This window comes from Oncorhynchus nerka, linkage group LG10 (assembly GCF_034236695.1).
Source record: "Oncorhynchus nerka isolate Pitt River linkage group LG10, Oner_Uvic_2.0, whole genome shotgun sequence".
NCBI lineage: Eukaryota > Metazoa > Chordata > Actinopteri > Salmoniformes > Salmonidae > Oncorhynchus > Oncorhynchus nerka.
Window position 1 is genome coordinate 73,518,072 of NC_088405.1, and position 71,507 is coordinate 73,589,578.

At 43.0% G+C, this 71,507-nt stretch overlaps 6 protein-coding genes across 7 annotated transcripts in view; 3 read left to right on the forward strand and 3 right to left on the reverse strand.

Moving 5' to 3' along the window:
* Positions 1-3,816: 3,816 nt before the first annotated feature.
* LOC115135984 (protein yippee-like 1) lies at positions 3,817-28,754 on the reverse strand. Its single transcript, XM_029671267.2, has 5 exons — positions 28,586-28,754; positions 11,013-11,292; positions 7,809-7,852; positions 7,562-7,670; positions 3,817-7,058 (listed from the first exon to the last, which is right to left on the reverse strand). The coding sequence occupies exons 2-5, from the start codon at positions 11,118-11,120 to the stop codon at positions 6,969-6,971; spliced, it is 351 nt and encodes a 116-aa protein (XP_029527127.1). The 5' UTR covers positions 11,121-11,292; positions 28,586-28,754; the 3' UTR covers positions 3,817-6,968.
* Positions 28,755-36,377: 7,623 nt separating this feature from the next.
* On the reverse strand, positions 36,378-44,816 carry LOC115135985 (nonsense-mediated mRNA decay factor SMG8-like). The gene is given in 5 exon segments (XM_029671268.2): positions 36,378-36,876; positions 37,162-38,061; positions 42,946-43,091; positions 43,268-43,489; positions 43,492-44,816. Coding segments are annotated over 5 exon segments (2,775 nt in total). The 5' UTR covers positions 44,783-44,816; the 3' UTR covers positions 36,378-36,660.
* A 156-nt stretch (positions 44,817-44,972) lies between these two features.
* Positions 44,973-49,905, reverse strand: LOC115135986 (proline-rich protein 11-like). Of its 2 annotated transcripts, none has more exons than XM_029671270.2 (10): positions 49,758-49,905; positions 48,849-48,967; positions 48,521-48,635; positions 47,332-47,454; positions 47,007-47,243; positions 46,810-46,908; positions 46,513-46,631; positions 46,177-46,236; positions 45,961-46,057; positions 44,973-45,847 (listed from the first exon to the last, which is right to left on the reverse strand). In XM_029671270.2, exons 1-10 carry the CDS (start codon positions 49,770-49,772, stop codon positions 45,779-45,781), a joined length of 1,053 nt encoding a protein of 350 aa, XP_029527130.1. In that variant the 5' UTR covers positions 49,773-49,905; the 3' UTR covers positions 44,973-45,778. The 2 variants fall into 2 exon arrangements, with proteins under 2 accessions (XP_029527130.1, XP_029527129.1); XM_029671269.2 differs by having other exon boundaries at positions 47,007-47,246.
* Positions 49,906-52,380: 2,475 nt separating this feature from the next.
* tmem120aa (transmembrane protein 120Aa) lies at positions 52,381-59,460 on the forward strand. The gene is made up of 12 exons (XM_029671271.1): positions 52,381-52,557; positions 54,540-54,658; positions 54,822-54,938; positions 55,179-55,238; positions 55,388-55,483; positions 55,910-55,999; positions 56,499-56,564; positions 56,864-56,925; positions 57,162-57,254; positions 58,556-58,620; positions 58,747-58,815; positions 58,961-59,460. Exons 1-12 carry the CDS (start codon positions 52,480-52,482, stop codon positions 59,072-59,074), a joined length of 1,029 nt encoding a protein of 342 aa, XP_029527131.1. The 5' UTR covers positions 52,381-52,479; the 3' UTR covers positions 59,075-59,460.
* A 1,942-nt stretch (positions 59,461-61,402) lies between these two features.
* On the forward strand, positions 61,403-70,145 carry LOC115135988 (NADPH--cytochrome P450 reductase-like). Its single transcript, XM_029671272.2, has 6 exons — positions 61,403-62,078; positions 67,154-67,252; positions 67,541-67,657; positions 68,289-68,407; positions 68,684-68,865; positions 69,762-70,145. The coding sequence occupies exons 2-6, from the start codon at positions 67,194-67,196 to the stop codon at positions 69,939-69,941; spliced, it is 657 nt and encodes a 218-aa protein (XP_029527132.2). The 5' UTR covers positions 61,403-62,078; positions 67,154-67,193; the 3' UTR covers positions 69,942-70,145.
* The window catches only part of LOC135559489 (NADPH--cytochrome P450 reductase-like), a 7,228-nt gene continuing 4,608 nt past the window's right edge, over positions 68,888-71,507 (forward strand). Inside the window, exons 1-4 of the mRNA XM_029671273.2 lie at positions 68,888-69,855; positions 70,146-70,416; positions 70,783-70,928; positions 71,148-71,233. Of these exons, the coding sequence (XP_029527133.1) occupies positions 70,158-70,416; positions 70,783-70,928; positions 71,148-71,233 (491 nt within the window). The 5' untranslated portion in view covers positions 68,888-69,855; positions 70,146-70,157. The remainder of the gene's footprint in view (positions 69,856-70,145; positions 70,417-70,782; positions 70,929-71,147; positions 71,234-71,507) is intronic.

Sequence of the window (71,507 nt, forward strand, 5' to 3'; positions counted from 1 at the left end):
AGTCTTTATGTGTCTTTTATCCCGGTCTTTGTGTGTCTTTTAACCCGGTCTTTTTGTGTATCTTTTAACCCGGTCTTTATGTGTCTTTTAACCCGGTCTTTATGTATCTTTTAACCCAGTCTTTATGTATCTTTTAACCCAGTCTTTATGTGTCTTTTAACCCGTTCTTTATGTGTCTTTTAACCCAGTCTTTATGTGTGTATTTTAACCCGGTCTTTATGTGTCTTTTAACCCAGTCTTTATGTGTGTCTTTTAACCCAGTCTTTATGTGTCTTTTAACCCAGTCTTTATGTGTCTTTTAACCCAGTCTTTATGTGTGTCTTTTAACCGGTCTTTGTGTGTGTCTTTTAACCCGGTCTTTATGTGTCTTTTAACCCGGTCTTTGTGTGTCTTTTAACCCGGTCTTTGTGTGTGTCTTTTAACCCGGTCTTTATGTGTGTCTTTTAACCCGGTCTTTATGTGTGTCTTTTAACCCGGTCTTTGTGTGTGTCTTTTAACCCGGTCTTTATGTGTCTTTTAACCCAGTCTTTGTGTGTGTCTTTTAACCCGGTCTTTGTGTGTGTCTTTTAACCAGTCTTTATGTGTGGTCTTTATGTGTGTCTTTTAACCCGGTCTTTGTGTGTGTCTTTTAACCCGGGCTTTATGTGTCTTTTAACCCGGTCTTTATGTGTCTTTTAACCTGGTCTTTATGTGTCTTTTAACCCAGTCTTTATGTGTCTTTTAACCCAGTCTTTATGTGTCTTTTAACCCGGTCTTTATGTGTGTCTTTTAACCCGGTCTTTGTGTGTGTCTTTTAACCCGGTCTTTGTGTGTGTCTTTTAACCCGGTCTTTATGTGTGTCTTTTAACCCGGTCTTTATGTGTGTCTTTTAACCTGGTCTTTATGTGTGTCTTTTAACCCGGTCTTTATGTGTGTCTTTTAACCCGGTCTTTATGTGTCTTTTAACCCGGTCTTTATGTGTGTCTTTTAACCCGGTCTTTATGTGTGTCTTTTAACCCGGTCTTTATGTGTGTCTTTTAACCCGGTCTTTGTGTGTGTCTTTTAACCCGGTCTTTATGTGTCTTTTAACCCGGTCTTTATGTGTGTCTTTTAACCCGGTCTTTATGTGTGTCTTTTAACCCGGTCTTTGTGTGTCTTTTAACCCGGTCTTTATGTGTGTCTTTTAACCCGGTCTTTGTGTGTGTGCCAGTGTATGTCTTGTATGGTGTTTGTGTGTCTTTTAAGTTGCTGTTTAAACACACAAGGAAGTGTGTGTGGCTGGGAGGGAAAGCTGGGTAGGGCTCTGTTATTTTTAGCAACTGCGGGTCAAAGTAATAACTCTGAGTCTTCCAGCACTAACCACTCTTTCTTCGATCCACAACCACTATGGGCGTCCCGCCCTAACCCACCACCCAACCCAGCCTCAACCAGTATCCAGCCTCACACATGTCTAATTACAGCTTTACAAACACACGTACACAATGTCAAAACCACTCACCACTGCTAATTAAAGATGACACACAGACACCTTAAGGCTCTACTGGGCTGTACTGAATTACAAGTGTACCCCCCCTAACCCCAGTCCCCCAAGCAAATCCCTTTCATACATATGTTCACTCTTTCCAAAAACTCCACTCCACACCCATTGGCCCCGCAGACTAAATAGAGCATGTGGTTCCTGAGGCCAGGACCAAAGAAAATGGAGCAGCAGCTGCAGGAGAGGAAACGCTGCTCTCACTGTTCATGAAGGACTCTCATACAGGAGGAGTATGTGACAAGGCCAGCACTGTGCATTCAGAGTCGTGTACAATGGCCCTATCTATAGCAAATAATGTTATGGCTTTGGGACTAAGAGACTGGCTGGGCCTGGCTCCCCAGTTTCAATCAGAATTAGTTTTTCCCCACAAAAGGGCGTATTACAGACAGAAATACTCCTCAGCACCGAAGTTTATGGTAGTTAAATGAACAGTCAATTCTCTGGCAACAGCTCTGGTGGCCATTCCTGCAGGCATCATGCCAATTGCACACTCCCTCAAAACTTAAGACATCTGTGGCATTGTGTTGTGTGACAAAACTGCACATTTTAAAGTGACCTTTTATTGTCGCCAGCACAAGGTGCACCTGTGCAATGATCATGCCGTTTAATCAGCTTCTTGATATGCCACACCTGTCAGGTGGATGGATTATCTTGGCAAAGGAGCCAAGTGCAAAACATTTTTAGAGAAATAAAGCTTTTTGTGCGTATGGAACATTTCTGTGATTTTTCATCTTTTTTTTCAGCTCATGAAACATGGAACCAACACTTTACATGTTGCCTTTATCTTTTTGTTCAGTGTATATACATTTTTTGTTGATGTAGTGGTTAGCAAGTCAGTCAGGGAACACTAATGCCAACCATTCATACTGTTGCCCCTGAAACCCAGTTGCTAGGAGACCCTGTCCCACCATCTGCTGCTATTGAAATAGAGCAGGAGGTCCAGGCACATCCCAGAGCCCGGTGATGATAACCAGCTGAGGCTAATACCCTCTTCAGACATCCAATGTACAAAATGTCTAACTGCATCTATTTTTACACATTATGTACCAGCCTTAGAGAGTCCAGCAGATGTTGGGACAAATTATTTTGTCTCATGGGATAATAAATGCATGCATGAACAGTTGTCAGTTATGCAAGTTTCTCTGAAATCCATCTTAATGGTGCTATCCTAGCAGCTGGAAAGTGAAAGCATACAGTGCCTTCAGAAAGTATTCACACCCCTTTTCCCCCAAAAAATGGTGTTACAATATGAATTTAAAATGGATTCAATTGAGATTTCATGTCACTGGCCTACACACAATACCCCATAATGTCAAAGTCGAATAATGCTTTTATATTTTTATATTATTACATTCAATTCATTATTTCTTTTTTTATCCCTTTTTCTCCCCAATTTCGTGGTATCCAATTGGAAGTTACAGTCTTGTCTCATCGCTGCAACTCCCGTACGGACTCGGGAGAGGCGAAGGTCGAGAGCTGTGAGTCTTCTGAAACACAACCCAACCAGCTTCTTGACACAATGCCCATTTAACCCGGAAGCCAGCCGCACCAATGTGTCGGAGGAAACAGCGTACACTTGGCGACCTTGTCAGCGTGTACTGCGCCTGGCCCGCCACAGGAGCCGCTAGTGTGCGATGGGATAAGGTCATCCCTGCCGGCCAAACCCTCCCCTAACCCGGACGATGCTGGGCCAATTGTGCGCCGCCCCATGGGTCTCCCGGTCACGGCCGGCTGCGACAGAGCCTGGACTCAAACCCAGAATCTCTAGTGGCACAGCTAGCACTGCGATGCAGTGTCTTAGACCACCGTGCCACTCGGGAGGCCCACTGTTTTAAAAAAAAGACGTTTTTTTTAACAAAGTAATAAAAAATGAACAGCTGAAATGTTTTCAGTTAATAGGTATTCAACCCCTTTGTTATTTTAATTTTATGTACTTAACAAGTCACATAAGTTGCATGGACTCACTCTTTGTGAAATAATAGTCTTTACCATGATTTTTGAATGACTACCTCATCTCTGTACCCCACACATACAATTATAGTTGAGCACTGAATTTCAAAGACAGATTCAACCACAAAGACCAGGGAAGTGTTCCAATGCCTCGCAAAGGGCACCTATTGTTAGGTGGGTAAAAGAAAAAAAGCAGACATTGAATATCCCTTTGAGCTTGGTGAAGTTATTAATTACGCTTTGGATGGTGTATCAATAAACCCATTCACTACAGAGATACCGGCATCCTTCCTAACTAAGTTGCCGGAGAGGAAGGAAACAGCTCTGGGATTTCACCATGGGGCAAATGGTGACTTTAAAACAGTTACAGAGTTTAATGGCTGTGAGGATGCATCAACAACATTGTACTTACTCCACAATACTAACCTAAATGGCAGAGTGAAAAGAAGTTTGCGTGTACAGAAATATTCCAAAACATGCATCCTGTTCGCAATAAGGCACTAAAGTAAAACTGCAAAAAATGTGGCAAAGAAAGGAACTTTTATGTTCTGAATACAAAGCCTTATGTTTGTGGCAAATCCAACAAGACATCACTGAATATCACTTCATATTTTCAAGCATGGTGGTGGCTGCATCATGTTATTGGTATGCCTGTCATCAGCAAGGATTAAGATGTTTTTTTTGTTTAAAAATAAACAGAAAAGAGCTGAACACAGGTAAAATCCTAGAGGAAAACCTTCTTCAGTCTGCTTTCCAACAGACACTGGAAGACAGATTCACCTTTCAGCAGGACAGTAACCTAAAACACATGTACTGTATACCAAGACGTTGCTTACCAAGACGACATTGAATGTTCCTGAGTGGCCTAGTTACAGTTTTGACTTAAATCGGCTTGGAAATCTATGGCAAAACTTGAAAATGGCTGTTGAGCAATTATCAACAAACAACTTGACAGACCTTGAAAAATTTTAAAAAGAATAATGTGCAAATATTGTACAATCCAGGTGTCTTAGAGACTGACCCCAAAAAACTCTTGGCTGTAATCGCTGCCAAAGGTGATTCTAACATGTATTGACTCACTTATGTAAATTAGATGTTTCTGTATTTCATTTTCAATAAATGCGCAAACATTTTTAAAAACATGTTTTCAATTTATCATGATGGGGTAGTGTGTATGTGTGTGTGTGTGAATATGGGTAAGAAAGAAATATTGAATCCAGGTTCAACAAAATGTGTAATAAGTCAAGGGGTATGAATAATTTCTGAAGGCACTGTATGTACAATACAATGACCCTGGTTGCCAGATCTGTTTCTGTTTTAGCCAGCTCATTTGTGGTTTTTATTTATTTTATTTAACTAGGCAGGTCAGTTAAGAACTAATTCTTATTTACAATGACGGCCTACCGGCGAACAGTGGGTTAACTGCCTTATTCAGGGGCAGAATGACAGATTTTTACCTTGTCAGCTCGGGGATTTCATCCAGCAACCATTCAGCTACTGGCCCCATGCTCTAACCACTAGGCTACCTGTGGTTGTTGTCATCTCAAAAGCCAAAGGGGTTGGCTAAAGTACAAGACTAGCAACCAGGCGAGTATAAAACATACTCTGGCCTCTGTTTCAGATCAATCAAATGAGAATCTTTATTGAGTCTCCATACTGTATATTTCCATCAATTTTCCTTCCTTTGCAAAATACTTTTTTTCTTATTTTTTCTCTCTCCAAATAGTAAAAAAGTAGGAAATCTAACTGTCCAAGGGGCCCCAAGACAGACAGCAGAGCATAGACTAAAATAATCATCAATTGAATAAATAAAACATTGAATATGGCTATTTACATGGTGTAATACTGTTTATCATTACATAATAATGCACATGTTCATAGTGAATATACAGGTATTAACATTGTAATTGTCGCAACCAAACAATGCATTATCTCACAGAGAAAGGCCAAGGTTCGACAGTGGCTCTCGGCCAATCACAATCTTTCATTCGGCAACTTCCTGATACTAGCAATCAATCGCAAGGTCCATTGTTTGGTCAACTTATTGTTGATGGGAGTCTTTGGTTGTTGTGCTGGGATGTGTGACACCCTCTGATTGGGTATTCTGTGGCTTTTGATTGGTTCTCCTGTTCCAGACTGTAGAAAGTCCATTTTAAATGTTGTAATTCTCAAATCTTATCAAATCAACAACAAAACAAAGCAAGGAGGCAGTGGAGGATGCAGACCCAGGTAAACAGAGAACCACCAGTTCACAACCATCAGTCTGTGTGAGGTGCGTGTTAGAAGTTGCAGCCCTAGGATCAGCTTTCCCTCTCCATATCCTAACCTTAACCTCTGGGGGATGGGGGGTGACACAACACTGACTTCAGATCAGCGTCTAGGAAAGGGGCACTTCACATGCCTAATTTCCTCATCAGTTTGGATCACCTTCATGTCTGCATTGCTTTGAGACTGAAAAGAGCTACGGGTGCTAAACCCCCCCCCCCCGGTCTCTTTACCAAGTTGACATGTAAACCTTGTGCAATCTGGGTTCCTCTCACACACTGCCATTACTAAAACATTCACAGAGGGTGGTAATAGCACACTCAGATTGGCAAAGGGATGACAACTTGAATGACACCTCCTTTTTAAGATTGCTACCATTGGAAGTGAGGGGGGAACCAACAAAGCTACTACCTTTTAACAAAGGGGAAAAAGGGGATTGTCCCCAAACAATACCAAATAAATTAACAAATATATCCATAGCTTAAACACATGCTCAAATAAAAAAACTAAGAACAGCAAAGATTTGTTTTTCAGATGAACAATCAAGCAGTATTAGATTTATGACAATCTGTTTCAAACTCAATCCCGAACGATAAGGTGCTGATTTGGTTGAAAGGAGTTTTGGACGATTTCAGGCTTCAAGAAGTCTGGTGATTCTGGTTGGTTGGTGTCTTCTATGAGTCTGCCCATCATTGAGATCCTATACAATGATTCTAATTCCTAATTCAATGGAGTCCATTGAAACATAGTAACCAAAAAATGCATTAATGTGGAAGGATCCATGTAGGGTAGTGAGGGTGATTGCAGGTAAAAAACGGAATGTTGAACAGAATTTCACCTCATTGTAGGGTTAGTGGGTCTTGGGGGGTTGGAGGGGTCCATTCTTGTCTGTCCATTACCATGGTCATTGTTCATCTCATTCATCCCCCAGAGAGACCATAACCTATGACCTATAACCCTTAACCTGTGGGCTCCTGTCCACCCTGAGGCCTGGAAAAGCTTCAGCATGCAGAGTGAATACAAACACGCGTCTCTGTGCAACTGTGTGTGTGTGTGTTTGTGCATATCTGTATATGCTTTAGACTGGAGATTATCATTCTGGTAAACACACATGCACGCACACTCGCGCACACACACCATTACACCTGTGTATTGTGGGAGTACATGAGCTGTGTCTCAGGTGAATAGGGCCATGTGGATGAGCTAGCAGTAAACCTTAGGGGTTAGGTAAGCCCCCTCAGTCCCAGCCATTGTCCTTGATCATGTGGGCCAGCTCGATAATGAACTTCCCCTCCTTGTACTTCTGACTGCTCTCGAAGGCATGCTCCTGCAGAGAGAAAGAGAGACACACTGGAGCATTGTCGTGAATGTGAACAGTGTGATTTTCTATCTGGGGTAATCTCCCTTTCTTGTTATTTTATACGTAATCCTAATAAAATACGTAGTGTGCGTGTTTGTGCGTGTGACGTAGAGTGCTTGTAGGTGCATATGCATGGGTGAGAGTGTGTGTGTTTGTGTGCTTATCATCCCCCTGTTTATGGGTGTACTAGGTCAACAACAGCACTTTTGGCCCCTTGACAGTGCTGGAGCATTAGGCCTCGTGGAGGATATTAATAACATCACACAGATGGCAACACCATAAAACACTACAAGGCCACGTACCACCGGGTCTCTCTCACTGACCTCCACACACCCACATAGTTACCCCACAAAGCGAAGCCAGGGACACCAGCAATGTGGAGCATTTGTTTATCATGTCTATAGATGTGTTATACACCTGCATGTCTAGAGATCTGTTTGTGGGGGATTACTATGGAATTAGCTACTTACGTATTTCCAGCCCAGCGTGGTTTTACAGTTTTCACAGTAGATATCAGCCACCGCGTGAAGCCCTGTCAACAGAACCCTCTCTTCTGCTGGTCCACACCCCACATTCACCCTGAGACGGAGAGCAACAGGAGTGTGATAAATGGAGAGAAAGGTGAAGAAAATCAAATGTAAAAAATAGAGAGGGGTGGCAAAGTGATAAAATGGGAGTTTGATTTGGAGAATAATAAAAATAGGCTCAGGTACTTACACTGAGTTGAAGAGGTAAGCTCGACCTTGACTTCCTTGGAAGGACTGGATGAGAGACAAAGAGAGAGGGAGAACAGGATGAGAAAAGTCACAATCCTATCACGGGAGTAGACATTAATGGTCTGTTGTTTTTTTCCACCTGTTTTCCACAGCGATGCTAGCATCAAGGCAGACACATGGCATCACTCACGTTCCTAAAACAAAGGTATCCCATTCTCTATTCCATTAAATCTCATTGATATGCTAACATGGTATTGTTTTTCCACTTATATGGTATGTACCGTACATACCTACCTATACCGTACGTACCTACCTAGCCACTTATATGATATGTACCGTACATACCTACCTATACCGTACGTACCTACCTAGCCACTTATATGATATGTACCGTACATACCTACCTATACCGTACGGACCTACCTAGCCACTTATATGATATGTACCGTACATACCTACCTATACCGTACGTACCTACCTAGCCACTTATATGGTATGTACCGTACATACTTACCTATACCGTACGTACCTACCTAGCCACTTATATGATATGTACCGTACATACTTACCTATACCGTACGTACCTACCTAGCCACTTATATGATATGTACCGTACATACCTACCTAGCCACTTATATGATATGTACCGTACATACCTACCTATACCGTACGTACCTACCTAGCCACTTATATGATATGTACCGTACATACCTACCTATACCGTATGTACCTACCTAGCCACTTATATGGTATGTACCGTACATACTTACCTATACCGTACGTACCTACCTAGCCACTTATATGATATGTACCGTACATACCTACCTATACCGTACGTACCTACCTAGCCACTTATATGATATGTACCGTACATACTTACCTATACCGTACGTACCTACCTAGCCACTTATATGATATGTACCGTACATACCTACCTATACCGTACGTACCTACCTAGCCACTTATATGATATGTACCGTACATACCTACCTATACCGTACGTACCTACCTAGCCACTTATATGATATGTACCGTACATACCTACCTATACCGTATGTACCTACCTAGCCACTTATATGGTATGTACCGTACATACTTACCTATACCGTACGTACCTACCTAGCCACTTATATGATATGTACCGTACATACCTACCTATACCGTACGTACCTACCTAGCCACTTATATGATATGTACCGTACATACTTACCTATACCGTACGTACCTACCTAGCCACTTATATGATATGTACCGTACATACCTACCTATACCGTACGTACCTACCTAGCCACTTATATGATATGTACCGTACATACCTACCTATACCGTACGTACCTACCTAGCCACTTATATGGTATGTACCGTACATACTTACCTATACCGTACGTACCTACCTAGCCACTTATATGATATGTAACACACATACCTTTAACCTATATCAATTCAAGCTTTTAACGACAACGTATTTTCAACAACGACAAAGGAGTTCATAGGAGACACATAATACAAGCCTTTTGATAGGCCGAGTCAGAGTTCTGCCCTACCATATGGCCATAGAAAAAACAGCCCTGAGGGAGAAGGCTTTACGATTGGCTGCTTTTGCCAAGCTGGTAGTGTGTGTCGCAATGTGACATGTGTGTAGCTCCGTAGCCACCAGGAGCCTGGGTGGATCTGTGTGGTGTGTATGGTGGGGGGATGGATCTCTGGTGTGTAGTGTGGGGGATGGATCTCTGGTGTGTAGTGTGGGGATGGATCTCTGTGGTGTAGTGTGGGGGATGGATCTCTGGTGTGTAGTGTGGGGGGTGGATCTCTGGTGTGTAGTGTGGGGGATGGATCTCTGGTGTGTAGTGTGGGGATGGATCTCTGTGGTGTAGTGTGGGGGATGGATCTCTGGTGTGTATTGTGGGGGATGGATCTCTGTGGTGTAGTGTGGGGGATGGATCTCTGGTGTGTAGTGTGGGGGATGGATCTCTGTGGTGTAGTGTGGGGTATGGATCTCTGTGGTGTGTATGGTGGAGGGATGGATCTCTGTGGTGTAGTGTGGGGGATGGAGCTATATGGTATGGGGTGGTCCTATGTAGCTCAGTTGTTAGAGCATGGAGCTTTACAACGGCAGGATAGTGGGTTTGATTCCCAGACCAGGACCACCCATAAAATGTACGTACGCATGACTAAGTCGCTTTGGATTTGACAGCGCTGATGTGGTAGTGTGGTACTGTGGCGTGTGGTGTAGTGTCATGTATGGGGTGGTGTGGAGCTGTGCTGTATGTGTGGTGTTTGGTGTGGAGCTGTGTTGTGGCTATGTTCCATGCTATCTAATATATTGTAGATAAACATGAAGCCTCTATGGTTTAACACACACACATGCACACATTTTCTCCTACAAACTCTCCTTTCTTTTTCTCACTCTCTCTCTGGCTTTCTCACACAGACACACATTACACACAAAATCATCCACCCACACACACATGCAATCATTGCCCTCTTTATTTTAGTCTGACATAAAAACATGCTGCTTCCATGGAAACTGTGTGTTTGCAGAGTGAACACAGTCAATCTGCTTTGATGTGCTGCTGGCTTACACTAAAAGCCCACTAGTGTCTATGAAAAGCTGTGTGTGTCTGTGTATTAGGGAGCTTTGTGGCCTGGCCTCTCCATCCACCCGGGGATATTACCCATGATGCTCTAGTCTAGAGAGTTCCAGGAGGTGACAGTAATATGATGACCTCTCTCGCCCCTCTCTTTTATGGTTTGATCTCGCTCTCATTTCCTTCGTTATTTCTCTCTTGCAGTTGCACACAAAGCTAAATGGATTAAGGGCTTTTCCTTGATCCTGACATGTGTTAAGTAATTCAGGGCCGTTACTGTGTTAATGACCACAACAACTGGTGGAATAAAGTGAACCCGGGTCAACCTGGTGGAACACGATGAATGTCCAATGTTATCGTAAGCAAATGAGCAAATGGAAGCAATCGCGTTGAGACAGAATCTAGTCTCGGTCAAATGCAACCACACACACACACACACACACTAAGGCCCTGCAGTAGATGCTAGGAAGTGTGCCAGCATAAGGATTTACAGCTGTTAAAATATGGGGTTTAACTACAACTGCAGAGCTCCTCTGCTATGCAGCTTCATACACATGACATAGCTGCCCTGTTCACAAATGTACTTCAACTTTTTTGTCCTTGTCGAAAAAGCCTACCTTGGAGATGAGCTCGTCATGGTTGGCCAGGTGAGCTCGACAGTGGATGCAGCTGTAGGTACGGTGGCAGTTGGGCAGGTAGGCCTGGAAGGTCTTGGAGCGCGTCATGATGACAGTTGCCTGGGAGACAGCGGCGGTTTCAGGGGCGACGGCGTTGCTGTTGCTGGGCGAAGTATGGGGGCGGTGCAGGAAGGGGCTGCCGGCCCAGGACGGCTCGCAGGGGAAGCACCGCAACACACAGGTGAGGGCCGTGGTGGGGCGCGGGGTGGGAGGCACACACCTGGGGGGGGGCACTTTAATATGGATCCACGATAACAGATCATGTTTATCGTCAAGGCACAGAAATATTTTGCGTTGAGAATGCCAAATATGAATATTACACACATGCATAAACGCACACAGACACAATGATCCAGACCTACACTCCACGGAGTGGGAAAATCATTTTGAAAAAAGCCAGTTCATTGACCCAATCTTTCCATCGAGTCTTACTTGAGGCTCTCTCTTATTAAAGAATGGTGGAAAGTGTTTGTGAATTATTACCCAATTCAATACAATGCCCTCCACCAGGAGTGTGTAGCTAAATGTATGGAAGTGTCCAGGAGTGTGTAGCTAAATGTATGGAAAGAGGAGCTGAGGGAAGAAAAGGTGTGTAGGACAGGATGTGTATGCAGTAGTGGCAGAGCTACGGGCCTCAGTGGCCTGCTACTGTTCCAGCACCAAAATGGTCAACATTGATGTACATTATCGTGTTTTTTATGTACTCATATCTCACAACATAGTTTTTCTTAGAATACTTTTCCATTTTCGCTGGTGTTGCACTTTTGAATAGCTCTGGAATGATATCCACCTGTACAATGTTAGCAGTGGCTTTGAATGCTAAAACAGGCCTAATTAAAACATAACCTGCTGTACACACGTCATATGTGAACCTTTCTGCATTTTGAATGTTCTATATCTTGAAAACATCATTTCTGACATTAAAAACATTTTGGGACTGTATCATCAGTGGACTAATGAAACAAATACCAAAATATAGTTTTTGAGTGGTCAACGTCAATATACCAAGCACATTGAGAAAAGGAACTGTCAGGGAAGCAAAAAGAACATGATAAGAAGAGATCTTAACCTTGCTAATTGAATGAGAGGAAAGATTTGTTGAGCTAATCAAACATATGGCAGAGTGGTTAGCCTCGCTCGCTCGCGTACACACACACACACACACACACACACACACACACACACACACAGGCGATTGATTAGATGCTGTGATCAGAGGGTTGTGACATCAGCACCACAAAGGCTAAAGTGGCAGAGCCAGTGCTGAAGAGATAACAGACAAGCAGAAATGGAGGAAGGGTACACTACTGCTGTACTGTACCCACTTATCACACCATTTGTCACAACCACTGATCGCGTGCTTTGACATGCAACGTGATTAAAAAGGTAGTCTGCTTCATAGCAAAATAGCATTCCAACTACCCTCGACAAATAAAAACATGCCAAGCTTTTTCATAGGTCTACATTTCACCTGGTCTGACTACAAGACAACAGCAAGAAGGAAGCAGACAGACTCGTAATTCAGACTCATGTAAGGTTTCCAATTTGTAACATTTTTGGGATGACTCTTTGGATGATTCCATCCTGTGAAGAAGGGCTACCACATTTCCCCCTCTGGCCACATAAACAATGGCCGTGCCCGTATTTTGTCCATTACAGGGGCCCTATACTGTTAGTGCACACTAGCCATACAGAGGGAGTCCAGAATGCTCACTCCTGTATCTCTACTCAGCAGTTCGCGCTAGGTAAGCGGCTCATGCCATGTAAGCCTGCTGTAAAGCCTGCTGACTAAGGACCTAGGGCCTGGCACAATATGTAGGGGGCACCCACCACCCTCTGAGAGAAGAATGGAAGTGCTGAGCTATCTCTCTCTCTCTCTGGGCAAGGGTCACCGCCATGGTGGCCAGTCAAAGTGACAACAGCCATGACACTAAGGTCCACTGTTACCTCTGAGCTGACACGGTGTGTGTGTCTTTGTGTGTGTGTGTGTGTACCATTCCAAATGGCCACTCAATCAGTCAAGCGCAATCTCAAATGATTAAAGGCGCTAGCTGTATCAGTCGAGCCTGTTCAAATAAACACACATCGCCTTTTGACGGAATCAAGCTTGGGATTACAAACGTTCATTTACTGTGACCACCATTGATATGAAAAAGGAACTGTGCCCATAGATACCTAATGTCTAATCATTGCCATCCTGCCCATTCAGAAACCCCAATCAATAACTTATAGCTTAGTCTAACCATGTCAGCCCGAGAAGAGAAAAATGACACCCATCTCCAAACAAAAAGAGGTTGGCTGGGCTGTAGAAGCCATACATTGCCAGCTTTGTCTGTGGGCAACAACTGCAGCACCTCACACAGACTGCACGTGTGTGTGTGTGTGTGTGCGTGCATGTGTGTGTGTGTGTATGCGGTGTGGGCAGGCATCACTAGCTATTCTCTACCCTAACAAGCACAAATGACAGACTCCATCCTTAATGTCTTCCCTCTGGGCAAAACCAATGAAAACAAAAACAAGCCTCTACACGGTTCATTAACGGAGCCTTGATAACAGGTCTACCTTCACCCCAGCAAAGCGGTTAAAAATAAACGCACATATCAAAAGATGAAAGACTGAAACAACAGCCAGACAGCAAAGATAAGAGATGACAAGCTATCATGGTGAGGTCGTTTCAAATAGGCCTAAAAACTAACCCAGCAACCATTTAAATAGTCTGGAAATGACTGCCTGGCTACCAATGAGCCCCAGTCATCCAACCATCCCATGTAGGATCTGGATTCATCTACTATAGGCCCTATGTAGCGACACCTCACCCTCCACTGCCCTCACCCACACCGTCTGGCCAGGTAGGACACCCCCTTCTCCCAATCCACATCTAAAACCTACATTCAACACAGGACGGCGACTCCGACCAATATTCACAAGTCACTGAAGGAGACACCTCTCCATGGGGAAGGATATTCTCCATTGTCCTTCATGATTTCAGATCACCCAGGAACACCCCCAGTGGAGAAGGGCCCTCTCCCTCTTCATCCCCCCTTTTCAAATTGAGATTACAGACTGCAACCAAATCGCCGCCATTGAATAACAAAGGAACTAGCCTTGGTGGAGGTTGCATCAAATGGTCCTCTGTCAATGGCAGGGCCCTTCATGTTTGCACAACAAAAGAGATGTTGCAGACTGTAGGATCTGGAGGACACCAAGGAACCAGAATGCTATAGTGAGAAGAGAATGAACCTTACCAAAAACATGCTTATTATTTTGAAGGAGTGAGACTGTTGAAACAGCATCATTCATCTGAGATATAATGATCTGACACATGTTGTCATTAGCTAATACAACAAAGGCACGTGCCCTGGGAACGGAGATGAGGCTGACATGGCATGAGTGACGGTCATTAGAAAACACAGGGGTCGGAAAAGAGAATGAAAGGGTGTGAGAGAGATCATCTAAAAAAGGGCAGGCAAAACGAGGACAGAGATGGAGAGAGAAACGAGGACAGAGATGGAGAGAGAAACGAGGACAGAGATGGAGAGAGACACGAGGACAGAGATGGAGAGAGAAACGAGGACAGAGATGGAGAGAGAAACGAGGACAGAGATGGAGAGAGAAACGAGGACAGAGATGGAGTGAGACACGAGGACAGAGATGGAGAGAGAAACGAGGACAGAGATGGAGTGAGAAACGAGGACAGAGATGGAGAGAGAAACGAGGACAGAGATGGAGAGAGAAACGAGGACAGAGATGGAGAGAGAAACGAGGACAGAGATGGAGAGAGAAACGAGGACAGAGATGGAGAGAGAAACGAGGACAGAGATGGAGTGAGACACGAGGACAGAGATGGAGAGAGAAACGAGGACAGAGATGGAGAGAGAAACGAGGACAGAGATGGAGAGAGACACGAGGACAGAGATGGAGAGAGAAACGAGGACAGAGATGGAGAGAGAAACGAGGACAGAGATGGAGAGAGAAACGAGGACAGAGATGGAGAGAGAAACGAGGACAGAGGTGGAGAGAGAAACGAGGACAGAGATGGAGAGAGAAACGAGGACAGAGATGGAGAGAGAAACGAGGACAGAGATGGGAGAGAAACGAGGACACAGATGGAGAGAGAAACGAGGACAGAGATGGAGAGAGAAACGAGGACAGAGATGGAGAGAGAAACGAGGACAGAGATGGGAGAGAAACGAGGACAGAGATGGAGAGAGAAACGAGGACAGAGATGGAGAGAGAAACGAGGACAGAGATGGAGAGAGACACGAGGACAGAGATGGAGAGAGAAACGAGGACAGAGATGGAGTGAGACACGAGGACAGAGATGGAGAGAGAAACGAGGACAGAGATGGAGAGAGACACGAGGACAGAGATGGAGAGAGAAACGAGGACACAGATGGAGAGAGAAACGAGGACACAGATGGAAAGAGAAACGAGGACACAGATGGAGAGAGAAACGAGGACAGAGATGGAGAGAGAAACGAGGACACAGATGGAGAGAGAAAAGAGGACACAGATGGATAGAGAAACGAGGACAGAGATGGAGAGAGAAACGAGGACACAGATGGAGAGAGAAACGAGGACACAGATGGAGGGAGAAACAAGGACAGAGATGGAGAGAGACACGAGGACAGAGATGGAGAGAGAAACGAGGACACAGATGGAGAGAGAAACGAGGACACAGATGGAAAGAGAAACGAGGACACAGATGGAGAGAGAAACGAGGACAGAGATGGAGAGAAACGAGGACACAGATGGAGAGAGAAAAGAGGACACAGATGGATAGAGAAACGAGGACAGAGATGGAGAGAGAAACGAGGACACAGATGGAGAGAGAAACGAGGACACAGATGGAGGGAGAAACAAGGACAGAGATGGAGAGAGAAACGAGGACAGAGATGGAGAGAGAAACGAGGACAGAGATGGAGAGAGAAACGAGGACATAGATGGATAGAGAAACAAGGACAGAGATGGAGAGAGAAACGAGGACAGAGATGGAGAGAGAAACGAGGACAGAGATGGAGAGAGAAACGAGGACACAGATGGATAGAGAAACGAGGACAGAGATGGAGAGAGAAACGAGGACAGAGATGGAGAGAGAAACGAGGACAGAGATGGAGAGAGAAACGAGGACAGAGATGGAGAGAGAAACGAGGACACAGATGGATAGAGAAACGAGGACAGAGATGGAGAGAGAAACGAGGACACAGATGGAGAGAGAAACAAGGACAGAGATGGAGAGAGAAACGAGGACAGAGATGGAGAGAGAAACGAGGACAGAGATGGAGAGAAACGAGGACACAGATGGAGAGAGAAACGAGGACACAGATGGAGCGAGAAACGAGGACAGAGATGGAGAGAGAAACGAGGACACAGATGGAGAGAGAAACAAGGACAGAGATGGAGAGAGAAACGAGGACAGAGATGGAGGAGAAACGAGGACAGAGACGGAGAGAGAAACGAGGACAGAGATGGAGAGAGAAACGAGGACACATATGGAGAGAGAAACGAGGACACATATGGATAGAGAAACGAGGACAGAGATGGAGAGAGAAACGAGGACACAGATGGGAGAGAAACGAGGACAGAGATGGAGAAACGAGGACAGAGACGGAGAGAGAAACGAGGACAGAGATGGAGAGAGAAACGAGGACACAGATGGATAGAGAAACGAGGACACATATGGAGAGAGAAACGGGGACACAGATGGAGAGAGAAACGAGGACAGAGATGGAGAGAGAAACGAGGACAGAGATGGAGAGAGAAACGAGGACAGAGATGGAGAGAGAAACAAGGACACAGATGGAGAGAGAAAAGAGGACACAGATGGAGAGAGAAAAGAGGACACAGATGGATAGAGAAACGAGGACAGAGATGGAGAGAGAAACGAGGACACAGATGGAGGGAGAAACGAGGACACAGATGGAGGGAGAAACAAGGACAGAGATGGAGAGAGAAACGAGGACAGAGATGGAGAGAGAAACGAGGACAGAGATGGAGAGAGAAACGAGGACATAGATGGATAGAGAAACAAGGACAGAGATGGAGAGAGAAACGAGGACAGAGATGGAGAGAGAAACGAGGACAGAGATGGAGAAACGAGGACACAGATGGATAGAGAAACGAGGACAGAGATGGAGAGAGAAACGAGGACAGAGATGGAGAGAGAAACGAGGACACAGATGGATAGAGAAACGAGGACAGAGATGGAGAGAGAAACGAGGACACGGAGAGAGAAACAAGGACAGAGATGGAGAGAGAAACGAGGACAGAGATGGAGAGAGAAACGAGGACAGAGATGGAGAGAGAAACGAGGACACAGATGGAGAGAGAAACGAGGACACAGATGGAGCGAGAAACGAGGACAGAGATGGAGAGAGAAACGAGGACACAGATGGAGAGAGAAACAAGGACAGAGATGGAGAGAGAAACGAGGACAGAGATGGAGGAGAAACGAGGACAGAGACGGAGAGAGAAACGAGGACAGAGATGGGAGAGAAACGAGGACACATATGGATAGAGAAACGAGGACAGAGATGGAGAGAGAAACAAGGACACAGATGGGAGAGAAACAAGGACAGAGATGGAGAGAGAAACGAGGACAGAGATGGAGAGAGAAACGAGGACAGAGACGGAGAGAGAAACGAGGACAGAGATGGAGAGAGAAACGAGGACACAGATGGATAGAGAAACGAGGACACATATGGAGAGAGAAACGGGGACACAGATGGAGAGAGGAACGAGGACAGAGATGGAGAGAGAAACGAGGACACAGATGGAGAGAGAAAAAGAGGACACAGATGGAGAGAGAAACGAGGGCACAGATGGATAGAGAGAAACGAGGACACAGATGGAGAGAGAAACGAGGACACAGATGGAGAGAGAAACGAGGACAGAGATGGAGAGAGAAACGAGGACAGAGATGGAGAGAAACGAGGACAGAGATGGAGTGAGACACGAGGACAGAGATGGAGAGAGAAACGAGGACAGAGATGGAGTGAGAAACGAGGACAGAGATGGAGAGAGAAACGAGGACAGAGATGGGAGAGAAACGAGGACAGAGATGGAGAGAGAAACGAGGACAGAGATGGAGAGAGAAACGAGGACAGAGATGGAGAGAGAAACGAGGACAGAGATGGAGTGAGACACGAGGACAGAGATGGAGAGAGAAACGAGGACAGAGATGGAGAGAAACGAGGACAGAGATGGAGAGAGACACGAGGACAGAGATGGGAGAGAAACGAGGACAGAGATGGAGAGAGAAACGAGGACAGAGATGGAGAGAGAAACGAGGACAGAGATGGAGAGAGAAACGAGGACAGAGGTGGAGAGAGAAACGAGGACAGAGATGGGAGAGAAACGAGGACAGAGATGGAGAGAGAAACGAGGACAGAGATGGAGGAGAAACGAGGACACAGATGGAGAGAGAAACGAGGACAGAGATGGAGAGAGAAACGAGGACAGAGATGGAGAGAGAAACGAGGACAGAGATGGAGAGAGAAACGAGGACAGAGATGGAGAGAGAAACGAGGACAGAGATGGAGAGAGAAACGAGGACAGAGATGGAGAGAGACACGAGGACAGAGATGGAGAGAGAAACGAGGACAGAGATGGAGTGAGACACGAGGACAGAGATGGAGAGAGAAACGAGGACAGAGATGGAGAGAGACACGAGGACAGAGATGGAGAGAGAAACGAGGACACAGATGGAAACGAGGACACAGATGGAAAGAGAAACGAGGACACAGATGGAGAGAGAAACGAGGACAGAGATGGAGAGAAACGAGGACACAGATGGAGAGAGAAAAGAGGACACAGATGGATAGAGAAACGAGGACAGAGATGGAGAGAGAAACGAGGACACAGATGGAGAGAGAAACGAGGACACAGATGGAGGGAGAAACAAGGACAGAGATGGAGAGAGAAACGAGGACAGAGATGGAGAGAGAAACGAGGACAGAGATGGAGAGAGAAACGAGGACATAGATGGATAGAGAAACAAGGACAGAGATGGGAGAGAAACGAGGACAGAGATGGAGAGAGAAACGAGGACAGAGATGGAGAGAGAAACGAGGACACAGATGGATAGAGAAACGAGGACAGAGATGGAGAGAAACGAGGACAGAGATGGAGAGAGAAACGAGGACAGAGATGGAGAGAGAAACGAGGACAGAGATGGAGAGAGAAACGAGGACACAGATGGATAGAGAAACGAGGACAGAGATGGAGAGAGAAACGAGGACACAGATGGAGAGAGAAACAAGGACAGAGATGGAGAGAGAAACGAGGACAGAGATGGAGAGAGACGAGGACAGAGATGGAGAGAAACGAGGACACAGATGGAGGAGAAACGAGGACACAGATGGAGCGAGAAACGAGGACAGAGATGGAGAGAGAAACGAGGACACAGATGGAGAGAGAAACAAGGACAGAGATGGGAGAGAAACGAGGACAGAGATGGAGAGAGAAACGAGGACAGAGACGGAGAGAAACGAGGACAGAGATGGAGAAACGAGGACACATATGGAGAGAGAAACGAGGACACATATGGATAGAGAAACGAGGACAGAGATGGAGAGAGAAACGAGGACACAGATGGGAGAGAAACGAGGACAGAGATGGAGAGAGAAACGAGGACAGAGACGGAGAGAGAAACGAGGACAGAGATGGAGAGAGAAACGAGGACACAGATGGATAGAGAAACGAGGACACATATGGAGAGAGAAACGGGGACACAGATGGAGAGAGAAACGAGGACAGAGATGGAGAGAGAAACGAGGACAGAGATGGAGAGAGAAACGAGGACAGAGATGGAGAGAGAAACAAGGACACAGATGGAGAGAGAAACGAGGACAGAGACGGAGAGAGAAACGAGGACAGAGATGGAGAGAGAAACGAGGACACATATGGATAGAGAAACGAGGACAGAGATGGAGAGAGAAACGAGGACACAGATGGAGAGAGAAACAAGGACAGAGATGGAGAGAGAAACGAGGACAGAGATGGAGAGAAACGAGGACAGAGACGGAGAGAGAAACGAGGACAGAGATGGAGAGAGAAACGAGGACACAGATGGATAGAGAAACGAGGACACATATGGAGAGAGAAACGGGGACACAGATGGAGAGAGAAACGAGGACAGAGATGGAGAGAAACGAGGACACAGATGGAGAGAAAAGAGGACACAGATGGAGAGAGAAAACGAGGGCACAGATGGATAGAGAAACGAGGACACAGATGGAGGGAGAAACGAGGACACAGATGGAGAGAGAAACGAGGACAGAGATGGAGAGAGAAACGAGGACACAGATGGAGAGAGACACGAGGACACAGATGGAGAGAGAAAAGATGGAGAGAGAAACGAGGACACAGATGGAGCGAGAAACGAGGACAGAGATGGAGAGAGAAACGAGGACACAGATGGAGAGAGAAACAAGGACAGAGATGGAGAGAGAAACGAGGACAGAGATGGAGAGAGAAACGAGGACAGAGACGGAGAGAGAAACGAGGACAGAGATGGAGAGAGAAACGAGGACACATATGGAGAGAGAAACGAGGACACATATGGATAGAGAAACGAGGACAGAGATGGAGAGAGAAACGAGGACACAGATGGAGAGAGAAACGAGGACAGAGATGGAGAGAGAAACGAGGACAGAGACGGAGAGAGAAACGAGGACAGAGATGGAGAGAGAAACGAGGACACAGATGGATAGAGAAACGAGGACACATATGGAGAGAGAAACGGGGACACAGATGGAGAGAGAAACGAGGACAGAGATGGAGAGAGAAACGAGGACAGAGATGGAGAGAGAAACGAGGACAGAGATGGAGAGAGAAACAAGGACACAGATGGAGAGAGAAAAGAGGACACAGATGGAGAGAGAAAAGAGGACACAGATGGATAGAGAAACGAGGACAGAGATGGAGAGAGAAACGAGGACACAGATGGAGGGAGAAACGAGGACACAGATGGAGGGAGAAACAAGGACAGAGATGGAGAGAGAAACGAGGACAGAGATGGAGAGAGAAACGAGGACAGAGATGGAGAGAGAAACGAGGACATAGATGGATAGAGAAACAAGGACAGAGATGGAGAGAGAAACGAGGACAGAGATGGAGAGAGAAACGAGGACAGAGATGGAGAGAGAAACGAGGACACAGATGGATAGAGAAACGAGGACAGAGATGGAGAGAGAAACGAGGACAGAGATGGAGAGAGAAACGAGGACACAGATGGATAGAGAAACGAGGACAGAGATGGAGAGAGAAACGAGGACACGGAGAGAGAAACAAGGACAGAGATGGAGAGAGAAACGAGGACAGAGATGGAGAGAGAAACGAGGACAGAGATGGAGAGAGAAACGAGGACACAGATGGAGAGAGAAACGAGGACACAGATGGAGCGAGAAACGAGGACAGAGATGGAGAGAGAAACGAGGACACAGATGGAGAGAGAAACAAGGACAGAGATGGAGAGAGAAACGAGGACAGAGATGGAGAGAGAAACGAGGACAGAGACGGAGAGAGAAACGAGGACAGAGATGGAGAGAGAAACGAGGACACATATGGATAGAGAAACGAGGACAGAGATGGAGAGAGAAACAAGGACACAGATGGAGAGAGAAACAAGGACAGAGATGGAGAGAGAAACGAGGACAGAGATGGAGAGAGAAACGAGGACAGAGACGGAGAGAGAAACGAGGACAGAGATGGAGAGAGAAACGAGGACACAGATGGATAGAGAAACGAGGACACATATGGAGAGAGAAACGGGGACACAGATGGAGAGAGGAACGAGGACAGAGATGGAGAGAGAAACGAGGACACAGATGGAGAGAGAAAAGAGGACACAGATGGAGAGAGAAACGAGGGCACAGATGGATAGAGAAACGAGGACACAGATGGAGAGAGAAACGAGGACAGAGATGGAGAGAGAAACGAGGACACAGATGGAGAGAGAAAAGAGGACACAGATGGATAGAGAAACGAGGACAGAGATGGAGAGAGAAACGAGGACACAGATGGAGAGAGAAACGAGGACAGAGATGGAGAGAGAAACGAGGACAGAGATGGAGAGAGAAACGAGGACAGAGATGGGAGAGAAACGAGGACAGAGATGGAGAGAGAAACGAGGACAGAGATGGAGAGAGACACGAGGACAGAGATGGAGAGAGAAACGAGGACAGAGATGGAGAGAGAAACGAGGACAGAGATGGAGAGAGAAACGAGGACACAGATGGATAGAGAAACGAGGACAGAGATGGAGAGAGAAACGAGGACACAGATGGAGAGAGAAACAAGGACAGAGATGGAGAGAGAAACGAGGACAGAGATGGAGAGAGAAACGAGGACAGAGATGGAGAGAGAAACGAGGACACAGATGGAGAGAGAAACGAGGACACAGATGGAGCGAGAAACGAGGACAGAGATGGAGAGAGAAACGAGGACACAGATGGAGAGAGAAACAAGGACAGAGATGGAGAGAGAAACGAGGACAGAGATGGAGAGAGAAACGAGGACAGAGACGGAGAGAGAAACGAGGACAGAGATGGAGAGAGAAACGAGGACACATATGGATAGAGAAACGAGGACAGAGATGGAGAGAGAAACGAGGACACAGATGGAGAGAGAAACAAGGACAGAGATGGAGAGAGAAACGAGGACAGAGATGGAGAGAAACGAGGACAGAGACGGAGAGAGAAACGAGGACAGAGATGGAGAGAGAAACGAGGACACAGATGGATAGAGAAACGAGGACACATATGGAGAGAGAAACGGGGACACAGATGGAGAGAGAAACGAGGACAGAGATGGAGAGAGAAACGAGGACACAGATGGAGAGAGAAAAGAGGACACAGATGGAGAGAGAAACGAGGGCACAGATGGATAGAGAAACGAGGACACAGATGGAGGGAGAAACGAGGACACAGATGGAGAGAGAAACGAGGACAGAGATGGAGAGAGAAACGAGGACACAGATGGAGAGAGACACGAGGACACAGATGGAGAGAGAAAAGATGGAGAGAGAAACGAGGACACAGATGGAGAGAGAAACGAGGACAGAGATGGAGAGAGAAACGAGGACAGAGATGGAGAGAGAAACGAGGACACAGATGGAGAGAGAAAAGAGGACACAGATGGAGAGAGAAACGAGGACACAGATGGAGAGAGAAACGAGGACACAGATGGAGAGAGAAACGAGGACAGAGATGGAGAGAGAAAAGAGGACACAAGATGGAGAGAGAAATGAGGACACAGATGGATAGAGAAACGAGGACAGAGATGGAGAGAGAAACGAGGACAGAGATGGATGATGTGTTCCATAGGTAGCTTCATTTGGGTGGTTTTAAAACTACCTATTAAGAGGTTGATTTATTTATTTGCCAGTTAGGTTGCTATTTCATCATAATGACCTTAAGTCAGATGACAATGAAAAGTCCAAAGGAACAGAGATGTTACTGTGGGTAAAGATAGCTACCCATTCACCCCACTGCCAACTTAGTTGAATTGATTTAGAGTAGAGAGAAATAAAGAGAATGGAAGACTGCAGTAGGATGAGGGAAAGATAGAGACATGATAAAATGATAAATAAATAAAGGAGAGAGTTGGAGAAGCAGGTCAGTGGCAGCAGTAGTACTGGTGTCAGGTGCTTGTGAGTGTGACAGTATACAGCTACATGGCCAGACTAGGCTGCTGCTGTATGTAGGCCAGCCACTCCATCACCAGACTGCACATACGGCTCCCAGTAACTCGGCACTGCTAGGCTACCACTGCTAGGCTACCACTACTAGGCTACCACTGCTAGGCTACCACTACTAGGCTACCACTACTAGGCTACCACTGCTAGGCTACCTATCATTCAGTAGCAGAGCAGCAGACCCACAGGGGGCAAAGCAAAGCACAGGGTCTGGCCAGACAGACAGTCAGGGGGCTGGGCCACTGAGGGATGGCTGGCCGATGACGTCGGCGGAGGATGGATACACACACACACATTGACATGCATGTAGGTCTACATTGGCCTGCACACATTTTGACATGCACAATACACACACACACATTGATAGAAATACACATAGAAACACACACCATGCACAAGCACACACACTCATCACATACGCTGCAGCTACTGTTTATAATCTATCCCAGGGGTAGGCAACCCTGATCCTGGAGTGCCACAGGCACTTCCTATTTTTAATTTAACCGACCTGAAAAGACTAGGTGTGTTGAATTTAGGCAATCACTGAACTGATCAATTAGCTCAGTTGGTCAGGTGTGGTGCCTTGTTAGAACAAAATCCTATAGTACCTGGGCCCTTCCAGGAACAGGGTTCCTACTCCTGATCTATTCTGTTACCTATTCACTTTAACCCTACTTACACTACATGGCCAAAGGTATGTGGACACTTGCTCATCAAACTACTCATTCCAAAATCATGGGCATTAATATGGAGTTGGTTGCCCTTTGCTGCTATAACAGCCTCCACTCTTCTGGGAAGGCTTTCCACTAGATGTTGGAACATTACTGCAGGGACTTGCTTCCATTCAGCCACAAGAGCATTAGGGCACTGATGTTAGGCGATTAGGCCTGGCTCGTAGTCGGCGTTCCAATTCATCCCAAAGGTGTTTGGTGAGGTTGAAGTCAGGGCAATGTGCATGACAGTCAAGTTATTCTACGCCGATCTCGACAAACCATTTCTGTACGGACCTCGATTAGTGCACTGGGGATTTATCATGCTGAAACAGGAAAGGGCCTTCACTAAACTGATGCCACAAAGTTGGAAGCACAGAATCCTAGAATGTCATTGTATGCTGTAGCGTTAAGATTTCCCTTCACTGGAACTAAGGGGCCTAGCCCGAACCATGAAAAACAGCCCCAGACCATTATTCCTCCTACAACAAACTTTACAGTTGGCACTATGCATTGGAGCAGGCAGCGTTCTCCTGGCATCTGCCAAAACCAGATTCTTCCGTCGGATGGCCAGATGGTGAAGCCTGATTCATCACTCCAGAGAATATGTTTCCACTGCTCCAGTCCAATGGTGGCGAGCTTTACACCACTCCAGCCAAAGCTTGCCATTGTGCTTGTGTGCGGCTGCTAGGCCATGGAAACCCATTTCACACAGCTCCCGACGAACAGTTCTTGTGCTGACGTTGCTTCCAGAGGCAGTTTGGAACTCAATAGTGAGTATTGCAACCGAGGACAGAGGATTTTTACACTTTACGCGCTTTAGCACTCGGCAGTCCCGTTCTGTGAGCTTATGAGGCTCCCGAGTGGCGCAGCGGTCTAAGGCACTGCATCTCACTGTTAGAGGCGTCACTACAGACCCTGGTTTGATCCTGGGCTGTATCACAACCAGCCATGATCGGGAGTCCCATAGGGCGGCGCACAATTGGCCCAGCGTCGTCCGGGTTAGGGGAGGGTTTGGCCGTCATTGTTAAATAAGAATTTGTTCTTAAATGACTTGCCTAGTTAAATAAAGGTTCAATAAAAATGTATTATAAAACACCACTTCGTGGCTGAGCCATTGTTGCTCCTAGACGTTTCCACTTCACAATAACAGCACTTAGAGTTGACAGGGGCAGCATTAGCATGGCAGAAATGTGACACACTGACTTGTTGTAAAGGTGGCATCCTATGATGGTGCCAATTTGAAAGTCACTGAGCTCTTCAGTACGGGCCCTTCTACTGCTGATGTTTGTCTATGGAGATTGCATGGCTACCTACCTCAATTACCTTGTAGCCCTGCACATTGACTCAGTATTAGTACACTGTGTATATAGCCAAGTTATCATTAACCATTGTGTATTTATGACTTTTTTCTATTATTTTTCTCTCTGCGTTGTTAGGAAGGGCCTGTAAGTAAGCATTTCACTGATAGTCTACACCTGTTGTTTACAGAGCATGTGACAAATAACATTTGATATGATTCCCAGTTGATATGTGGTGGTAGTCTATTATTACCACGGATTTTCAGGTCAATCAGATCCTGTTCAAAACGTAGACATGGAATGTACCACATCCTTCACAACACAGGACAAACTCCTGAATGTGTGGAGGGGGTGTAGAACGTTCTGCTAATGTCCCAGCTGGTGTGAAGGACTGGCAGGAAATAGGTGTGACCAGCTGGATAGAACGTGTCAACATCCCCGCCATGCTCTCTCACTCCATTTATTAGCATTAGGTGAATGAAAGGGCCAATGCAGACAGCTGGTCTCTGAATTGATTCACTGCCATATGAGGACCCAGCAGTGTCTTTTGAATAGCACTCTTTCTACACACACAAGATGCTATGAAGCGGTGAAGAAGATACACACTAATATCATATCCAGTTGGGGTCTATTGACTTGTACGGTGTTCTGTTGCATATGTGATGCGCATTAGGGTATGTATACTATACCGGCGTTACCTCACGCAACCCTACCAAGATGCAAAGTATGGAGTTAAACACTGACTGAATATACAACACTGTAGGCTGTTCAGGGGGAATGGACATTGAATTGTAAGATTCTTGACTATGAGTATCACCAGCTTGACTGTGTTATACCTGTCCTGTATGCTCTGATTGTTTTAGTCTCTGTTGTGGCGATTGAATGGAAAAGTGAGCTACCGTACTAACCTCAGTCTAGCCATACACAGCCATTCGTATGCAGACTGACTGAGAGAAAGCCTCCTACTCAGAAGGCCCTGGGGCTCACAACAACACTCCCACACAGCTATATCTCTGTTGCACTGCTTCATGTCCTGGCACAGACTTCATGACAAACACTAGGATTTTGTGCTTACAATTATTTAAAAGGCTGTTTTTTGTCATAGTACTGAGTGGCTAAGAAAGAGGTGACAAACATTGAGCGCTTGACAATATCAAGTGATTCATCTGCTGTGTTCCATAGGTAGCTTCATTTGGGTGGTTTTAAAACTACCTATTAAGTGGTTGATTTATTAATTTGCCAGTTAAGGTTATGACTAAATAGGAACCTAAGCAGTAGCAGTGGATGGGTAAAAATCAACAGGGAAGCCAAGCACCCTTCTTGTAGAGAAACACCAATGCCATCCTCCTCTCTTTCATGTCTATCACGCTATCACAGTACACACTTTTATTTTTTGTTATCTTAGGCTACGTGGCTAAAATGCTTGCTCGCTAGCCTAACTTCCATTCATGGGCAACATTAGCTAGCTAACATTAGCCTTCTACATCTAGCTACATTTTGAACGTCCATCCTCTCAGGCCAGGGGCACAACAATGTATGAATTAATGGTTGGATCAGAATTGTCGTTATAATCATTGGCCAGTACGGAGAATTAAGGAAAACCACAATTCCAAATCCCTATCTACATCCATAGCTAATTTAGGAAAGGGACCATTTTAGCTAGCTAGACACCGGAGACCAATAACACAATGAGATGCAACAATTCAAGTTGTTTCTGTTAATGACATATGCTCTCAAAGCGATTTGATCGGATAGAGCCAAATCCAAGCCGGCTTCCTTTGACACTTTTCTTTCTGCCAGGACCATTCAGTTGTGCTCGCTCAGTTTAGCTCAATGCTGACTGGAAATACTGTTCTATTTTTGGGGTCAAGGGAGGCCAAATGCTCCCTGGCTTCGCTATGGCAGGCAAAAATGTAATATTCGTTTGGACCAGATATCAGATAGATGGCCTACACGTAAGGGAGACAGAAGGGCGCTGTTTCGCACACTCGGATGATAATGAAATGTCGAACTGAACAGAGATGTTACAGTGGGTAAAAATAGCTACCCATTCCCTCTCTGCCAACTCGGTCAAGCTGATTTAGAGTAAATTAGATCTATGAGACTAATCAAGGGGAACCAGCTGTCATCTGTTTATGTGGCCCACCATAAAACTGGATTCACTATTTTGGTATGGTTTTGTAGGAATGGAGAAAAACGATAGAGCCCTCACTGGGCTATGAGGTCACTGAAAATCAATAGGAAAGATTGACATCAGGTATTGTCGAACCTTTGACAATGACATCGATGTTACAATGTTACAACCATAGAATTAGGAATTATAATACAACCACTAAAAGATGGTAATATTTTGAATAGCTGTTAAAACAACCAATTTAAGCCTGTCAATTATATTAATGTGGCAGAAGTAATGAAAAATGATTTTCAACATTGGACAAAACTGTCAAAAAAAAGGCAGAGCCTATTTAATTTCATAACGCATTCCTTTTTGCAACTTCCACTTCAATCGCGCGTTTTAGGGTAGACGACAGTGAAGCGGTGGTGCAGAATACGCCACTGCCAACTTTGTGTAATCTAAACCAGCGCATCCAGTGCCACTGCGGACATTCGACATCAATTCCACTCGCATCATAAACTACACCCGCAGGTTATACACCAAGCATGGTCGGTCAGAAATGTTATTGTGTAATTGTTGTAAAATAGTTCTAATCATGTCTCAGGCCCCGTTATGAACTTTCGGACAAGATGCAATCCGTTTTAAACCTACCTGTACAGTTGTGCAATAACAATAAGCATTGACTGTACCTTTGAATAGAGAAAATTCAATCGTCGCCTCTTGTCCTTTGCAGATCACAACTTTGTGTTGCAAATCCTGCTCATTCTGTTAAAGGGTTTTCTTCTACGCGTTGACTTCAAGCCTCGATAAACAGAGGATGTTAATCGGATACTGACTGTAGAGCGCACGGTTTAAATTGAGCAAAGACAGTACCCCGTCTAGGGCAGACTGACATTCAAGGGAACCAATCAATGTAACATTACAGCATAGCAACATTGTTCCCATTGGCCACAGATGGTAATGCGGATGACCAATCGTTGCGCGGTGAGCATCAAGTGCCTACTTTCTTTTACACCCGCAACATTGGGTGCCTACTGTACGTTGTGCAGTAGTGAACCACATGCGTGGCGATCATAGACAGAAGTTCTTTGCACACTTTGGGCCTCAGTAAGTAACGTTAGCCTACCAATTTACCAAACAACATGGACAAATTTCAATATTCTCCATAATTACAGTCATGGTAGAAAAGCAAATAGGTCTACATACATTATGCTACTCGCTGTATATTATCTATATCTATATATATATACATATATTTATATATATATATAGTCACGTTACCCCTACCTACGTGTATAAATGACCTCGACTGACCTGTATCCCCGTACATTGCCTTGGTACAGACATCCCCTGTATATAGTCTCGTAATTGTTATTTTATCGTGTTTATTTAGTAAATATTTTCTTAATTCTATTTCATGAACTGCTTGTTGGTTAAGGACTTGTAAGTAAGAATTTCACGGTCAGGTCTACACTTGTTGTATTTGGCGCATTGATTAGAGCAAACCTTGTACCTGCAGAACCATATATTAATGTTAAGCATTATAATAAAAGCTGGAAGTATGCATGACCATGCCATACATACAGCACTGAAGGACACAATTAAGGAAAGACCAAATATACATAAGAAGCATTGGAAATGACAGCGTTATTTAAACTTTTGCAGGGGAAATAATTACTTTCTGTTAGGGGGCCATGTAGAGAATTCTCACACCACACTCGAGAACTTGGTTAACTGCGACATCTAGTGGGTAATGCTGTGCCTTAGTTGATAATTCAGTGGCTAGGGTTCCAGTAGCCCAAAATAAGCCTCATCATGGCTAGAAAGGATCCAGCTTCTGTCAAATGTGCGTGTTTAGCTAACCCTAACCCTTTTCCCAATTATCTTATCCTAATACGTAAATTCTAATCTGCTATGAAATGTCAAATATGACGTTAATTCGACAAAAGCCGCACCCTTTCTAGCCATGACCAAGTTCCATGGCAGAAATCAGCTAGAGGGTTCGGAACAGTGACCACTTCATATGCATACCAATATTCCGTTATTATTCGGATACTCAATTATTGTGTTTTTGAGTTGACAAACATACCCCGTTTACAATAACTTAAAAAATGTTGTATCCCGGTTATGAGAAACCCGATAAAATGCCTGGAATATGCTGATCTAAAGACGGGATACTGTGGCATGTAAACAAACATCTTATTCTGTTTACTGTTGTTTTTTCGGTCTGCGCAGTCTCAGTTTCGCATATCATTGTGGTTGTGTGATGTTTTCATCTGATTGTCAAACAAATCACTTAAAAAAGTAGGCTACTTGCGCAGTTCGATCCACAACAATAATAATTAGTTTACTACTGGCTACGTTCACCTCTAATTTAGACACATTTATGCTTATAATTTCCGACATTTGGTAGGCCATACTATAATTTCCGACATTTGGTAGGCCATACTATAATATCCGACATTTGGTAGGCCATTTGTTTGTCAACTATAGTTTGATACATGCAGCTTCTCTTATTTCATATTTGTTTGTCAACTATAGTTTGATACATGCAGCTTCTCTTATTTCATAACATCTTGCTCCAGAAGACTAAATAAAGTAGTGCTCACTAGAATACTAGAATACTGTCACTAGAATATTGATAACATGCATTAGTAATCTAGTTAACACCGGTAAAGTTGTCTGTTTCGTTTAGGGACTGGGAGAAAACGCAATAACTCCAAAACAGATTGGTCCTGTGCGAAATGTCCAAATGTCATCCGTTTGACTGGTTTTAAGAAAATGAAAAGCTGAGAACGAAAAAACGCGTTTCTGATAAGACTTCAGTGGGTCTTGAGTGCGTATTTTATATATACTGTCTGATTGCAAAACAGTGTAAAAGATAACACATTGCATGCATATTCGCATTTTCTCAAGAGGAGATGCTGAAATAAATCAGATTAAATCATATTTCTCCACTCCTTTTCCTGAGACAAAATTAACATTTGTTGTACAATTTCACTGCAAGAACTGCATAATTCTTCAGGAGTTACTATTACGTTACATGTGAGAGGTTATAGGCCTACAGTCAGTGTCCAGATTTCATTTACTATTCCAAACACGCTGGTTTTCACAGCATTTCTCTGTTATTTCGAGATGGGCTAAAACTGCAGCCAGTGAGGAGAAATGATCTACAATGCTGGCCATATCAATATATATATATTTTAAGTTTCTAAAGTATCTTGAGGGACAAGTAGCTAGCTACAATGAGGTTAGTGTTTTAGAAAAATCAGCTAACCTCGTAAACTACCTATGTATAACCAACTAGCTAGTTAAAGCACCTAAAAGCACCGATTGGCCATGTTAAACAAGTCGCGAGTTTATCCAGGGTCAGTGATACAGAGTATATATATATTTTTTCATGTAAAACAAATTATTCTTTACAATGATGGCCTACCCTGACCAAACCCAGACGACGCTGGGCCAATTGTGCGCTGCCCTATGGGGCTCCCAATCACGGCCGGATGTGATACAGCCTGGATTTGAACCAGGGACTGTAGTGACATCTCTTGCACTGAGATGCAGTGCCTTAGACTGCTGCGCCACATGGGAGCCCAACCTTTGGAATTTAGGTACATTATGAAAATAAGGAGATGACAATTAGGCTACAGGAGATGTGCATTACAGGTAACATTTTATGAGGTTAATTTAATTAATTTTAGCAATTTTGCTAGCAAAATTGTTCCAGTTGCTCCCATAGATGAACAGTACATGGTTGCTCTATGTTAGAGGTCTTCACGGGTCCTTTGGACCTGTTCCGAAATGGATCCGTGACTTTCTCATACATACATTATTGTTATTTTAAACAGAATTATGTTTCGAGTGTACCAGAGGACAGTCAGATCTGTTACAAAATGGCCCGTGGGAAAACAGATCCGAGAGTAGAAAGAGAACGAAATCTCCAACTAGGCGCTGACAGCGTCATCAATAAATCAGTGACGTTGGCCAAATGATCCACAGTTAGGCCCTACATGTCCTTACCTGCATATATCAAATTACAAAAACACTATTCGATGTGTATCATATTCTAAACTTTATAGCTTATAGGCCTTCACGGGTCCAACAGAACCCGAAATTCCGAGATCCGACCTGGGATAATTCTAACTTTTTGTCTAGGATCTGGGTGGGTCTGATATAATTGCCACGGTATGTGCAATTAAAATGTATTTACTGACTGGACCCATCCTCTGTTCATTTAATGTCTGTGAGGTGGTGAGAACTGAGCAAGCTTGTAGCTCACCTCTGCTGCTGAGAAGAGAGCGAGTGAAAGGAGCCTTGGCCTAGGCTACTGTTAATTGTGAAGATGGAGGCCTTTTTAATTAAAGTAAAGCGAAAGTTAGAAGAGAAGGAGTATAGTGAAATGGCGACAAGGGGAATGTCCTCGTGGACAAGTTTTAATATTGTACTGGACAAAGACAAGAAAGTTGGCGCGGCAAAAAGGACTGTGTGCAACTCGCTATTCAGGTTTGATGCAATTTTACCAATTTATTTATTTTCGTATTCATTATCATTTGTTTTATCATTATTGTATGTCATTATTATTGTAGGCTTAAAATAATCTAAACCAGTTCTTTAAATATGCAAAATATGTTCGTTTTAATTTTGTGCTCGGTATTTAGACAAGTCTAAAGAAATGCATGTCAGTCTTGGGAACATATTTTTAAATATCATACAGTGGACACATGTATACAATGCCCTGATGCATTTAGCGCTCAAATACCCGACAGCTGAACGGTGAGGTGGGCAATTATAGTTCGAAGACAGTAAAAACAATCAAATAAGCTATAAAGTTGTGAATATGATACACATCGAATAGTGTTTTTGTATTTTTTTTATAGGCAGGTAAGGACACGTCGGTCCTAACTGTGGATCATTAGGCCAACATCGCTCATTTATTGATGGCGCTGGCAGCGCCCAGTTGGAGATTTATTTCTATTCTTGGATCTGAACGGGTCTAAACCAGCACGGGTATGTTTTTTCATGGGCCTTTTTGGAACAGATCTGACTGTCCTCTGGTCCATTCGGAACGTATCTCAGTTGGAAAAAAAACGAATGTATGCATGTTGGGTTGGGTGGGAAAGCTCATCTCCTGTAGCCTAATTGTCATCGCCTTATTTTCATACTGTACCTAAATTACAAGGGTTGGATTTGCATTACACAAATTATGTCAGCACTTTAATTTAACTAGGCAAGTCAGTTAAGAACAAATTCTTATTTACAATGGCTGCCGGACATGATACAGCCTGGATCTGGTTTGAGAACATATAGCTGAACATGTAAACAAGGTATTCCTTTAGCTATGCTCTGCTTCAGATGACAGATGCCCACAAAGCCAGTAATGCCATCATGCTGTAGGCCTATGAGAGAGGCCTGTAATATTCATCATAGGTACACTTCAACTATGACAGACAAATTGAGAAAAAAAATCCAGAAAATCACATTGTAGGATTTTTAATGAATTTATTTGCAAATTATGGTGGAAAATAAGTATTTGGTCAATAACAAAAGTTTATCTCAATACTTTGTTATATACCCTTTGTTGGCAATGACAGAGGTCAAACGTTTTCTGTAAGTCTTCACAAGGTTTTTACACACTGTTACTGATATTTTGGCCCATTCCTCCATGCAGATCTTCTCTAGAGCAGTGATGTTTTGGGGCTGTTGCTGGGCAACACGGACTTTCAACTCCCTCCAAAGATTTTCTATGGGGTTGAGATCTGGAGACTGGCTAGGCCACTCCAGGACCTTGAAATGCTTCTTACGAAGCCACTCCTTCGTTTGCCCGGGCGGTGTGTTTGGGATCATTGTCATGCTGAAAGACCCAGCCACGTTTCATCTTCAATGCCCTTGCTGATTGATGGAAGGAGGTTTTCACTCAAAATCTCACGATACATGGCCCCATTCATTCTTTCCTTTACTCGGATCAGTCGTCCTGGTCCCTTTGCAGAAAAACAGCCCCAAAGCATGATGTTTCCACCCCCATGCTTCACAGTAGGTATGGTGTTCTTTGGATGCAACTCAGCATTCTTTGTCCTCCAAACACGACGAGTTGAGTTTTTACCAAAAAGTTATATTTTGGTTTCATCTGACCATATGACATTCTCCCAATCTTCTTCTGGATCATCCAAATGCTCTCTAGCAAATTTCAGACGGGCCTGGATATGTACTGGCTTAAGCAGGGGGGACACGTCTGGCACTGCAGGATTTGAGTCCCTGGCGGCGTAGTGTGTTACTGATGGTAGGCTTTGTTACTTTGGTCCCAGCTCTCTGCAGGTCATTCACTAGGTCCCCTTGTGTGGTTCTGGGATTTTTGCTCACCGTTCTTGTGATCATTTTGACCCCACGGGGTGAGATCTTGCGTGGAGCCCCAGATCGAGGGAGATTATCAGTGGTCTTGTATGTCTTCCATTTCCTAATAATTGCTCCCACAGTTGATTTCTTCAAACCAAGCTGCTTACCTATTGCAGATTCAGTCTTCCCAGCCTGGTGCAGGTCTACAATTTTGTTTCTGGTGTCCTTTGACAGCTCTTTGGTCTTGGCCATAGTGGAGTTTGGAGTGTGACTGTTTGAGGTTGTGGACAGGTGTCTTTTATACTGATAACAAGTTCAAACAGGTGCCATTAATACAGGTAACGAGTGGAGGACAGAGGAGCCTCTTAAAGAAGAAGTTACAGGTCTGTGAGAGCCAGAAATCTTGCCTGTTTGTATGTGACCAAATACTTATTTTCCACCATAATTTGCAAATAAATTCATTAAAAATCCTACAATGTGATTTTCTGGATTTTTTTTCCTCATTTTGTCTGTTATAGTTTAAGTGTATCTATGATGAAAATTAGAGGCCTCTCATCTTTTTAAGTGGGAGAACTTGAACAATTGGTGGCTGACTAAATACTTTTTTGCCCCACTGTATGCAGCAGTTTGGGCCGCCTGGCTCGTTGCAAACTGTTGAAAGGCCATTTATTCCTAACAAAGACAGTAATTTAGTTGCCAGAATTGTATATAATTATGACATAACATTGACGGTTGTGCAATGTAACAGTCATACTTAGACTTGCCACCATTTCGATAAAATACGGAACGGTTCCGTATTTCACTGAAAGAATAAATGCTTTGTTTTCGAAATTATAGTTCCTGGATTTGACCATATTTATGACCAAAGGCTTGTATTTCTGTGTGTTTATAATTAAGTATATGATTTGATATTTGATAGAGCAGTCTGACTGAGCGGTGGTAGGCAGCAGCAGGCTCGTAAGCATTCATTCAAACAGCAGCTCTTAGCAATGCTGTTTATGACTTCAAGCCTATCAACTCCCGAGATTAGGCTAGCAATACTAAAGTGCCTATAAAAACATCCAATAGTCAAAGGTATATAAAATACAAATGGTATAGCGAGAAATAGTCCTATAATAACTACAACCTAAAACTTCTTAACTGGGAATATTGAAGAGTCATGTTAAAAGGAACCACCAGCTTTCATATGTTCTCAGGAACTTAAACAGTAGCTTTTTTACATGGCACATATTGCACTTTTACTTTCTTCTCCAACACTGTTTTTGTATTATTTAAACCATATTGAACACGTTTCATTATTTGAGACTATATTTATTTTATTTATTATATTAAGTTAAAATAAGTGTTCATTGTTCATTCAGTATTGTTGTAATTTATTACAAATATGTATAATAATCAGCCGATTAAATCGGTATCTGCTTTTTTTGATCTTCCAATAATTGGTATCGGCGTTGAAAAATCTTAAATCGGTCAACCTCTAGTATGTATGTACGGTCACTTTGGGGACGACGTCATTGGTGCACTTATTGATGAAGCCAATGACTGATGTGGTGTACTCTTCAATGTCATCGGAGGAATCCCAGAACATATTCCAGTTTGTGCTAGCAAAACAGTCCTGTAGTTTAGCATGTGCTTCATCTGACCACTTTTTTATAGACTGAGTCAACAGTGCTTCCTGCTTTAATTTTTAGCTTGTAAGTAGGAATCAGGAGGATAGAGTTATGGTCAGATTTGCCAAATGGAGGGCGAGCTTTGTAGAGGAGAGTGGAGTAAAGGTGGTCTAGAATTTCTCTCTCTCTCTGGTTGCACATTTAACATGTGGATAGAAATTTGGTGAAACGGATTTAAGTTTCCCTGCATTAAAGTCCCCGGCTACTAGGAGCGCCGCCTCTGGGTGAGCGCTTTCTTGGTTAAAGCTCTTTTAAATGCTGTCTTAGTGCCAGCCTCAGTCTCGTGGTATGTAAACAGCTACGAAAAATACAGATAAACTCTCTAGGTAGATAGTGTGGTCTATAGCTTATCATGATCTACTCTACCTGAGGCGAACAATGGTTGTCTGAATAATGATCATACTAGAGTCAAACTCAAAATAAGCCTCTGGATGGATTGAGTGTGCACAATAACAGTGAATAAAGCCAACAGACAAGGATCATCCATAAGATGCCATTTATTCTCTTCTCAATAGATATGAGATCAATATCTTCAATTTGAATATATCCCAGTGGAAATGCAGTTGTGCGCAGACCAACACTTTTATTTTATGAGATTGCCATTCATAATAAACTAATCCAGCCCAATTCCATTTAACTCAAAATAATTTGTTAGGGGATAAAACAACACCAGGCAAGAGGTCACGGTCCAACCAACAGTCATTTTTACAATAACCTTGCAAGTAAGTGAGAGCCACTTTGCGGTGCAATGTTATGAGTGGGGGTTACTGTGGTGGAAGGGGGCTGGCAGTGTTGGCACGCAAGATGCCTCTGAGGACCTTGTAGTTGGCCAGGGGCTGATTGTCTTTAGGTGGGTAACATGGGCCACGGTCTGTGACGTAGGAGTAAGGGAAACGTAGGACCCACAGGCCATCAGGGGGCAGCGCCAGCTCCGTCTGCTCTGGATGGAACACTGAACAGGGTGGAGAGCCCAGTTGGACCTAAGAAGAAAAAGGGGCAGTGTTTTACAGTCAACATTAAAGCATTACATCTCAATCAACAAAGGGACTATTTGCAAAAAAATAATAATAATCTCCAGTCGACACAGCCTGTCACAACTCAAAATGAGTCCAGTTCTAAATGCATTGAGAGTTTAGCAAAACTGGTGTTTCTTCACCAGGAAAACACGAGAAGTGAGGAATTTACTTATAGATGAGGAAAACATGAGAATAATTCACTTGTGACAAACACCAGTTGACAGGTAAATGAAGGCCAGGCAAGTGTACCTGTGGGTTAAGTGTTATCTCCAGGTGGGCGTCAGGTACAACAATGTAGAGACGCGCCAGCTGGGCATAGTTGGGTTTCAGGCCGCGCCCCTGGGCTGGAGAAGGGATGTACAGGGGCATGTCTGTGTTCAGGGCCCTGGTGGCCGGCTCTTTTGCCCCTCCAGGACCCAGCACCTTCACCACTTTATCAGGCCCTGAGCTAAGGAAACGCCGACCCCTACTGTCCTCGTACTCAAAGCCCACGAAGGCCCGGGCCACGTCATCTCGCCTGCGTCCCCTACCAAGGCCCCCTGTGCTCCCCCGCTTTCCCACTAGGGCTTTGTTGGGGGCCGGCCAGGAAGAGGGTCCCCCATCCAGGGGCTCAGTTAGGCCCACTTCATCTTCAGAGCGGGAGCGAATCACTACGTCCCAGGGCAGGAGAAAGGAGGAGCCAGGCAGGAAGCCTGGCTGCTCCAGGCCAGTGTGGGGGTTGTAGGCCTTGGCGGGGCCCAGCTTGACCAGCGACCAGCTAGAGAACTTGGGCAGCAGGCCTTTGGGGCAGCCTGAGTGGAGCATGCCTGGGAGGTACTCCACGGTGGAGGCCTGGCGGTCTACCAGGCCGGGCCTCTTCTCCTGGCCCTCGCCTCCCACTCCGTCTCCATAGGGCCCCAGGCTGTCAGTGGACTGACCCAGGCTGAGGGCCAGGCTGAGGCTGGTGCTCTCCCCAGGGGTGTGGGATGCTGGTATACTCTCCTTCAGCTTCTCCACCTCTGATGGCTCTGACCCTGACGACAGGACTGGGGCTGCCACCTCAGGGGACCTGGGTGCTTCTTCGCAGGCTGGGGCTGGATCTGGGGTGCTCGGCTGGAAAACAGGAAAGTCGATCCTCTCCAGCATCCCGCAGCATTTCTCTTCAAGCATCTACAGGGCAACAGGGTGAGATAAAGTGAAAAGACTGAGGTACAGTTGGGGGTTATGCTGGTGTCCTCTGCAACAACCTGGTCTCAGAGCATTTTGTATTATTCCGTACGTAAATCGGCGACACTCCATTTAGTATGAATTGTTACGTTTCGTATGGTATGTATTAGAGGTCGACCGATTAATCGGAATGGCCGATTAATTAGGGCCGATTTCACGTTTTCATAATCGGAAATCGGTATTTTTGGACGCCGATTTAGGCAAACTTTTTTTTTTTACACCTTTAACTAGGCAAGTCAGTTAAGAACATATTCTTATTTTCAATGACGGCCTAGGTACAGTGTGTTAACTGCCTTGTTCAGGGGCAGAACGACAGCTTTTTATCTGGTCAGCTCTGGGATTCAATCTTGCAACCTTACAGTTAACTAGTCCAATGCTCTAACCACCTGCCCCTCATTGCACTCCACGAGGAGCCTGCCTGTTACGCGAATGCAGTAAGAAGCAAAGGTAAGTTGCAAGCTAGAATTAAACTTATCTTATAAAAAAAATCAACCACAATCACTAGTTAACTACACATGGTTGATGATATTACTAGTTTATCTAGGGTGTCCTGCGTTGCATATAAAATCGATGCGGTGAGCATTCGTGAAAAAGAACTGTCGTCGCTCCAACGTGTACCTAACCATAAACGTTAATGCCTTTCTTAAAATCAATCCACATTAGTATACATTTCTAAACCTGCATATTTAGCCAAAAGAAATCCAGGTTAGCAGGCAATATTAGCCAGGTGAAATTGTGTCACTTCTCTGCGTTCATTGCCTGTATTGCTCGTATTTCTGTGTGTTATTATGTTATAATTAAGTATATGATTTGATAGAGCAGTCTGACTGAGCAATGGTAGGCACCAGCAGGCTCGTAAACATTCATTCAAACAGCACTTTCGTGCGTTTTGCCAGCAGCTCTTCGCAATGCTTCAAGCATTGAGCTGTTTATGACTTCAAGCCTATCAACTCCCGAGATTAGGCTGGTGTAACCGATGTGAAATGCCTAGCTAGTTAGCGGGGTGTGTGCTAATAGCGTTTCAAATGTCACTCGCTCTGAGACTTGGAGTAGTTGCTGCTTCGAGGGTGGCTGTTGTCGATGTGTTCCTGGTTCGAGCCCAGGTAGGGGCAAGGAGAGGGACGGAAGCTATACTGTTACAGTGGCAATACTAAAGTGCCTATAAGAACATCCAATAGTCAAAGGTATATGAAATACAAATCGTATAGAGAGAAATAGTCCTATAATTCCTATAATAACTACAACCTAAAACTTCTTACCTGGGAATATTGAAGACTCATGTTAAAAGGAACCACCAGCTTTCATATGTTCTCATGTTCTGAGCAAGGAACTTAAACGTTAGCTTTCTTACATGGAACATATTGCACTTTTACTTTCTCCCCCAACACTTTTTTTTTGCAGTATTTAAACCAAATTGAACAGGTTTCATTATTTATTTGAGGCTAAATTGATTTGATTGATGTATTATATTAAGGTAAAATAAGTGTTCATTCAGTATTGTTGTAATTGTCATTATAAAAAAAATATATATATATTTTATTATTACATTTTTTTTATTTATTTTTTTAAATCGGCCGATTAAATCAGCATTTTTTGGTCCTCCGATAATCGGTATTGGTGTTGAAAAATCATAATCGGTCGACCTCTAGTATGTACTAATTTGTGGATGTCCAGCGCTCATTTCTTATGATACAAATAACAATTAATATTATATGTAAAAAAATTGCAAAATGTACAATATGTTACGAATTTGAAAAACATGTTAGGAATTCTAGCTAGGTGGCTAACGTTAGCTAGGCTAGGGTTAAGGGTTAGTTAACACGCTAAGTAGGTGTCAAGTAGTTGAAAAGTTGGTAATTAGCTAAAATAATAGCGTAGTAGAATGAGATTCGAACTCACAACCTTTGGTTTGCTAGACATTCGCGTTATAGGTACACCCATTACCAACCACCTTACTTTCATTTTTGCCTTAAGTAACCAGCCTCTGGGTGGCGCAATGGTCTAAGGCACTGTGCCACCAGAGATTCTGAGTTCGAGCCCAGGCTCTGTCGCGACCGGGAGGCGCACAATTGGCCCAGCGTCGTCCAGGTTAGCCAGGAGGGACATCCTAGTCTCATCGCACAGTAGTGACTCCTGTGGCGGGCCGGGCGCAGTGCACGCTGACCAGGTCGCTAGGTGTACGGTGTTTCCTCCGACACATTGGTGCAGCTTGGTTGGGTTGTGTTTCGGAGGACGCATGGCTCTCGACCTTCGCCTCGCGCGAGTCCATATGGGAGTTGCAGCAATGAGACAAGACAGGAGCTACTACCAATTGGACACCACAAAATTGGGGAGAAAAAAAAAAAAAAACAATCTGGCTCATGTAACCATATCATATCCCGGTCTTATATTTAGTATGTTACGTCTAGTCCATGAGACCAGGCTGTCTGCAGAGATCTGTTGGTGGATATAGTACTTTAGTATTCTGAAGCACAAAACACGACATAATACAGAACAGCAATAGACAAGAACAGCTCAAGGACTGAACTACACACATTTAAAATAATAAAACAGTTACACACATTGCTGACACAACAGTACATACACATACGGTGCATTCAGAAAGTATTCAGACCCCTTCACCTTTTCCACATTTTGTTACGTTATATATGATTATATATATTTTTCCCCCTCAATCTACACACAACACCCCATAATGACAAAGCAAACTTTTTTTTTTGTGCAAATATATTAAATATAAAAAACAGAAATACCTTATTTACGTAAGTATTCAGACCCTTTGCTATGAGACTCGAAATTGAGCTGAGCTGCATCATGTTTCCATTGATCATCCTTGAGATGTTTCTACAACTTGGAGTCCACCGGTGGTAAATTCAATTGATTGGACAGGATTTGGAAAGGCACACACCTGTCTCCAGGTGACAGTGCATGTCAAGGCAAAAACCAAGCCATGAGGTTTAACGAATTGTCCGTAGAGCTCCGAGACAGGATTGTGTCCAGGCACAGATCTGGGGAAGGGTACCAACAAATTCTGCAGCATTGAAGGTCCAAGAAGTTTGGAACCACCCAAACTCTTCCTAGAGCTGGCTGTCCGGCCAAACTGAGCAATCGGGGACGAAGGTGACCAAGAATCTTGGTTTCATCAGACCAGAGAATCTTCTTTCTCATGGTCTGATTCCTTTTGCTGCCTTTTGGCAAACTCCAAGTGGGCTGTCATGTGCCTTTTACTGAGGAGTGGTTTCCGTCTGGCCACGCTACCATAAAGGCCTAATTGGTGAAGTGCTGTAAAGATGGTTGTCCTTCTGGAAGGTTCTCCCATCTCCACAGAGGAACTCTGGAGCTCTGTCAGAGTGACCATCGGGTTCTTGGTCACCTCCCTGACCAATTGCTCAGTTTGGCCGGGCGGCCTGCTCTAGGAAGAATCTTGGTGGTTCCAAACTTCTACCATTTAAGAATGATAAAGGCCACTGTGTTCTTGGGGACCTTCAATGCTGCAGAAATGTTTTGATACCCTTCCCAAGATATGTGCCTTGACAAACCTGTCTTGCAGGTCTACGGACAATTCCTTCGACCTCATGGCTTGGTTTTTGCTCTGATATGCACTGCCAACTGTGAGACCTTATATAGACAGCCTTTCCAAATAATGTCCAACAAATGTAATTTACCACAGATGGACTGCAATCAAGTTGTAAAAACATCAAGGATGATCAATGGAAATAGGATGCACCCGAGCTCAATTTCGAGTCTCATAGCAAAGGGTCTGAATACCTGTGGTGGTTTTTTATACATTTGCCGAAATTTCTAAAAACCTGTTTTCACTTTGTCATCATGGGGTATGTGTGTGTAGATTGTTGAGAGGAAAAAAATAATTGATCCATTTTAGAATAGGGCTGTAACATAACAAACCGTGGAAAACGGGGTCTGAATACTTTCCGAATGCACTGTATGTCCAATGTCCAGACTTTTCCTTCCATCCAGGTCCAAGGACAAACACTCTTCATGGGCTCAGATTCAAGTTAAACAGGAGTGACAATATAGTCCCCCAACATTGTCAGTAGCTTTCCATCTAAAATGTCAATACCAAGTGGTTTCTCATTACTGATGGACAACAATACTTTCCCCACCTCTCCCACACTATATTTACAGAATTCTAAATTACAATGCTTTCCTTTAAATATTAGGTATTTTATGCATGAATATGATGTCTCACAGTTTGTTGTTGGCATTTCATGCCTGAGTTTGCCCACTTTGGCAATGAAAGTCATTAAAATAATTGCCAATATCAAAAGGTTTTGTGATGACTGAGCCTTCTGTTTCAATAAAATGTGGAGTTGAATGTCTTTCTGTCCATAATTTAATTTAATGTACTCCAAAAGCTTTTTTCCATCATACTTTATATTATTTGTCTTCGTTTTGTAGTTATTTTTGTTCAGTCACAATTTCTCAATTTACAGTAAGTTTGCCAATCAGATGTGCAGCTAGACTTATTAGCCACTCCTTTTGCTTCATCGCTCTCAAACATACAGTTTTCCAATTCCTCATCAATTCTAACAGTCAGTTTCTTAATAGGGCCAGGCTTATCAATAACTGGAAGAAACAATGTCATAAATGCATCAAGTGCAGCGTCTGGATGCTCCACGTTACACACATCAGACAAACTTTTGTTAAACATATGAATCACTACTAAATGTGTTATATGATCTGACACTATTTTAGGTCCAGCCTTTGGCTTTTCTGTATATGGCCACTTTATTATGTTCACCAAATCCAATGGCTGTGGATACCGCTTTAGAACAAAGTTCTGCATAAACAATGATAGATACTAACTTGGTAGAAGTCATAGTTGGCAGCTTGGATGGCAAAGGGGTCCTCACGAGGGGCTTGCTTCCGGCCACAGTTACACGAGCCAGTGGAACGCCCCCTGCTGTTGTGGTTGAGGATGGGCGGGTTGTGGTCCATCTCTTGCTTCTCACCTGCGGATACAGTAACATAGAAGACAGTTGTTAGCCATAACAATGTAGTTCAAAATTGATATTCTGAGATACACCGATTACCAACTATGTTGATACCTGTTATGATACCTATGCGTTTTAAATATGGAAAATACTATAATTTCTCATTTTCTGTATGGTAGTGATTGAGGCTTTACCTGGCCGAGGCAGCAGGTGAAACTTGTGCACACAGTGTTGGTCCGTCAGACTGCGCTCTTCACATAGCTGATGCCCATTACTCCAGAACTTGTAGCAGTCCTCATGCAACTGCAAGGCATAGCGCTGAAAAGCTACGCCACGTGCATGCTGACTATAGACCCGAAGTGCTTGTGTCAGTTGGTTTTTGTGCACCGTGGTGGTATAGTTATGGGGAAGGTTGACTGGTAGGTGCTATGTGCCAGCGGCAGGGCTTTCTGACAGCGGTTCTCAGAGAACTTGGCATCCGTGTCCAGGAAACCCTCCAACACTTTAAGCTGACTCTGCACTTTTACGGATAGCTCAGCACTTTCCTCATCTGTGTTGGCTATCATAACCTGATGCAGCCTGTAGGCCACTTGGGCCCACTTGGAGTAAGTTGGAAGCTCAAAATGGGAAGGCTGTGGATTGCGACCGACGCTGTCGTCAAAGCCTTTCTTGGTCAACACCAGCGCAACATGCTGCCAAAGGAACTCCTTCAGACTACAGTCCACTAGTTGCCCCCCTGAGAGGCTGCTGCTTTCTACATTGAAGGATGGATGTCTAGCAGAGTGACGCATTTGTTGATAGCGCCTGGGTCCAGATACTGAGGTGTTGGTGTCATTTTCCCGCAGGGCGCAGTTGGAGCGCAGCTGCCCCAGCACGGCTGCCACTGGGTCCTCCTCTGGCCCTGGCACCACATACACAAATGCCTGGTTAGCAGGGACAGTGAACAAGCAATTACTGCTCTGGTTGGTGAGGACCCGACTTTTCCGGAAAATGCGATATATCTGGTCCTCCAATGCATGCTGTAGGCGTCTTCGTGGAGAGTGTTTCTTGGGCTTGTCAGCATTTCCCACAGAAGGATCTGAACCATTTCCACCACAGCTTCTCAGGGTTCCATTCATCTGGAATACAAATAGGAGGCGTGGGGGACAGGGGCGGCAGTTCACCTTCCATTCTTTGGATATGTTGGAATCCTTAATGGCAGCACGTAGTAGTGGCAGAGTTTTCTGACGAAGTGCATCCACAGCACGGAACAATCTGTCATAGGTGACATCAAAGCAGCATGTAGGATGGACCAGTAGCAGGACATGGCACAAGGAGAAGAGATAGAGCAATGCTAAACAATGCTGTTTATCCGCCCCTTTCCACGATTCATGCGCATCGGAGTGTCCGATGCCCGCACTCAAAGACTCACACGCCCGCAAAAGCTGTCGGTTGTCACAAACTGAAGTAAGCACCAGATACAATACGCGGTTTTCTTGGCTGTAGTATGCCTGAATCAAGCCTCCACTGTTCTTGTCAGTCTCATCCAGTCGGAAGAGATCATAGATGTGCTTGTCCGCGAGCGTGTTGATTAGAAACTCTTTTGGCGATCCGGGTTGCATCGCAGTCTTACCGAATAAACCAAGTACACAGAGACCGTCATCTTTGTACAATGGATCCTCTATTACTTCTGATTCTAGAAGCACTCCCAAACTCATGGGCAACGCCATTTCTTCCGGCCAAATCAATGTGGGGAAGATAAATATATGCGCACAAGGCCACTTTCCGTGGACACAAGTAAAATGTTCCGTGTAGAAACAAGGGACATTTGTGTTCCCGCAACCAAAACAGGTATGGTCTTTTATGGATACCGAAATTGTGTAAAAAAATTGTGTTTTATAATAACACTTAAAACATGTCTAGGAATTCACAAATGTAATTTTATTCTTATAAGCACAATATTGGTAAAAATACATTCTTAAATAAAAACTTTAAAAATGTAACAGATTTTATTTGGTTACAGTAGCAAATTAAAAATATCATGCAATATAAGATTTGAGAAAAAAGCTATATAAACAAAGATCAAAACACAATAGCTCACAAACATATCAGATACATTTACTTCCTCATAAAAATGACTACTAACTGAACCCACATTAAAAACATGTGATGCATCTCACACAGTTCAAGTAACTCGTCACAGATTGTATTTCCTCAACATGTACAGAGTATCTCAACTACTGCCTTTTAAATCTCAGTATGGCTCACTTAATATCACTGTTCCAAGAAGCATGAGGCTTTAAGGCAGTGTTGGGAATAACCAATCCTATGCCTGATACAGAGGGGCAGTCAAGGCAAGTCCTCATCTGTCATTCAATGAATTAACAGGACTGTTCTGTAAAAGCAGCTTTCACAGAAAATGCTTGCTTTCAGAATTTATGTTCATTTTAAAAGTGGTTCAAGACAAAACAGTGTTTCCTCTTCTCATCCTCAATCTCCCTAGCACTTAATAAACCATTCAGCAATGGAAAGCATTATGTAACCCATCCAGCAAAGGAAAGGAGTAACCCATTCAGCAGTGGAAATCAGAATGCGCTAGTAAATGTGCATTGCGCCAATAGTTACATCCATAGCTTGCATACCATCCGCATACAACAGAGCAGCTGCTTTTCACTGTTACATTTCAACTCGTCTGGATCGACATTGTGTATTTATCAACAAATGTCTCAGTTTTGATTATCAAAGCTTCCATTGCAATTCTTTGCCTTTGGAGACGGTCCTCGTGATAAGGCACTCTGAGGGAATAAAGAAAACAAAAGTAGTGAAAAAGGGGATACACCTTTATAACCATACATTCATGCACATGGGCTCTAAAGTTGTGGTGCTCCGAGTGGAGTGAGTGACCTACCTGGAACTTGCGTTGCAGAGCCTGAGTCATGATGGGGGTGAGGCCAGTGCCTGCCTCCATATTCTCCTTGTCAAACAAAGGAGTACCACCAGGACTCCTAAAGAATAGAGAGAAAAAGTCAGACTGAGCTCTCACTTGATTATAGTCCTTTGACTTCCTGTTTTCAGGTAACACAAGAACCCCAGAATAAAGCACTTGAGGGTTGAAACACATTACCTATTGATTTGAACTCTCTTCAGCTGTGTACGCAGACTCATGGGGTTTTTAGAAGGTGTTCTAGAGTGGGAAATAACATTTGATCATCTCCACAGTAGGACAACACAAATCCAAGAAAGAAAACAATTATTTCAAAAGCGATTATTTTAATTCTCATCCAGGTGTGCAGGCATTTGTTCCAGGCCTGATAAACATGATTCAAATTATTATCAGTATTGGCCTTGAACAAAAGCCTGCACAACATGTGGTGGATCCCCAGGACCATGATGGAGGACACTGATAATCTTCTGGTCACAAAACAATGGCAGCAGATGAAGAAATAGGGGATAGGTTTACCTGCCAGCGCTAAGGCATTTGGGGAGCTTAGGGAGCAGTTGGCAGTGGGATCGTTTCAGACGGACATTCTGCAGGTCCGCCACAGTGACCAGAGGGGCACGTATTTTCTCTGGAGTCCTCTGAAATAGAGACAGACCCATTGTAATACAATGGCCTTGTTGCACACGTTTATGCTGGAAATGCAAGAGAAGCAGGCACAATACTGCATGCTATGTGGGAGTGTCCTGTGGCTCTTACATTTTGGACAGGTGGAAGGCGCTCATTACTTTGAGTAGGCTAAGGATATGCCTTGCTTACCTTTGATTTCACACTGCTGACAATGACCTTTCTCAGTTTAACAGTCTGTAAATCCCTGAGGGTCACAGCCACCAGTATGTCCTGCTTCTCCTTGGAGCTCTAAGTGACAGACAGAGGTCACATCATAGGAGATATGAGACTGAAATCGATCTATGACCACCAAATTAAAAATAATGAACGGTGAGTTAAGTTCTTACCTGTTGAGCATTGGAGGCCACTCTTTTTTTAGGGACGTAGGGTTGCAGAAAAGTGGTAGATGGGGGAGGAGGAGGTGGTGGTGGAGGTGGTGGTGGAGCTGGGACTGGTGGTGTGAGAGCAGGGAGAGGGTCTACACTGGACCCACAGCCCAACGGAAGAGGGGGAGTAGTAGGGAACATTGGACGGACTAAACCACCAGCCACAGTCCCATGGCAGTGGCATGCAGTGCTACCCCCCTGCTGAAATAAGACAGGCTTTAGTGACATGTGGCTGTTTGTCACATCATAAGGTACATTCAGTTGAGTGTAATTGTTGGTGTCTCACCTGAAGAGCAGAATGCAAGGCATCCATCTCCCTCTGCAGCTCAGCCATTTGATTCTGGAGGGTCTCTAATTGTTTGGCATACCCCCGCCAGAAGAAAAATGTTTTCAAGAATCCAGAAAATGACTGCAATAGATAGATGGAAGTAGAAATTGGTTCTGTAGCAAGGTTTCCATCCAATGGCGAAGGTGCATAAAGAGGGCAGCCCCCATGTACTCACCATAAATGCCTTGTTTGCTAATATCGCCGTACATTTCTCTCCGTTACAATGACGTAATATCTGAATTCCTCCATCTTTATTGGTAACAGATTTTCATGCAAATATTCTAAAATATGCATAAAGAAAATATGTGCATTTTCCCAGCAGTGTAGTTTCTCCACCAAACTGACTTTGTAGATAAAAATCAGTGAGTGATGACACAGTGCCCACAAAAATAACTGTTTCACTTAAGATTTCATGTACCGAATAAAAATCGAAAGTTCAATGCGTTTCTTTTGCATTTTCAACTCTACAGATAGTTGTGTTAAATAGCAAACGTGCTTACTCTGGTCTTGGCATGTGCACTCTAGCGCTCTAGCTGTGCGGGTATGATGAGATTATTATGGATAAGAGTAAGAATATATTTTTATTTGTCAAACGGCAGTCAAGCATCGATCATCATGTCACCAGAATAGGATCCTCGATATTTATTGGAAAGGAGAATCAAGATCACTGCACTTTCACCACCCTGTGAAGTTCATCATACATTATTTCATCTATAGCCTAATAAACTGCATAGTTTCCCCAAGTCATAGTGGGAGGATCACATACCATATCATCACGTGACTCAAAGTTGACTAACTTGGAGTCGTGATATGATGCACATAAAAAACGCTTCCGCCGCAATTTCTCACATAATTAATTTTACAAACACTAAAGATCCCACCATGTCGAACGAGCAAATGATTGAGCGGGATATATACAATTTTACCACAACTTCCTGTTTCCATCACAGCTGTTGTGGTTGAATTTTTATTTTATTTTTTTACACAGTATGACTTTACTCGCATAAAAACTGTGGATGGAAATGTGGTTAGTGTCACTGACATATAGAGTGAATCATATAGGTAAGTGCTTGGGAATGAAATCTAACATAACATTTCCCTCTACCAAAACAGCCCTGTTACAAACAGCCATACTGTAGAAACCTACCTGGCTCAGGCAGTTCCTCCAGATTTGGCATACCCTGCCAAAAGCCAGCAGCAACCCTCTGACACCTAGCAAAGGAACTGGACTGGTTTGGGTGATTGGGTCACCATTTCCAAGTCTAAAAATACACACAGAATGATAACTGTTAAGAGAGTTGAGGAAAGCGTTGTCCTCCCTCCTGTGCACGATCATTCAGCCATCCATGTTGACATTGTAGGCAACAATAGAAGGACAACTGTCAGTAGTCTAGACTAATAAGGGTTGCAAGTCAACAACAACTCTACTGTATGGACTAAAATGTTGCAGTGATGACAGCCATAGATTGACTCACTGTGTGATTACAGGTGTGACGATGGGCTTAGGTGTTTCTTGAAGTCTTTTACTCATAACAGCCCAGCGTCTGCTGCTGGCCCTCTTCTTCCTGCGTTGCAGGAAGGCTTTGCTTGGTCCCTAAATGCACAGTGAAGAGAGTCAGATTCAGTTACATTTCAAAATATGTATGGGTTAATAGACAAGTTAGTTATTTACACACCAGTAATGGTAATTGGGCAATATCCAATTTGACAAATTAGCCAACCATGTTTTCTATTGGCAGCCCATAGCATAGGTCAGTGGTATCAAATATGGCCTGCGAGAGGGTTATAATAATAACTAAAAAGGGGGGGGGGGGTGAATATACCTTCAAATGACTAAAACCAAATCGCAACTGTGTAGACTATAAAATTACAAAATCACCAAAATGAAAGCTAGACAGTCAGGGAAACATCGGAAGAGGACATTTTTTTTGCAAATGTTGGGGGTGAGGAAAAAGGACCAATTTTCGTTGAAAACCGAATGCGGCCCCCGGGCAAAATGAATTTAACACCCCTGGCCTAGGTCCAATCATTTAATATCTTGATTACCATTGTCATTGTAGCTAGCTAAATGACAATTAACGTAACAACAAACAGGCTGGACTTCCTGCTTTTCATACCTAGCTAGCTACGGTCTACAAACTGTTTTAAAGAATGTATATAAATTGCCAACGCAAAACGTTACTGCTTCAATAGCCAAGCGAATGCACGAACAAGATTTTTTTTTTTTTTTTTTTTCTTTTGCAACACAGCATGCTAGCTACCTAACACCGGCCGACCATAGACGTTAACACACATCTGTATTCGTGGCGCTAGTTTCGTTCAGCTTTCTCTGTTTTTTAACCTATTCATGCAAGTTAGTGAAACTTATAACTGACGTTACATACCCATGATCCAGCCATAAAAACGTATTCAAACTAGCTAGAGGATAAAAAATATAAAAAAACGGATATTTGTACAATGTTTGCTTTGCTCAACAAGGATTTTCAAAATGTACAACTAGTCGCTTCAACAAATCAAGAAACGTATTGCACACAGCTGGATGAAGACTTACGTGGATAGGCTACTGAATACAGAAGTAGATAGAATGACCAATCACAAATGACTACTATCCAGCCAAACGCAATGCACGTTATTGTGTTACCTAGCAACAAAACCTAAACAAACCTGTGTAATTTTTTCTACATTTTGTGTGGTTAGTTCAGAAATGTATTAGAAATGTTGTAGCTAACTAGCTAAGTGCCCTTGGTTATATTGTTCCTGAAACAAGGTAGCTAGTATTTGAAGCATGATGTTAGCAAGCTAACGTTAGCTAACTAGCTAGGGTAGTAGTCCAATGCGGGGTTTTGAAAATACTTACTTTTTATTTTCAGGTTTTCAGGCTTCCTATAATGGCTGGAACAACCTTTTGCGATGTAAAGTAAACACTTTAAACAATGCTACTTAATATAATGTTTACATACCCTACATTATTTATCTCATATGTATACGTATATACTGTACTCTATATCAACTACTGCATCTTTATGTAATACATGTATCACTAGCCACTTTAAACTATGCCACTTTGTTTACATACTCATCTCATATGTATATACTGTACTCGATACCATCTACTGCATCTTGCCTATGCCGCTCTGTACCATCACTCATTCATATATCTTTATGTACATATTCTTTATCCCCCTACACTTGTGTGTATAAGGTAGTAGTTTTGGAATTGTTAGCTAGATTACTCGTTGGTTATTACTGCATTGTCGGAACTAGAAGCACAAGCATTTCGCTACACTCGCATCAACATCTGCTAACCATGTGTATGTGACAAATACAATTTGATTTTAAATTTGATTTGATTTGATATTGATGACACACACATTCACATGCTTTCACACATGCTGCTACTCTCTGTTTATTATCTATGCATAATCACTTTACCCCAACCTACATGTACATATTACCTCAACTAACTCGTAAGCTGCTGCATTTAGTAAGTGACACATTTTTCTGTTATTCTTGCCACACCATTATGATATTGATGGCAATTTTCTCACTGCAGGAGGCCTGGGCCTGAGCTTGTCCTGCAATGTAAAACCAACATGAGGCCAAACTGAGGGTTTGTACAACAGCTGTCCGACTGGGAGCTGCACACTAACTAGACGGTAGACGAATGACTGATATTGCAGTGCCCTGTTATTAAGATGGACAGTAGCTCATTTGAATTAGTCCAGACCTTAATGGCACCAGAGCCCTGTAATTCACTGGAACACTATTTACCCAATGAACATTTTTAAAAGTACATGGATATTGTCATGAAGTTCCCTTCCTCCTTTATATTGACCTTCTTGGGTGGTTGATGACATTTGTATGTAATGAGCACCAATTTCTCACAAATATTTAAAGTATGGTCATAGTACACATACACAGACACATAAGTATGTGAGAACCAGCTTGCAAGTATTGCTTGTCAGGCCATAGGCTTGCTGATCATCAGTTCATTGTAAGATATTCACTTTCCATATGTAATGCAATATTATTATTTCTGAAGACCCAGGCATTGGTGCATCTAAAACAACTTATGCACATTGATACATTTGTCCTGCTGATATTCTGGAATCATAGTAATACATTTGTCCTGCTGATATTCTGGAATCATAGGTCCTGAGAATTTCATAGGAATGCTGAATGGCAACTTGTCAGGATTATGTAATCAATGTAATGATAAGGTCCAGTGGCACACCCAGTGGTGTAAAGTACTTAAGTAAAAATACTTTAAAGTACTACTAAAGTTGTTTTGGGGGATATCTTTACTTTACGTTACTATTTATATTTTTGACAACTTTTACTTTACTACATTCCTAAATTAAATAATGTACTTTTTACTCCATACATTTTCCTTGACACCCAAAAGTACTCCTTACATTTTGAATGCTTAGCAGGACAGGAATATGGTCCAATTCACCCCCTTATCAAGATAACATTCCTGGTCATCCCTACTGCCTCTGATCTGGCAGACTCACTAAACACAAATTATTATTTTGAAAATTATGTTGGAGTGTGCCTCTGGCAATCCATTCATTAAAAAAACAAGACAATCGTGTCGGGTGGTTTGCTTAATATAAGGAATTATGTATACTTTTACTTTAGATACTTAAGTATATTTTAGCAATTACATTTACTTTCGTATATTTAAAACCAAATACTTTGAATTTTACTCAAGTAGTATTTTACTGGGTGAATTTCACTTTTACTTGAGTTCTTTTATATTAATGTGTCTTACTTTTACTTAAATTTGACAATTGGGTACTTTTTCCGCCACTGAGGACACCATGATCTTGCGCAGAAAATACATTTACATTTACATTTAAGTAATTTAGCAGACGCTCTTATCCAGAGCGACTTACAAATACGCTAATAACAGTCACCCAATCAGCTGTTCTATTGTTCGAAAGCGTTCATTGGCTCAGGCGTGGGCGTTGAAAACTTCAAGAAATGAATCGGGACACCTCATTGGATAAACAGTTGGATGAGGTGTCCTCGAAGTGATAGGTCTTACAACTGTTGCACAGCTGACATTTCTTGTGTTCTTGCCTTTGCCCACATAGGAATAAAATGTTATTCAACCAAACTAGTTTGGCTGATTGCTTACAGGAGTGGGAGGGTCTGGAAAAGGACTTTCAACGGGTCCAGGTAAGGGGCATGTTTTAGAAAAGTATATTTCCTACAAACTTGCTGACTTCAAGTTATCGGTTCGCCAATTCGCTTACAGCCAGTCGCCCATAAACGAGCTAATCCGCACAATGTGTGTTTACGACAGCTAGCTAGGTAGGTAACGTTGGCAGCAAATGCTCGCCAATCCAGAAACATGTACTTGTAGGCTAGCTAGCTGTGATTGCACATTTTACAATCCTGAACTGACTAACGTTAGCGAGTTACTTGAAATAGTAATCTAACGAAATGTCATGGGAATTATTAATGGCATTGGGTCTTCATAAACAAGCTGTCCACACTCAGTTTGCCACTGCTCTGGCAAACCGTCAACCTAGCTGGCTAGCTAGCACACCCAAGAAAGAATGCAAGAATGAAGGTTCTTCAGTCGGATAATTGTATGGACCACTCCAGACCAAAAACTTGTTGAAAGCCACTGCAGCAGAAATCTGTTTGAACGCTGTTTTGATCATCTGATTTCATTTTTTAGGATATGTATTTTCTTTTATTAAATCAAAACTGGCACACAGGTTCTTATCACAGGATTACAGCAGTAGTTGGACAGCATAACAATGTCGTAAACAGTTTAAATTGTACCTTGACATATAATTATTAATTTCCCAAAATACATTCAACAATCATACCACAGTACAATACTAAATTGAATACATGTAATATATCATACTTTATACTCTGTGTGGTTCGAGGCCTGAATGCTGATTGGCGGACAGCTTTGGTATATCAGACCGTGTACCACGGATATGACAAAACATTTATTTTTACCGCTTTAATTACGTTGGTAACCAGATTATAATAGCAGTAAGGCACCTCGGGGGTTTGTGGTATATGGCCAATATACTACGGCTAAGGGCTGTGTCCAGCCACTCCGCGTTGTGTCATGCTTAAGATCAACCTTTAGCTGTGGTATATTGGCCATATACCACACTTCCTTGGTCCTTCTTGCTTAAATATATCATATTAAATTCCACTATGATATCAAACACGTTCTGTATACAACCTGGTGATATTAGGCTGCTTCCAGAGTAACTGATTTCTACCTACAAAAGCTATCGCTATGAAATATATTTGGAACTAATTAACATTTCTAATAGAACTTATTACTGTAAATTGACATGAAAACTCTTGAGAAGTTATAACATTGGAGGACATACCGATCAGTTGCTATCACTTTTCTTCTTCTTTTTTAAAGGCCCAGTGCGGTCAATGTGATTTTCCTCTGTTTTATATATTTCCACTATGAGGTTGGAATAATACTGTGAAATTACAACAATGCTCTTTTAGTGTAAGAGCTGTTTGAAAAGACCGCTTAAAATGTTAGCCTGTTGTGGTGGGAGGAAGTTTTGGCCTGCCAGGTGACATCACCAGGTGGTAAATTAGTTATAGACCAAGAGTTCCAAACCTCTTTGTCAATAAAAGTTTTCTGTTTTCTCCTCCATACTCAGATGACTCCCAGACAGTCCAAGCAAAATTCTTGCTAGAGAAATTGCTCTTTGCTAAGAAGCTACTTTTGTTTTCTTTTTGACCATTTTAATTAAAAACAATCACAGTAAGGTACTTAATTGTTATCCCAAAAGTTGTTGATATTGAGATAAAAACGGCTGCATTGGAAGCCTCACAAGCAAGCAGTACAACTAGACCAACATTTTGAAATTGATTTCCATAATTTCCAAAGTGTGAGAGCTAGGCCACATCCGGTTAAGTCTGTACAAATGTCAAGGTAGATTGTAACACTTAGCCTAAACAAAATGAATTGGCTCAGCACAAGAAAGCTTTAATACAGCTCTTATGGTCATTCTTAGGTTACGTGCAATGACAATAAGTGTCAGTGAAATATCCCATCATATCTAGTGCAACCTCATTGCTGAGTGACTGAGATGATACAGTGTGCTGCATATGCACCATAGAGATGCAAAATTGTTCTTACCATCTCTATTTTCCTCTAGGAGACTCACCGTCTGTATAAACAGAAGCTTGAGGAGGTCTCCAAGCTACAAGACAGCTGTTCCAATGCCATAGCACGACAGAGGAAGAAATTAAAAGAGCTCACAGTGTCGCTGGAAGAGTGAGTATGAAGCACAGTTGATGTAATAGGACACATGGAACCTCACATTTTTCAATTATCTAGTAATCACAGTGTAATAGACCTCACTGTAGTCATAATTCTCATTATTCTATTGGTCCGCATTGTACTTATTACTAAATCATGTTGTCCTTTTCCTCTTTAGATGCAAAGAAACACCGAGTCCAGAGGAAATGAATGCAATAAATGGGATCCAGGAATCTATCAAGGACAGACCAAATGTTTTCTTTGAAATGGAGTCTTTCCTGCCAAAGAAGAATGGGTAAAACAAATATAGGCGTCTTTTGCATAGCAGTAGCTTCTCGCAGGCTACCGTCTCGGTGTTAAGCTATCTACTACAACACGCCTTAAGCACATAGTGTGTAGTCCAAACTGTCAGTGTAAAACAGTTTAGCTTGATACGGGTTGGCTCTCTACTAGACAACGTGAGTTTGGCTCTCTATTAGAGAAGATTTGTAGACAATTATTTTCTTGATAAAATTCTCTCCCCTTTGCTGTACAGGTTATACCTCAGTCTCGTTCTTGGGAACGTGAATGTAACATTGCTCAACAAACACTCCAAGTAAGAGCTTTTCAGTAATTTAACAAATGTATTGCTATGTAATAATGAAGTCATAACATGACAATGAGAACTCATACTCAAACTGAACTCAAACTGCTTGCCTCTTGGTGAACATAACAGATGTTTTTTCTCTGTTCTCTCGCAACAAGATTTGCCTACAAAGATGAATATGAGAAATTCAAATTGGTCCTCACCGTCCTACTCCTCGTCTTCTCATTCACATGTCGCTTTCTATTTAGTTACAGGTGAGTAACCTCTCATATACCATTTTATTGACAATCCATATTTATTTAGAATTTTTATTTTACCTTTATTTAACTAGGCAAGTCAGTTAAGAACAAATTCTTATTTTCAATGACGGCCTAGGAACAGTGGGTTAACTGCATTGTTCAGGGGAAGAACGACAGATTTGTACCTTGTCAGCTCGGGGATTCGATCTTGCAACCTTTCAGTTACTAGTCCAACACTCTAACCACTAGGCTACGATAAAATTAGCAACTCATTAAAGACATTCCACTATTGTATGTATTATTAGCTGTAATATATTGTTATTATGCAGTAATACCTATAAATTACATTTGCTCCTGTTTGTCCTTGACTCTGAACTCTGTGAACTTAACTGGGAACTTGGTGAACTAGTGTTTGTGGTTGTGTCTGTCTTTGTTTGGCAGAGCCTTAGACGCTCTCTTCAACTTCCTGCTGGTGTGGTACTACTGCACACTGACCATTCGGGAGAGTATCCTCATTAGCAATGGCTCCAGGTCAGTAGTCAGCATTTCATACTGCTGGTGTGTGTTTGCATTCAGCTGAAGACACTGCACCACTGTGTGTTTGCGCTACAACAGTGGTCCAATGAAACAGCACCCTGTTTGTGTCAGCCTCATTACATGGAGGCATGTTGATGCTGCTTTGTCCCCTCAGCATATGCCATCTCTTGTGTGAAACATAAGGATACTTTGCCTGCACTATAGATTGACTTCTATACGATACTATTTTTCTTTGTCGTCTTCCGTATACCTACCTGCACAGTGTGTGATGTAAAAATCCTCAAAATTCAATTTTATTAGGATTTTTATGCTGTGAGGCTTTTTACATCACACACTGCAGTCCTGAATTGGTACTAACTACTGTACTTTGATGTACAATCCTGCATGTATAATACACAAAGATTTATATCTCATATGTACTGTCCATTCTAGCTATTTATTCGCTGTGGCCTGTACATAGATCTTGGTGTGACTTGTTTGTTTGTTCTTTCAGGATCAAGGGTTGGTGGGTGTTTCATCACTATGTGTTCTGCTTCCTGTCTGGAGTGATGCTGACTTGGTAAGTGTTCCCCAATGTTCTACATCTGCAATATGATATCACTCTAACTATGGCTGGGCGTGTGATCAAATTAAGCACGAGGGAGACACTAAACACTGCAGCCCCAGAGGCCTGGAGTTTTAGAAAGTTACCATGTTACCATTTTTATTACCATATTTATGAGTGCACAAGACAAGAAGAACAGATTAGGTAGCTTGTTGACCTTTAACCCAAATGCATTTTATTTATTCTTTACCTCTGATTGGCTAGAATGGAATTTGTACCATAGTACTTATCTAACTGCCCTGTCCGTCCTACAGGCCGGAAGGCATACTCTACCAGATGTTCAGGAATCAGTTTCTCACCTACTGCTTGTACCAAAGTAAGACACAACTGTAATATCTTTAAGTGCGAGATAGAATGACTATGGAGTAAATCACATACAGTTGTTTTTAATATGAAGCTATCATTATTGAAAACAAATGGCACCATTCAACTTTTGAATAGGCATTTCAATTCATTCACCTTTGAAATGGGATTGACCTGAAACCTGGGACGAAATAGAACAGTGTCAATATTAATACAGTACACTTCTGTTGTGTTGTCTGTGCAAAATAGGTTTTGTCCAGTTTCTCCAGTACTACTACCAGAGTGGCTGTCTGTACAGACTTCGAGCCCTGGGAGAGAGTCACAACATGGACTTGACAGTTGGTGAGTGAGAAGTCACATATTGTTGTGTGTCATCATGACTACTCACTGATCACGTGTTTAAGAGTAACATGACCAAAATTACAAAAACGCATCCTCTTCCATCACTCCTCATTGACCTGATATCATCATCAACACATAGTGTAGTTTGCAGCTGTATCGTACATGTTTACTGGTATTGTATAGTACATGGTTATTATATGTGCATTCCATATACACTATATATACAAAAGTATGTGGACACCCCTTCAAATTAGTTTGACACCCGTTGCTGACAAGTGTATGCAATCTCCATAGCTAACATTGGCAGTAGAATGGCATTAATGAAGAGCTCAGTGAGTTTCAACGTGGCACCGTCGTAGAATACCACCTTTCCAACAAGTCAGTTCGTCAAATTTCTGCCCTGGTAGAGCTGCTCCGGTCAACTGTAAGTGCTGTTATTGTGATGTGGAAACGTCTAGGAGCAACAACAGGTCAGCCGTGAAGTGGTAGGCCACACAAGCTCACAGAACGGGATGCGAGTGGTGAAGCGCGTAGCGCGTAAAAAACGTCTGTTCTCGGTTACAACGCTACTTCCAAATTGCCTCTGGAAGCAACATCAGCACAAGAACTGTTCGTCTGGAGCTTCTTGAAATGGGTTTCCATGGCCAAGCAGCCGCACACAAGCCTAAGATCACCATGCACAATGCCAAGAGTCCGCTAGAGTGGTGTAAAGCTCACCGCCATTGGACACTGGATCCGTGGGAACCCAATGCATAGTGCCAACTGTAAAGTTTGGTGGAGGAGTAATAATGGTCCAGGGCTATTAGTTCCAGTGAGGGGAAGTCTTAAGACGACTGCATACAATGACAATCTAACTGATTCTGGGCTTCCAACTTTGTGGCAACAGTTTGGTGAAGGCCCTTTCCTGTTTCAGCATGACAATGCCCCCGTGGACAAAGCGAGGTCCATACAGAAATGGCTTGTCGAGATCAGTGTAGAAGAACTTGACTGGCCTGCACAGAGCCCTGACCTCAACCCTATCTAAGACCTTTGGAATGAATTGAAACAATGACTGCGAGCCAGGCCTAATCGGCCATCATCATTGCCCTACCTCACTAATCCTCTTATGTATGATTGGAAGCAATGTTTCAACATCTAGTGGAAAGCCTTCCAAGAAGAGTGGAGGCTGTTATAGCAGCAAAGGGGGACCACCTCCATATTAATGCCCATGATTTGGGAATGAGATGTTCAACGAGCAGGTGTCTACATACTTTGGTCATGTAGTGTATTTAGTGACATAAACAAACATTCCACCACCTCAGAGGGTTTCCAGTCGTGGATGTGGCGAGGCCTGACCTTCCTTCTGCCCTTCCTGTTCTTTGGTCATGTGAGTATCAGCAGGGGGGGGGGGTTATTGTAAGTACCAAAGTTATTTCTGGATATTGTTGTTTCTGCAGTTGTATGTATTGTTTTTAGAGAAAGAGTGACACCCCTATGTTCTGTGTGTTTGTAGTTCTGGCAGCTTTACAATGGCCTAACACTGTTCAGGATGGCCCAGCTCCCAGAGTGTAAAGAGTGGCAAGTCAGTGCATTTCACAGAGAAATTAATTAAACTTATATTAATATATGGCAAGCTCCTTTAGTTTTTTGTTTATTTTGTTGACTGTCAAATTTAAAGTGAACATTTGCAACAGTATTCCTAACCTGTCCTCCCTCCCCCCCTACAGGTCTTCATGTGTGGCTGCTCCTACCTTGTGTTGTTCATGGGGAACTTCTCCACCACACTTGGAGTAGTCTATCATAAGTACATCCACAACCAAGACAAGTCCAAGAGCCTATAAGACTTGAAGAGAAAGATAACTAGACATTATTATGAACCCAACGATTTATTCAAAAGAATATGTGCAAAAGGTGTTTTATACTAATATGCTTTTTATGTCTATTTTATGCGTTTGTCTTGTAAACGTTTACTTTTTTCTGTTGTACCATTTTATCTAATGTGTTTCGTTTTGAGTAAAAATGTTGAACCACATTGTTCTGTTTTTCTGAGAAATGCAGCTTGTCACTTTCAGCATCGTATGATTTAATTGTGTGTGAGATTACCTGAATAGGTTGGAGATATTATAGTGGAAGAGAATTACATGCCTTGCACTGACTGTCACTAAACTGTCTACATGTTCAGCTGTGTCAAAAGAGAGCTCACTGCAATAATAAGCCACTGACTGAGTCTGTGCTTTGTTCATTAAATGTCTCATCAGGAGACTATGCCATGTGTATTACCACTGATATGTTAGGGATATGTTGACATTTTTACTTTCTTCTTCTTGGCTGATACTATTTTGAAGATGGATAGTCTTCTCGATGGTTTGATAGGATGGTTGATATCAAAGTGAGTTCTATTTAATTCAATTATCGAACCTTTCAGGAACATGGCGTTATCACATTTCACTATAGCCCAAAGGCCAGCAGATGGCGATATCGAGTCGTTTCATCTTACCATCCAAAGGGAATGTGTGCAGCCGGCTATACATTCGTATCCCCTGTGGACTGGTTCGTACATCAAATATTCTTCATTCAGGCTGTGAAGGAGTCTGTTTTTCAACTTTAAATCGATTTAATGGCGAGAAGGCGGAAAAAATGAAAATATGCATACTTTCTTTATGAAGCCGTTACCACCGACCATGCTAGAGTGGCTAATGCTAGTCCCGGATGTTGCGTAACGCGTTCAGCCAATCAGGTTGTATCAGTACATTTTTTCATATTTGGTCTGATAGTTTCAAAATTACATGTATTATATTTGTTGCCATGAACTCATTTACAGAACATTATTCATAGTTTTAATAAGAAAGATTAAACATTTATGCAGTGTTGAAGTAAAAATTTGATTAAGAGTAAAATACATGTATTTTTCACCCCAGATGCAACATGCAATTAATGTAATGATAGTTTTGTTTAGAGGTTTATTAAATTATATGTTCATAAATTTGTGCAATCTTAAAAATGTAATTAATAGTCAAATAATATCAATAAAACAAATTGGATCTTATAAGGGAATTTTATCTGATAATGTGTAACAAAATGGAAGTCAACACACTTCAAACACATTTATTTTCTAAAGCCCTTTTGACATCAACAAGTGTTTTACAGATGTTCAGCCTAAAACACATAATGAATAGTGTGCATGTTTTAGGAATTCAATGTATGTGGGTGTAATGGTAAGGGGCATGGCAGTCGGACATCATTCTAGGGCACGCCAGGTAGTCAGCAGCATAGGATAGGTAGCAGGACCAGGTGGATTGGACACAGGCACAGCCAGGATCTTTGCGACGTCCCTACCCCATTAAAGTTTAAATAAAAAATGATTAAGGTAAGGTTAGAGAAGTCCCAAGGATCCTAGATAGCACTGACCGTGAAAAAAACAACTACTGCAACCTTATTGGCTGAACACATTACATAACATCCAGGACTAGCATTAGCCACATGGTGATGGAAAATAGTGTTTCATCCCTTACAAAAAAGATTTCCGTTTTGTAACTGCAGTCGACAATGGTATTTTAGACGCAGTTATTGCAGAATAACTGCAGTTATACTGCAAAATTACTACAGTAAAAAAAACGGTTATTTTGGACACAGTGTTTGCAGCATAATGCAGTTATTGTCACACTCTGACCATAGAGAGCCCTTGGATCTCTTTGGTGTTTAGGTCAGAGCGTGACTAGGGGGGTGTTCTAGTCATTCTATTTCTATGTTGGTGGGTTGTATGGTTCCCAATTAGAGGCAGCTGGTAATCGTTACCTCTAATTGGGGATCATATTTAGGAAGCCCTTTCTCCCACCTGCTTTGTGGGATATTGTGTTTGTTGCACCACTGATGTCATGTTTTTTGAGTTATTGGTTTTTTTTGTTTTAAGTTTTCACCATAATATAGATGTGGAACTCTACACACACTGCGCCTTGGTCCGTCCATTACAACAACCGTGACAGAATATCCCACCACGAAAGGACCAAGCAGCTTCCAACGGATGGAAAAGCGAGTTGGACCTGGGAAGAGATAATGGGAGGTTGCGAGACCCTTCCTTGGCGGGAGTCGCAAAGTAATTGGGAAGGACAGCGACAACGCCGGGGGCCGCGGCCACAGAAACCACAATATTTCTGGCACGGCACGGGGCACATGGAGTGGCCGGCTGAGCAGCGGAGAGTGCCAGGCCCCGAATGGGAGTCGCTGGAGGAGTGCAATGAGGGATACCGGAGAGAAGCGTTAGTGAGGAGTATGCTGCAGCGCAGTCGTGCTGAAGAGCGTGTCATCTGTGCCAGCTCCTCGCACTCACCCCGAAGAGCCAGAGACCGTCAGGGAGGTGATGGAGAAGTTGTGAGAGCGAGAGGAGAGAGCTGTTGTGCAGGTGTGTTCTGCTCAACATTCGACATAAAGAGCCTGTCAGAAGTCTGTGCCGGCTCCACGCACCAGGCCTCCAGTGCGCCTCCCCAGTCCGCTCCAGGGCAGGAGCCTTCTTCTGCGCCGGTGCCCAGTCCAGGCACGGCGTCCAGTCTCGCTTCATGGCAGGAGCCTTCCTCTGTGCCGGTGTCCAGGCACGGCGTCCAACCCAGCTCCATGACCGGAGCTCTCCTCTGCGCCGGTGCCCACGCTGCGCCTTGGTCCGTCCATTACAACAACCGTGACAGTTATACTGCACTTTGACTGCAATCTTTTTTTGTAAAGGAGAAAAAAAGTATGCATATTTCCCCCATTTTCCGTTTTCTTGCCAGCCTGAATGGAGAATGTTTTATGTATGAACTGGTCCAAGGGGGATAGGAGTGTATAGCTGGCTGCACACATTCCCTTTGAATGGTAAGATGAAATTACTCATTATCGCCATCTGCAGGCCTTTAGCACCATGTACATAAATGTGAAGCTCATCTGGAGTTACCACAGCCACAAAATCACAAACCTTGGTCTCAGAGATACAACGTTATATTTGAAAAAAAATCTGTGTTATTCCATTTAGTATAATCTGTTACTTTATGTACGGTTATATTACATTTACTAGAGGTATCATAGTAAAAAATGTATCTGGGACACATAAGTATGATATGTTACAATTGGTATGGAGAGTAGGTTGCTTAAGTCAAATTTTGTATTTACATTTATTTTAGTTAACCTTTATTTAACTAGGCAAGTCAGTTTAGAACAAGTTCTTATTTACAATGACGGCCTAGCAAAAGGCCTCTTGCGGATTAAGAAAAACAAAACAGGGTTGTTGGCTGGGGTGAAGGGGTGTGTGTATATTAAGCAAAACTCTAGCAACCAAAATGTTTAGCCTGGTCTCAGAGCAAACTTATTATTTTTAAAATATGTAACTTATTATATTCCAATATGTAACTTTTTGGGAGACCAGACCAAATTCACATAGAAATATGAGTTATAGATCTGTCGATTACTTGAAAGACGCGGTAGATCTGTTCTATATGCTTCCCATTCTTAAATTTCGTTTTGCGTCTTTTGGTTTTGTAAACCAGCTTCAAACAACTGAAAATATAATATTTTTGGTTTTGGAAAATCTATTTCACAGCGGTTTAATGGTAAAATTATTCCCTACACTATACTTGCTTGTTTTGTCAAATAAATGGAAATTAGGCAAACTATTTGAATTTTTGCAACCAGGAAATAATGAAGTGATTTCTGCATAGTGCACCTTAAACAAAAATCCTTGCCACTTCATTTAGTATGATATGTTACTTTATCTTACATTACATTGATTAGACGTAATTTAGTAAACGTAAACCCAGAACATTCAAATTAGTATGATATATTAAGTTTGGTAAAGCAAAAATGAATGTCTAGCAACAAAGGTTGTGTGTTCTAATCTCATCATGAACAACTTTAGCATTTGAGCTAATTTGCAACTTTGCAACTACACTGAACAAAAATATAAACTTAACTTCTAAAGTGTTAGTCCTATGTTTCATGAGCTGAAATAAAATATTCCAGATATGTTCCATATGCACAAAAATAGTATTTGTCTCACATTTTGTGCACACATTTGTTTACATCCCTGTTAGTGAGCATTTCTCCTTTGCCAAGATAATCCACCCACCTGACAGGCATATCAAGAAGCTGATTAAACAGCATTATCACTACACAGGTGCACCTTGTGCTGAGGAAAATAAAAGGCCACTCTAAAATGTGCAGTTTTGTCACACAACACAATGCCACAGATGTTTCAAGTTGAGGGAGCATGCAATTGGCATACTGACTGCAGGAATGTCCACCAGAGCTGTTGCTAGAGAATTTAAAGTACATTTTTCTACCAACATAGTTTTAGAAAATTTGGCAGTACGTCCAACCGGCCTCACAACCACAGATCACGTGTAACTACGCCAGTCCAGGACCTCCGCATCCGGCGTCTTCACCTGTGGGATCGTCTGAGACCAGCCACCCGGACAGCTGATGAAACTGTGGGTTTGCACAACCCTGGAAGCTGAAAGCTGAACATGTCCCAGTTCTTCCATTGCCTGCATACTCACCAGACAAGACACCCATTGAGCATGTTTGGGAGGCTTTGGATCGATGTGTACAACAGCGTGTTCCAGTTCCCGCCAATATCCAGGAACTTCACGCAGCCATTGAAGAGGAGTGGGACAACATTCCACAGGCTACAATCAACACCCGGATCAACTCTATGCAAAGGAGATGTGTGGTGCTGACTGGTTTTCTGATCCACGACCCTACTTAAAAAAAAAAAAAAGTTATCTGTGACCAACAGATGCATATCTTTATTCCCAGTGGTGAAATCCATAGATTAGGGCTATATTAACTGTTATGTTAGACTTCAGTGCGGATTTTAACATCATCAATCATAGTCTGTTGCTGGAAAAACGTATGTGTTACGGCTTTACACCCCCTGCTATATTGTGGATAAAGAGTTACCTAACAGAACACAGAGGGTGTAAGTTAATGGAACCCTCTCCAACAAAATCCAGGTAGAATCAGGAATTCCCAAGGGTAGCTGTCTAGGCCCCTTAATTTTTTCAAACTAAAAACATTGTATTTGGGACAAATCACTAAACCCTAAACCTCAACTAAATCTTGTAATGAATAATGTGGAAATTGAGCAAGTTGAGGAGACTTAACTGCTTGGAGTAACCCTGGATTGTAAATTGTCATGGTCAAAACATATTGATACAACATTAGCTAGGATGGGGAGAAATCTGTCCATAATAAAGCGCTGCTCTGCATTCTTAACAGCACTATCAACAAGGCAGGTCCTACAGGCCCTAGTTTTGTCGCACCTGGACTACTGTTAATTCATGTGGTCAGGTGCCACAAAGAGGGACCTAGGAAAATTGCAATTGGCTCAGAACAGGGAAGCACAGCTGGCCCTTGGCAATACGCAGCGAGCTAACATTAATAATATGCACGTCAATCTCTCCTGGCTCAAAGTGGAGGAGAGATTGACTTCATCACTACTTGTATTTGTGAGAGGTATTGACATGTTGAATGCACCGAGCTGTCTGTTTGAACTACTGGCACACTGCTAGGACACCCATGTATACCCCACAAGACATGCCACCAGAAGTCTCTTCACTGTCCCCAAGTCCAATACAGACTATGGGAGGCGCACAGTACTACATAGAGTCATGGCTACATGTTACTCTATTCCACATCAAGTAACTCATGCAGCAGTAAAATTTTATTTGAAAAAATTATAAAAATACACCTTATGGAACAACAGGGACTGTGAAGCAACACAAACATAGGCACAGATACATGCATACAAACACATGTGTACGTGTGTATAGGGCATAAGTTATCATGTGTCTTGTGGTAGTAGAGTAGGAAATAGCTGATAGGCATCAGCTAAGAGAAGATCATGGGGATCCATAATAAATACAAATACAAACTCAGTAAAATATTTGAAATTGTTGCATGTTGCGTTTATATTTTTGTTCAGTGTACTTACTACTTTTTATCTACTTTGCAACTACTTAGCATGTTAACTAACCCTTCCCCTAACTCTAACCCTTTAATCTAACTCCTAACACTAACCTTAACCTAATCGTATCCCCTGACAGTCAGCCCAGCCAGTGGTGGAAAAAATACCCAATTGTCATACTTGAGTAAAAGTTAAGATACCTTAATAGAAAATGACTCAAGTAAAAGTGAACATCACCCAGTAAAATACTACTTGAGTAAAAGTCTAAAAGTATTTGGTTTTAAATATACTTAAGTATCGAAAGTAAATGTAATTGATAAAATGTACTTAAGTATCAAAAGTAAAAGTATAAATCATTTCAAATTCCTTATATTAAGCCAACCAGATGGCATGATTTTTTTTCTTCTATTTTACGGATAGCCAGGGGACACCCAAACACTCAGACATAATTTACAAACAAAGCATTTGTGTTTAGTGAATCCGCCAGATCAGGTAGTTGGGATGACCCGGGATGTTATCTTGATAAGTGCATGAATTGGACCATTTTCCTGTCCTGCTAAGCATTCCAAAATGTAACATGTACTATAATGAAACAGCAGGGAGCAGGTCTCGAACCCTCGACCTTTGAGCCCGAGGTCCGGTGCGTTATCAACTGTGCCGCAAAAGCATGCTCGTGCGGCAGGGTCGATTTCCGCGCTTATAAACCCAGCTCGTTACAGTACTTTTGGGTGTCAGGGAAAATGTATGGAGTAAAAAGGAAGATTACCACGGATGGCGGTAAGATGTGCCAACATGCTGTGGATTTCTATTCTGTCCCTCTATAAGGCGGAGGATGGTTGTTACATGGACTTCCTCAATTGGGCCCTGAGCAGAGAGCTGCTTTGGACTCTGACATTACTCTTCAGGAGCTTTCCATTTCAGTTATGCAGCTCTCATCAGGCCGAGCCCCTGGCATTGATGGTTTACCATCTGAGTTGTATAACAACTTTTGGGGGTCTATTGGGGGGATTTTTTATGAAGTGCGGTGTGAATCTTTCAATGAGGGTTCTCTTCCTGTATCCTGTCAACATGCTGTGAGTTTCAAGTTCTTTGGTGTCCACATCACCAACGATCTATCATGGTCCAAACACACCAAGACAGTCATGAAGAGGGCACGACAAAACCTTTTCCCCTCAGGAGACTGAAAACATTTGGTCTGGGTGCCCAGATCCTCAAAAAGTTCTACAGCTGCACCATCGAGAGCATCCTGACCGGTTGAATCACCGCCTGGTATGGCCACTGCTCTGCATCTGACCGTAAGGCGCTACAGAGGGTAGTGTGTACGGGCCAGTGCATAACTGGAGCCAAGCTTCCTGCAATCCAGGACCTCTACAATAGGCGGTGTCAGAGGAAAAGCCCATAAAATTGTCAGAGACTCCAGTCACCCAAGTCATAGACTGTTTTCTCTGCTACCTCACGGCAAACAGTACTGGAGCGCCCCGTCTAGGACCAAAAGGCTCGTTAACAGCTTCTACCCCCAAGCCATAAGACTGCTGAACAATTCATCTCAAATGGCCACCATTTATTTACATTGACACCCCCTTCCATTTGTTCCACTTGCTGTTATTATCTATGCATAGCCACTTCACCCCTACCTACATGCACAAATTACCTCAACTAACCTGTACCTCTGCACACTGACTCGGTACCGGTACCCCCTGTATATAGCCTCGTTATTGTTATGCTATTGTGTTACTTTTTATTATTTTTTACTTTAGTGTATTTGGTAAATATTTTCTTAACATTTCTTGATCTGCACTGCTTGTAAGTAAGCATTTCACGGTAAGATCTACACTTGTTGTATTCGGCGCATGTGACAAATAAAGTTTGATTTGATATCGGTCCTTAGCTGCACTGATGGGTTATTTTTAGACTTCAAAGGTGTGTGATCATGAGTGGTGGAGATGCAGAGCAGGAAGTAACCACCTGTCCGTTTCTTCCTCTCCTTTAGCAACCAGCAGTACGAGTTGGTGTTTCCAACTGATATCAACATGAAAAAGATGTATACTGGGGAGATGGGTCGCCTCAAGAGCTTTGAGACCCAGAAACCGTGAGTTGACAACTTCACTCACACAGGCGTAATGACAGAGCTGTGTTGTCATGGAACGGAATTAATAGATTATGATTGTTGTTCAGGGCAATAAAGGGATGACTGTTGTCATGACGCTGACATGATTCTCACCATCTCCCCAATGCCAACAGCAAAGACAGGGTGCATCTCAATAGTCTAGTCTAAATGATATTTTCCTTCATCTGCACTGATCTGAGAGAACTAGACAGGTGTAAACTAAATCCTGAAATGGCTTTGTGATAACTCCAGTATTATTTGTCATTGGAGGCCTTTTGATGCTAAGAACCCCTACTTGGCCACGGTAGCGGTTAACCGCCAGCTGAACCAAGCCGGCGACCGAAATCTGATGCATCTAGAGCTGGACATCTCAGGCTCACAAATCAGGTATCTGCTCTTTTATTAATATTTTATATGAAAAGTCCTATGCCATTAAAGGTCCAATGCAGTTGTTTTTATCTCAATATCAAATCATTTCTGGGTAACAATTAAGTACCTTACTGTGATTGTTTTCAATTAAAATAGTCAAAAATAAACATTTCCCAAGCAAGAATTTTGCTAAGACTGTCTGGTCTGGAAAACAGAAAATATTGTTAGGTATGGAACTCTCTTATTGGGCTATTAACCAATTTACAACCTGGTGATGGCAGGCCAAAGCTCCATCCCACATTTCAGGCAGTCTTTGCAAACAGCTCTTACACTAAAAGGGCATTATCATTTTCACAATTTCACAGTATTATTCCAACGTCAAAGTGTGGAAATATAAATAAAACATAGGAAAATCACATTTTTGTCTGCAGAGGGCCTTTAAATATAATGCATTTCTGCCTTCCTATGCCTACTGCATTACTTCTGTCTGCTAACAAGTGTCAAGTTGGTTAATCAATTTAATTTAATTTTTCACACACTGGCAAAAAGCATGTAAATATCTTGTATATGTAATGACATTTGCTTGTTAGATAAATACAGTGGGAAGTCTTGTTCATCCATCTCCCCCTGTCTTTCTCCTTCCCTGTAGATATGACTCTGGGGACCACGTTGCTGTTTACCCCATTAATGACGTGTCAATAGTGAACAGAATAGGCCAGATCCTGGATGCCGACCTGGACACTGTTATCTCTCTCAACAACCTTGAAAGTCAGTTCTAAATCATGGCTCAGGGACATGATGTGAGCTACTTTGCATCTGTATTTGCATTGGAGTAGTTATTTTTTCCATTGGCATTTTCCATAATATTTGGTTGCAATATAATGCACATGAGCTAGAGGTTGAAAAGATACTGTTGCACACGTTGTCAACTAAACCATGTGGTCCACCATTAACAACCAAAATGGATGCAGTGGCCTCAAAATAAAGAGAACTTGAATCTTAAACAATGATGCTGATAAGATTCTTCATCTGTGTGTGTTTCAGAGGAGTCCAATAAGAAGCACCCATTCCCGTGTCCGACAACGTACCGCACGGCTCTGACCCACTATTTGGACATCACCAACCCCCCTCGCACCAACGTCCTGTTTGAGCTGGCCCAGTACGCCACCGACCCCAAGGACCAGGACATCCTGCGTAAGATGGCCTCCGCCTCCCCCGAGGGCAAGGTTGGCACCCCTCAAACCTCTGACTGACTGACACTCCACTGCCCACCCAGAAATGCATGCTGTCAATAGGTTTGAATAACTGTAAATGCTCTGTATCAATGAGCATGGTTACATCCATACAATAATGTGATTATTGTGGATAGTCAGGTTAATATAATAGTTTGTTTAAAACGTTTACATGCTTTGCAAGAAGAACGATTTCCCTAATAATCCTGTTTGTATGGACACATCTGACATCAGTCTACTTGATGGGACTTTTGATGAATGCTGAAAATCACCAATCAAATTAAACGTTCTACTACAGTGACCATGTTATTTTTGTTCAGACTATTTGATTCAGACATATAAAGTTTGTATGTGAAAACTATTTATAAGATGCATACTTTCAGTTTTTTCGAACTCACTTCACTCGAGCATAAGAGAGAAGCTTGCGCTACCCGCTGCTGACGCCACCCGCTGCTGACGCCACCCGCTGCTGACGCCACCCGCTGCTGACGCCACCCGCTGCTGACGCCACCCGCTGCTGACGCTACCCGCTGCTGACGCTACCCGCTGCTGACGCTACCCGCTGCTGACGCCACCCGCTGCTGACGCCACCCGCTGCTGACGCTACCCACTGCTGGCACATGTGCAGATCAAATACCCCACTGGAATGCCAACTTAGCTGTTTACATGTCCTAATATTTAGAAAAGATTGCTCAGAAAACCAGGTGTTTTAATCTGCGTATGCTTACTTCCATTATGACCTTACGCCGATTAAGATAAACAGAGTTAGGTGTTTACATGACGAATGCCGTACTCTGCCTTCTGCCATAATCAGTTTAATATTGAATTATTAGTGTGTATGTGAACATACTCAATGGAGAGTAACTGTTGTCTGTCTGTCTCTCTGTCAGGGTCTGTACCAGAGCTTGGTGCTGGATTCTCAGAGGAACATCCTGGCTGTGTTGGAGGACATGCCGTCCCTCCACCCTACCATAGACCACCTGTGTGAGCCGCTGCCCCGCCTACAGGCTCGCTACTACTCCATCGCCTCCTCTGGCGAGTTGAGACCCACTATTAGAAAAAAAGAATAATACGTTGTCCATTTTAGGGAGAAATATATATTTGTACGGCAGAGCCCATGAAGGGAGAGCAATATAGGAGTTCAGGATATGATACCAGGAATCTGAGAACAGCAGACCTGTTATTGCCAGTTCAGTTCCCACTTTTTCAGTTATTTGTTTCTTTATTTCATTTCTTTATGTTTACTTAATAACTGTGTATTGTGTTGATGTCAGGTGTACTCCGACATGGTGAGCATCTGTGCGGTGGTGGTGGAGTTCCAGACCAGCACAGGGCGGAGCTTCAAGGGAGTGGCCACCAACTGGCTGAAGAACAAGTTGGTGGTGACGGACAACGGCCACAAGGCCACGGTGCCCATGTACGTCCGCAAGTCCCAGTTCCGGCTGCCCTTCAAGGCCAGCAACCCGGTGGTGATGATTGGGCCCGGCACAGGCATCGCCCCCTTCATGGGCTTCCTCCAGGAGAGAGGCTGGATGAAGGAGCAAGGTAACCAGCTAGGGAGGAAGAAAGCCTGGGCCTCGTCTGGCATCTAAGTCTACTTATTGAATTGGAAAATTGAAATGTGTCCAGAGTGTGGATTTTCTGGTATTTTGTGATTTTGAAGAACATCTGTTAAAACAGAAGTGTTTGGCTTGTGCATAGAATAGATGGAGTCCACAGCAAGCAAGTCTCCATGTTCTACTGTAAATTAGGTTGACCTGAATTTGTTTTCAACAAGTATCTTTTAATATGTTAGCATAAGGGAAAAGAGTGCCAGTGTGACACAGTTTCACATCAAGAGTGTGTACTTACCTGGTAAAATAAGGGTAAAATAAAATAAGTAAATAAAAGAGTGTGTTGTTTTTCTATCAGGGAAGGATGTCGGCGGGACGATACTGTACTTCGGCTGTCGCCACAGATATCAGGACTTAATGTACCAGCAGGAACTGGAAGAGTTTGAGAAGGTGGGCGTGCTGACTCAGCTCAACGTGGCCTTCTCCAGAGACCAAGAGGAGAAGGTAACACAGCACACCTTAACTTCTCTGTCAGCTCTGAGGCGTTAACTATGGGATAAGATTCAATACACTCTTATCTATCAATGACTTAGATAAGATACAATTGTTGATACTTCCTATGATTCGTATTGCCTTAAGAACCTGCAGACTTCAAGAGAATGTATTTTGTATCACTTAAATGAATTATTCAGTTAGGCTAATTGTTTGATTATCCATTCTCAGGTGTACGTCCAGCATCTCCTGAAGAAGAACAATGAACACCTGTGGAAGCTGATCCATACTGACAATGCTCACATCTACATTTGTGGGTAAGAACCATTTCAGACCAGCTGTATATGTATAGTGTCTTCAGAAAGTATTCATACCCCTTCAATCAATCAAATTTCAATCACATTTATTTATAAAACCCTTCTTACATCAGCTGATGTCACCATGTGCTGTACAGAAACCCAGCCTAAAACCCCAAACAGCAAGCAATGCAGGTGTAGAAGCACGGTGGCTAGGAAAAACTCCCTAGAAAGTCCAGAACCTAGGAAGAAATGATTCTACATTTTGGAATTATTCCACATTTTGTTGTGAGGC

Excerpts from the sequence above, each read along its gene's own strand:
- LOC115135984 (XM_029671267.2), bottom strand. The coding sequence starts at position 11,120 with ATGACGCGCTCCAAGACCTTCCAGGCCTACCTGCCCAACTGCCACCGT. Across the intron at positions 7,853-11,012 it reads ATGACGAGCTCATCTCCAAG|TCCTTCCAAGGAAGTCAAGG; the intron begins GTAGGCTTTTTC and ends TCTCTCATCCAG. Across the intron at positions 7,671-7,808 it reads GCTTACCTCTTCAACTCAGT|GGTGAATGTGGGGTGTGGAC; the intron begins GTAAGTACCTGA and ends TCTCCGTCTCAG.
- LOC115135988 (XM_029671272.2), top strand. The coding sequence starts at position 67,194 with ATGAAAAAGATGTATACTGGGGAGATGGGTCGCCTCAAGAGCTTTGAG. Across the intron at positions 67,253-67,540 it reads AGCTTTGAGACCCAGAAACC|GCCTTTTGATGCTAAGAACC; the intron begins GTGAGTTGACAA and ends TTGTCATTGGAG. Across the intron at positions 68,866-69,761 it reads CCGCCTCCCCCGAGGGCAAG|GGTCTGTACCAGAGCTTGGT; the intron begins GTTGGCACCCCT and ends TCTCTCTGTCAG.
- tmem120aa (XM_029671271.1), top strand. The coding sequence starts at position 52,480 with ATGTTATTCAACCAAACTAGTTTGGCTGATTGCTTACAGGAGTGGGAG. Across the intron at positions 56,000-56,498 it reads CTCATTAGCAATGGCTCCAG|GATCAAGGGTTGGTGGGTGT; the intron begins GTCAGTAGTCAG and ends TTGTTCTTTCAG. Across the intron at positions 57,255-58,555 it reads CAACATGGACTTGACAGTTG|AGGGTTTCCAGTCGTGGATG; the intron begins GTGAGTGAGAAG and ends CCACCACCTCAG.
- LOC115135986 (XM_029671269.2), bottom strand. Across the intron at positions 46,909-47,006 it reads TGGCCTCCAATGCTCAACAG|AGCTCCAAGGAGAAGCAGGA; the intron begins GTAAGAACTTAA and ends TCTGTCACTTAG. Across the intron at positions 46,632-46,809 it reads TCAGCAGTGTGAAATCAAAG|AGGACTCCAGAGAAAATACG; the intron begins GTAAGCAAGGCA and ends TCTCTATTTCAG.